Source organism: Maylandia zebra, linkage group LG16 (assembly GCF_041146795.1).
Source record: "Maylandia zebra isolate NMK-2024a linkage group LG16, Mzebra_GT3a, whole genome shotgun sequence".
Taxonomy (NCBI): Eukaryota; Metazoa; Chordata; class Actinopteri; order Cichliformes; family Cichlidae; genus Maylandia; species Maylandia zebra.
In genome coordinates, this window is record NC_135182.1 from 24,150,520 (window position 1) to 24,222,608 (window position 72,089).

Consider the following 72,089-nt stretch of genomic DNA (forward strand, 5'->3'; position numbering starts at 1 on the left):
AGCTAATCAAGTTTGCAGATGACACCACCGTTATTGGACTCATCTCGGACGGGGATGAGTCTGCCTACAGGAGGGAGGTTGAACGTCTGGTGTCCTGGTGCAGCCACAACAACCTGGTGCTGAATGCCCAGAAGACAGTGGAGATTATTGTGGACTTCAGGAAGCACACAGCCCCACTCCCCCCCATCATCCTGACTGACACCCCCATCACCTCTGTGGACTCATTCCGCTTCCTGGGTACCACCATCACCCAGGACCTGAAGTGGGAGCCCACCATCACCTCCGTCATTAAGAAAGCCCAGCAGAGGATGTACTTCCTGAGGCAGCTGAACAAATTCAACCTGCCAACACGGACGATGATGCAGTTCTACACTGCAATCATCGAGTCCATCCTCACCTCCTCCATCACCGTGTGGTACGCTGGAGCCACTATCAGGGACAAACAGAGACTGCAGCGTGTTGTGCGCTCTGCTGAGAAGGTGATTGGCTGCAGACTCCCATCTTTGCAGGACCTGTACACCTCCAGGACATTGCGGCGTGCAGCTCGGATCTCAGCTGACCCTTCTCACCCTGGACACAGTCTGTTTGACCTGCTCCCCTCAGGCAGGAGGCTCCGGTCCATTCGCACCAGAACCTCTCGCCATAAGAACAGTTTCTTCCCCTCTGCTGTTGGACACATGAACAATAACCATATGACTGTTCCCGCTACTAACACATGACCCTACGCTGTGTTCACTGCATCATTCCATGATTGGCACTGATCACCACCTGCACTCATGTATATATCTTTCAACGTAGCACTCTTAATTCTTATTCTCATGTATATATCTCATGTATAGCTCATGCACATATCTTTCTACGTAGCACTTTTAATTCTTATCCCTACTTTTATTTTTTCATGTCTATTTAAGTGCTATTTATGACACTATGTTTACACTGAAGCACCGCAGCAATTTCCTAATGTTGTAAACCTGCTCAACATTTGGCAATAAACCCCTTTCTGATTCTGATTCTGATAGTTCATGCTTATGTATGAGGTTTTAGACAGAAAACAGAAAAAGGAGACGTTTATAATAAATGCCCATTTTGTGGATTGAATCCATTAGTTTATATCCTTAAATAACCTTAAATAATCTACGATCAGTCATTTTCAATTTGCAGATGCGTTTCCATATTGTGCGCCAGTTTTTTTCTTGTTTGTGGTTGCAGTAGAAAATAGGTAAATATTTCATATATTAAGAGCCATATCACAGTGATGATGCCCCCAGAGTGGCTCTAATTTAAAATGGATTAAATTGAGAGTGATTAAATGGTGGAAACATTTCGATCAATCAGGAAGTCATTTTACTTCTATCACAGCTGACCCAGTCTCATTTGTGAGATCTGGGAGAATTCAGACAAAATGTGAATGTGAAGCTTGACTTTCACTGGTCATTAAGATAACTTAACATAATTTTGTCTTAAATAACCTTTTTGTTGTAATAATCAAATCTCCTGCTGCACAATATATGAGCTAGGCAACAAAAGCACTCTGAGTAAAATGAAGGAAAAAAGTTGGATGGCATTAATTACAGTGCTCAAAAGGAATGGGTTTTTTTTCATGTCAGTTAAACCTCGGGTTGATCTGGTCAATTAAGTAGCAGAGGGGGTTGTTATGTGGTTTCAGCTGCTTTGTTGTTACTAAATTAACCGAAGATGCATTAGAGAGGAAAAAATGAGACAACCCCCAAAACAAGAACAATTTTGTGAAGACCACTGACATTTTTCCCTCCTTATCTTTTCTGATTGTGTGTGTGTGTTTTTTTTAACTGGTTTTGCACTTGGCCAGGGTTAGTGCCACTACTGGTTTAATGAACCAATACCTGGACCATACAGAGTTTGCTCAGGTAGTCCAACATCAACATGTGCCATTAGGTATCATGATGAAATCCTTGGACCAGTTGTCTGACCCTGCACTGGTGCATTGGGTCCTGGGTTCTTCCTGATGTGCAACAATCCCCAGCTTCAAGTGGTGAGAGCATTTCCCAGTGGATGAAGGAATTGATACCATTGACTGGCCCGACCTAAATCTAATAACATCTCAGAGATATCTCCTGCTCCAGAATTGACACCTTCAAACTCGACTCAGATGTGCAGCTGCCCAAAAAGCCAAGCTAAATGCCTTTTGTGTTTATGATCAGATAAGGCTGAGCTATTTAGTCACAATTACAAGAAGTATGTTTCGAGGAGTAAAGGTTTCAAGCTTAAGAATAATGTACCAGCTGTCAAGTGTTGTGCTGCCCTCACGACACTTGACCATGTGAAGCTAGACATCCAGCGAACAAAATAGATGAGATCTTCCACACAAGGCTTGCTTTTCTTGCTTTTAATGAAGATCCTTTAAAGACTTATCCTCTCTCAAGGCTTCTCTTTGCTATTTATTTATGCTTATTTGTAACTGAAATATACAGAAAGTGAAAATAAATTGCTAGCTAATACACATCTTAATGACAAACTTAATGATTAGCCTAGCTTAACACATGCGTTACGTTAGCATCACAGTTCACTCCAGGTAAACACATATAAAAGTTGTTTCTGAACATATTAATACTCACAAAGACGAACGTTTCCAAAGGTACAAGCGTGTAGGGCACTTTTAGTGTGTACATGAGCTTATTCACTGTTTTAATACTTCCGAAACTACGGAGCCCTGCAGGGGACATGGGAGAAAAAAAAAATTAAGACGGACTTTTGCAAGATCTCGCAAAAGTTTTAGCTGCCAGCTCGAAGCCGACCGGGAGGTCGAGGCACGATGTGCCGGGAAAGCGGTGTTCCTCCCGGCTGTAGTAGGTCTCAACCACCCGTTAGCTTCAAGATGGTGGGTGTCAGATCTCCGAAAACGTCGGAGCACTTTTGCAAATATGTGATGTCTTGTAAACCGAGCAAATATCTGATGTTTACACAACTACATTTACGCTTCAAAATATCTTAAAAGTTTATTTTGTGACCCAGAAAGAGTAATATTACAACTAAGTAGCTGCCGCCATTGTTGGAATTCAACTTTTGCGAGATCCCGAGTTTGTTTTGCGAGATTTCGCAAAAGTCCGTCTTAATTTTTTTTTCTCCCATGTCCCCTGCGGGGCTCCGTACGAAACACTTTTCACAGAAAATATGTCAAAGATAGGTTAATGATCAGAGCGCTCCCTCGCTCCCATTTCCGCATGTACAACACAAAGATCCCGTGCGATAACGATGTTTCACTCTGAGCAAATTTCGAACCCACACATTTTAACTGTTTTTAGCATGAATTACTTATAATATTTCTTAACTTTGAACTTATTTATCACCTTGCTTATGTAACTTAATCAGATGATGCACTAACTACTGACTTTTGACCAAAAGGCATAACAAGCGTGGTGGTGGTAGCATCATGCTCTTGGCTGTTTTGCTGCCATTTGCTGCCAGTCGTACATTGCACAATATGGACGGAATAATGAAAAAGAAGTTCCAAATTCCAAATTCTTAAACTTCACCTCAAATCAGCAGCTTGATGGTTGACACTTGGACACAATTGGGATATTAATCCCAAATACACCCTAAAACTGATTTTGGAATGGAGAAGCCAGACTTACTTTAAGCTTCTGGGACCATCAGCCGTACTGAAATTTCGTAGACTATATTTAAAAGCTGGGTCCATGCCAGGTAACCAAGCAATTTAAATGAACTCCATTTGTCAAAAAGAATAATCAAATATCCAGCCAGAATTAAGCAAAGAAATAAATCCACCTATAACAGCAACATATCTTATCATTATTTTGATTTTCATAGACACACACACAAACACACACGCTGTCTGTGTTTCTGTGGTGTGCATGTGTGTGTGTTTCAAACACCCACCCCCTCCACAAAACATGCAACTGCCTCTAGACCGCAGAATCTCTTTTAAGTCAGGTGCTGTTTTCAACAGATTCTAAGATAAAGTTTTTATGCTGCAAACCAATTGTGGGTATGTAGGAGGAGTCAAGAGAACGTGAGAAGGTTTCACTTGTCATCACTGCATATCTCACAGTTCAGTAATGAAAAGAGTCACTTACTGTATGAGAAACGGGGGGTCCACAGATTGTAAACACCCCCACGTATTTCCAACATAGTGTCAGTGCTTATTGAGTGTGTAAGTGTGATTTCTCAAAGCATACATATACAGAACTGTCAAATAGGTGTTAACTGTAAACAAGTGAATGTGTCAAGCCAAGACACTACCAAATGCATACAAATTACAAGTCAAAGAGGGACAGAAAGTGATGACTAGTTTGTCAAAAAAAATAAAAAATAACAAAGCTTGTTGATTTATTGTGAATCTATTCAGTTGTCACCAGCTTCATACATTCAGTGGACACTTTACAAGGTACACCTTGCTAGTACTGGGACACCTTCCGAAATCTGTTCATTCTTCATGGCACAGAGTCAACAAGGTGCTGGAAGCATTCCTCAGAGTTTTTGGTCCATATTGAAATGACAGCATGCTGTATGTTTGATGGCTGCACATCCATAATGGGAATCTCTTGTTCCAACATATCCCAAAGGTGCTGCACTGGATTGAGAGATGGCGACTGTGGAGGCCAATTCTGGACAGTGAACTCATTTTCATGTTCAAGAAATGAGGCTAAGAAGAAGTGAGCTTTGTGACATGACACATACTCTTGAACAGAGCTGTAAGAAGATGGTTACACCGTGATCATAAAGGGCTGGACATGGTCAGCAATGATACACAGGTAGGGTGTGGCGTTTAAGTTCAGTTGAGTTGATACCAAGCAGCACAAATTCTGTCTGGAATTACCATCTCCTTCACACCATCACTGATACAAGGCAAGATGCTTTTTGTTGTTCTTTGCCAGAATTCTCACTCTGTCATCTGAATGTACCATACCTTTGTTGTAACAAGTAGAGTTACCATTGCTGTGATACCAGCTTATTAAAGCAGTCTACCCATTCTCCTCTCACCTCTGACATCAACAAGGCATTTTCACCTGAAAAACTGTGGCTTGCTGAATATTTTCACTTTTTCAGACCTTTCTCTGTAAACTCTAGAGATGCTTATCTGGGTGTATCAGCAGTCTTTGAGATAGTTAGACCAGCACCAAGAACTATGCCACATTCAAAGTCACATGGAGCACGTTTTTTCCTTATTTTGATGCTTAGTTTGAACTTCAGCAGGTTGCCATGACCATGTGGACATGTCTAAATCCACTGTGTAGCTGCTACGTGATTGGTTATTTGTGTTAATGTGCAGTTGAACAGGTATGCTCAGTGGGGTGCAGTGGCCTTTATTGAAAGGCATGAAGATGATAACTCCCCCAACATGAAATACAAACACAAACAAAATATCTTCTTCAACTATTTATCAATTTAAGAAGTTAAAAAGAATCAGATTCAAACATGCCATGTGCATTGCCTGCCTGCACTCTACGTGGAAATCTTTATCTTTGTGCACTCCTTCCTGGCTGAAGAATTGTACTACAGTTAAATAAATATCAAAATTATCAAAAGGATATATTATTATTAGCTGGCAATGCAAGTGGTGCAGGAAATGTTTCAAACCATTCCTTTGGGAAAAGAAGCACAGAAACACCTCAGCATGCATAAAGTCTTATTATTAGAATACACTGGAATATTAAAAATTATATAATAATTTATAATCTATAAATCATATCATTGCAGTGGAGTCCTCCAATGAGGGGGGGAACAAGAAGCAAAGAAACAGTAGTTCATGAGATCAGAAACACAGGCCAAAGTCTTGATTTTTTAAGTAAATTTAAATAAAATAGTAATTTTTACAAAGCTGTTGAATAAAGAGGCTTGAGGAGATGGTTAAATGTCAATAAGTACAGGAGGGATTACAATTATTTATGAAAAATGAAGATGGAGTGTTGGCAAAATTACATCCAGACAATCTCATATATGCTAGTTTGAGTGCTGGCAGAGCCTGCATCTACTCAACTTGTCTGTTTTATTAGATTGGACATGGTCTGAGCTGCTGTGTCCTCTTCTTCATTGCCACAGTTTTCCTCTCTAATGTACTAAAGAAGTTATTGTCAACCTTTTCACGCTTCTCTACATCACACATGTTATTTAAGGTGGTGTCAAAATCACTGATGCTCGTTTACTTGCCTGTCCTAGCTCTGTTTCCATAGCAAGTGATCTCAGAGCAGTAAAAGCAGAGCCAATGGCAGTTTGCTTCACACGCTGCTCTCCTATCAGTTTACCATCAAAGACCAGTACAAACCACAAGAAAAAAAAAATGGCTGCTAACCAGTCAGCTACCCCAGCTCCAGTCAATAAAAGATGGACACACCCTCAAAACAGAGAGCTGCAGTCTTTTATGAGATTGAAACACGTTTCAGGATGTGTAGCCATCTGCAGCCACAAGATGGCAGTGATGTAAAGCATGCACAACCATACTTATTAACAGGCATGGAGCTTCATGACAACATTTACTTTGGAACTTTTTTATTTCTATCTGTTTTTAAATTTTGGTTGTCTTGACAGAAAACCACTGCCTATGTATATGGTTATTATGAAGGATATAACATGTGAACCTGACATTTATTTAAATATTTATTTAATATAAAATTATTTTTGATATATTATTTTTCCATCAACGCTACAGACTGTATCAATATCTTTTCATGTTTTTTATATTGGGAACCAATCAGTTAGTACTGAAGGCTGTCCGGTCTCTATTTTGTTATTCATATCGAACACTTATGTGTGATGTTTTGGAATTTTTCATCAGAGAAGCATTTTCAATAGCACACAGTACTTCAACTCTGTAAAACAATTCAGAAAAACATGACAAAAAAGATATTTTTTACTAATTGATCTAATTGGTTTTGCTCTTGCTGTTGTTTCATTACATGCTATTGATAGAAAAGAGCACAGCAATATTATGTTGTACAATGTATGTATGTTGCAGCATTTTTAATAATATTTAGTTGACTTTTTACATAAGAAATGTGTTATCCTTTTACTATTTGTCTAAGGTAAAGAATTCACTAATCTCATTTAATTCAGAAAAGTGGAGTACTCTGGGGCAGTTTTGCTACATATGAGCTATATATATATATATCCCTCCACTGTGATTTAAAGCTGATAACACTGTGAAGTCAAATGTTGCCAAACTCTTGATGGAACAATTAAAAAATGTCTTTAAGCTGGACATGTTGGATCAGTTGCCTGTTCAGAATGCCACATTGATCTGCTGTACGTTTTATGTGAAGTGCTGTGTATTTTGCATTTAATAACAAAAGCCTTCAGTTTATACATCAACAAGCTGTATGGTCACAATCACTTTATCACTGTGTCAGAGAGTCCGACGCTATAACTGTGTCTTTGATATAGTGGAATGTAATAGTAGAGTGCAATATTGCTAGAGGGCCACTTCATACCATGTTGTTTGAAGCAAAACAAAACAAAAATAAAAAAATAAAAACAAAACAAAAAACTTGATCAATAGAAATAAAGTCTCTGTAGTTGTTGTAGGAGAGCTCAGATCAGTCCTGGGCAATGTAATGAACTTTGCTGCAACTTCCTGACGAAGAGATGTTGTGATACACATGGCTGGACTCTAAGTAACTATCAATAAACCCAAAAGACTAGCCTGAAAGTGGTCATGACATATACTGAGTAGAAACACATCTTTGTGCTTTCACAAAATGGAAAGCTTATAGACCTTTTTGACTGTCTGCCAGATGCCACTGCATGGCAATTTTGCTTATTTTCCATCTAAGTCTTCTTCTGAGCTTTTGTCAGCCACTGATGTCATGATGATAAATCCTGTGTAAACAGTAAGAATCAAAAAACTATAACTAATCCAGGACACAGCTCTACAAGGCCAAGTGTAATTGGAGAGTGATTTAATACAGACTAAGGTGTCTCGGCTTCAAAACCCCTTTCTGTAATTTGTAAAGGTCAAGGATGACTGATTAGTATCTTTGGAAGTTTTTATGTGTGACATTTATGTGTGTTTCCTCTAGCACAAAAAACAGTGGCCCGCACGTACGTGTAGAACACATACACATTTTGAGACACACATGCACCACAACAAATAGCATGAATGAAGCAGGCAAGAGTGGTGTGACTTTGCACTCCAGGCAGACATCCTCTCTCAGTGTTTTCAAAGTGTCTGTATTGCCTCTGTTTCTGTTCTGCAATTTCACAGCTGAGGGTCTACAGACAGAGTGAGAATAAATTAAATAGTCTATTGACTTTACTTTGTCTGCACCCAACTTTAAAATGGATTCCAATTGCTAATGAAAAAATAAATAAATCAAAGAGCACCAAATAAATGTCAACAAAGGATCAGGTTTAAAAATATGAATTCAAGTCAATTCAATTCAATTTTATTTATATAGCGACAAATCAAAACAACAATTGCCTCAAGGTGCTTTATATTCTAAGGTCGACCCTGAAATAATACATACAGAGAAAAACCCAACAATCATACGACCCCCAATGAGTTAGCACTTTGGTGACAATGGGAAGGAAAAACTCTCTTTTAACAGGAAGAAACCTCCAGGGAGGGGCGGCCATCTGCTGCGACTGGTTGGGGTGAGAGGAGTAAGACAGGATAAAAGACATTCTGTGGAAGAGAGACAGAGATTAATAACAAGCATGTTTCAATGCAGAGAGGTCTATTAACACGTAGTGAGTGAGAAAGGTGACTGAAGAAGAAATACTCAATGCACCATGGGAATCCCCCAGCAGCCTACACCTATTGCAAGATAACTAAGTGAGGGTTCATGGTCACCTGATCCAGCCCTAACTATATGCTTTAGAAAGAAGGAAAGTTTTAAGCAAAGATAGTGTCTGTCTCCCGAATCCAAACTGGAAGCTGGTTCCACAGAAGAGGGGCCTGAAAGCTGAAGGCTCTCCCTCCCATTTTACTTTTAAATACTGTAGGAACAACAAGTAAGTGTGCTGTCCAAGAGCAAAGTGCTCTAATGGGGTGATGTGGTACCATAAGGTCATTAAGATAAAATGGGGCCCAATTATTCAAGACCTTCCAAATTCTTAATTGCTAGTTCAATTCTGGATTTAACAGAGAGCCAGTGAAGGGAATCCAAAGTAGGGGAAATATGTTCTCTCTTTCTAGTCCCTGTCAATAGTCTTGCTGCAGCAGTAACATGTTCTAGCTTTACAGAGCTTTTTTATTAAGCTCCAAACTATTTTCTAGGCTAAATGATGATCTTCTAAATTTCCTCTCCAGCCATTTCCTCTCCAGCTTACAAGTTATCTTCTTTATTTGCACGTTTGAGAGTTATACCAGGGAGTCAAGTACTTCTGATTTAAGTCTCTTTTTCACAGGCGCTACAACATTCAGAGTCATATATCATGAAGAGGTAAAATTATTAGCAAGATAATCGACCTCTATTGGATTAGCGATCAGGTAGCTGCTTTGCTCTGTGTTGGTACAAGACATTGAAGATGATAACAGTGGATGAATTATATTCTTAGACTTATTGGCAGCACTTTTAGAAAGACATCTACTGTGATGAGATCTACTCCCCACTGCTGTGCAATCAATTATTGTAAATGTAAATGTTATTAGGAAATGATCAACAGAGGGTTTTCAGGAAGCACTGTTAAATGTTCAGTTTCTATGCCATGTGTCAAAACAAGATCTAGAGTGTGATAAAAGTGGTGGGTGGGTTCTTTTATATTTTGAGAGAAGCCAATTGAGTCTAATAACAGATTAAATGCCATGTTGAGGCTGTCATTTTTAACATCTACATGGATGTTAAAATGATTATTTTATCTGAGCTGAGTACTAAATCTGAGAAAAAGTCAGAGAAATCAGACAGAAACTTTGTAAGGCCCAGGGGGACGATAGATGATAACAAATAAGACTGGTTTTTGAGTTTACCAGCTAGGGTGAACAAGGCTAAGCATCAGGCTTTCAAATTATTGGAGATTATGTATCGGTATTTCAGGAGCGGGACTACGCCTGCAAACACGCTCCTTCCGAGGGTGGCCGATCTCAAATCTCCCGTTTTTAAGTAAGATCATTGAAAAAGCAGTTTCTCAACAGCTCAGTTACTTCTTAAAACAGAATAATTGCTACGATGCCTTCCAGTCAGGTTTTAGACAGAACCACAGCACTGAAACCGCTCTGACCAAAGTGTTTAATGACATATGTCTGAATACAGACAGTGGAAAAATGTCAGTCCTAGTTTTACTGGATCTCAGTGCAGCATTTGATACAGTTGACCACAACATATTACTCAAACGACTGGAGAACTGGACAGGTCTTTCAGGAACTGTACTAAACTGGTTCAAAACATACGTAGAAAACAGGAAATACTTTGTATCAATAGGTAACTTCACATCTGAGCAGACAAGTATCACATGTGGAGTTCCCCAAGGTTCCATCTTGGGACCCCTTCTGTTTAACATCTACATTCTCCCACTGGCACAGATTATAAACAACAACAAAATAAACTATCACAGCTATGCAGATGACACACAAATATATATCACAATGTCACCAGGAGACCGAGACCCTGTACAGGCTCTTGGTAAATGCATTGAGGAAATCAATGACTGGTTGTGCCACAATTTTCTCCAGCTAAACAAAAACAAAACTGAGGTAATAGTCTTTGGCGCCAAAGAAAAACGATTACAGGTCACCAGAGAACTTCAATCTATACATCTAAAAACCACAAACCAGGCGAGAAATTTGGGTGTAGTGATGGATGCAGACCTAAACTTAGAAAAACACATTAAGACAATAACAAAGTCAGCTTACTATCACCTCAAGAATATATCAAGGATAAAAGATCTGATGTCTCAACAGGACCTGGAAAAACTAGTCCATGCATTCATCTTTAGTAGGCTTGATTACTGTAACAGCATCTTTACAGGTCTACCTAAAAAATCAGTCAGACAACTACAGCTCATTCAGAACTCTGCTGCTCGAGTCCTCACTAAGACCAAAAAAGTGGACCACATCAGTCCAGCTCTGAGGTCCTTACACTGGCTGCCTGTCCGTCAGAGGATAGACTTTAAAGTTCTGATGCTGGCCTATAAAGCTCTGAATGGTTTAGGACCAAAATACATCAATGACCTCCTGACCCAGTATGAACCATCCAGATCCCTCAGGTCATCTGGATCCGGTCTTTTATCAGTTCCCAGAGTCAGAACCAGACACGGAGAAGCTGCATTCAGCTTTTATGCTCCTTATATCTGGAACAAACTCCCAGAAAGCCTCAGATCAGCTGAAACACTCAGTTTATTTAAATCCAGGTTGAAGACTCACCTGTTCTCAGCTGCATTTGAATAAAGGACCAAATCGACACTTTAAGCTTAAATGTCAAAACTTACATTTAACTACTGATTTTATCTACTGTTCTGATTTTATCTGTTTTGATTTTATATACTGTTGTTTGTTTGTTTGTTTGTTTGTTTGTTAATTAGTTAGTTAGTTTATTTGCTTGTTTTATTCAATTTTAAATCATGCTTTTTATTTGTTCTTGTTTCTAATGTCTCTGTAAAGCACTTTGAATCACCTTGTTGTTGAATTGTGCTATACAAATAAACTTGCCTTGCCTTGCCTTGCCTTCCGGTTGTCATCTATATAGATTCCCCCAGTTCTGCAAGCTGTTCATTCTTGTTTACGTGCCCCACCCTCCCTCCCTCCTTGTTCTCAGTTCTTTAACTTCTTCACTCCTATGTAGTACACGGGGATCTGCCAGGCCCGGAAGCCGTTGCCAGTCCCCTTCGAGGCCTTCCCCAAACTGCAGCTCAGTTCATGTCCAAGCATTCACCTTTACCTACTAAAACGCTGTCAAACCTAAAATGGGAATACAGGAACTCCAGCAACACTTGAAGGGAAGAGGAACAACTTTATTGCCTGACCAACGCATTTCGGCTTGTGGCCTTCATCAGAGTCATAGTAACATATAGTAAAAGTGTGCTTAAATTAAAAACAGAAAAGAAAAAAATTCAAATTAACCAATCACATCTTCACAGATGAACCAGCTGACATATGTCAGGTTAGTATTGGTTAATTGGTTAAGTTACGCCCAAGTAAATACTGGACTAGGTCATTAATGATGAAGACAGGGGTGAGGAGACATAATCCCCACCTGCCTTAAAATACATGCATGAAATACAGAAAAAGAATATTACAAATATACAAAAAAAATGATTACAAAGACAAACATTTAATTCAAAAAGAAGTCAGTGCAGCAGTTAGATTAAAGAAACAAGAGGACATCATCACATGGATAAACATTTGTGGAAAGGTCCTGATTTATGTCTCTTAAACCTAAAATGAGGACGTGGGCCAAGCTAGTGAAATAAAAAGTCTTTCTTGGTCTTTGGTTGATTAATAGGCTGGTGTTGAAAATTGCTGCCACACTGCCCCCTCGGCCTGTGCTTCGAGGTTTCTGATGGTTAGAATGACTCGGTGGTTGATTCATTTAAACTAACATAATCATCCTGCTGTAACTAGGTTTCTGTAAGGACAGAGTAGATCAATTTGTTGATCAGTTATTAACTCGTGTACTAAGAGAGACTTGGAAGAGAGAGACCTGATGTTTAGTAATCCACAATTCACTGTTTTACTCTTTGGTTCAAATGTGGATGCTGTATTGTTCTTCCTTTGTGATTTTTTTTTTTTATTCCAGTCCTTTTTTTTGCGGATTTTTAGTTTATTTTTTCTCTGTTTGGGAGCTGACACAGTCCCTAAGGGGATGGGGTTTGAGGAGGTAATGGGAGGAAGAAGCTGCAGATAGATGTGTAAGACTGCCACTCTGCTTCCTGGTCCCAACTCTGGATAGTCACATTTTGGGGGGTTTAATAAATTTGGCCAGATTTCTAAAAATGAGGGATGGAACAAGAACAGGCTTCCCCCAGAAAGTTTCCCCATTATCTATAAAGTCAACATAGTTTTTTGGACACTAATCAGAGGAATTTAAGGAGATGTCACTGCTGGTCTGATTGGGGAGGAGACCAGAGAAAACTACAGAGTCCGACATTGTTTTGGCAAAGTTACAGACTGATTCAATATTAATATTAGTGACCTCTGATTGACGTAACCGGGTGTCATTACTGCTGACGTGAATACCCTTACACTTAGCCAGCAGTTTTAAATTTCCCTCAAATGTCGCCTGCTCTCGCCCCTGGAAGACAATTGACTATGGTTGCTGGTGTCTCTAGCTTCACATGTCTCAGAACAGAATCACCATCATTAAATCTGAAATGGACTGTTTTTGAACAAACAGCAACTCTACAAAATAACAAGTCAGAACCTCAAGCTTCGAATTAATGACAGATTTCCAGTAGTTACAAAAATGAATGTAGGAATTAACACTGAAGATAAATTCTGCTAAATAAAGTTTTAGCCTCAATGAAGTGTCTAATGGGGACTGAATGTGACAGCAGAATGGTATGTGTTATAGCAGATACAGGCAGGAATAACAACTCTGTTTGTCTGTGAACACACAAAGTGGTTGTAAAGATGTGATAAGATGACTAAATGGGCTTTAATATACTATTTTGGCATTGATCAAACTGACTTTTATTGACAACGTGCATTCAAGGGAAAATGTATGTGTTCATAGAAAGAGTAGAAAATTGATCTTTTACTGAATTCGTTTTAAATCATAATATGAGCATAAATCTCAAACAGCCTGTTTATAGTGTGTTTATAGTGTACATGTTCGCTCTAATATCCATGCTTTTCATGTGTGCAAAATGATATCCATATCCATGGTAGGGCACTATGCCAAGATAGTTTCTACCAAACACATTGATTTAAACACAAATGAACCCACACCATGTGTTCTTTAAAACATAAAGAAGCAAATTTAGACAATGAGACTGAAAAATGTTCTTTGGTCCAGTTTATATCCTGTGATGAATGTTGTTTTGTCCCTATGCTAAATATGCACTACACTTCATCGGTATTCCTAGGGGTGTAGTGTTAAGAGGGCTATTTCACAATACAGCTTTTGGGATACATTTTATTTAAGGCATTCTGTTAGAAAGTTTTATACGTACCTTATAAATTTAGAGTTATGTTCATTATATACATTTTTATATTCACTAATAATTACTAGGCTTATTTTTTGTCACCCACCAGTTACTGTGTGCTTGTTTGTTCCCTTAGCGATACAATGCAAGGCAAGCTCCTTGGGCTGAACCAGCTAACAGCATGTGGGAAATTCCCTCACACAGTAGCCACTGAATCTACTGAAACATGTAAATTTATGTAATTTATATATACTTATGTTTTGTTAACAAGGGTAACTCTGACCTAATAGCTAAGTGTCCCACCAGATATACTCCCAATGGCCATGGGTTAAAGTGGGTCCTCTGTAATTAAATGTGACTGGCATTTTCATAAAATGTAAATGTAAATGTGGATCTCATTTTTCTCAGAAACAAAACTCTTGTAAAAAAAAAAATAATAATAATAAAAATCTCGTAATTCTTTGTTTTTACATTCATCAGGTCGCAATCAGCCCAAATAGCAAAGAGAGATTAAGACTGCATGCCATGAGTTTGGGTCTTAGGAGGGTATTCTGTGCATTTAGTGATTCCTAGTTTTGTAATTATGGAGTTCATTTACCTCCCTTTACTAATCCTTTGTCCTATCCTCTGCTGATTTCTAATCTGTTAAATCTACTCCGATTTTTATGCTTCAGCCATGTTTGTCATTTATTTGCAATTTTACATTGAGAATAATCTGTCTCCTGTGTCTTGCAATTAGTTTTACTTCCCCTCCTGTCTCATTGTCATCGGTAGTCCTCACATCCATGTTTCAACCTACCTGTGCCTCATTATCTTTCTGTGTTCAATTTTTTGAATACCTGATTTGTCTAGTCCTGTCCTTCCCCTCAGTTGTTGTCACAGTGTCTGTGCACGTCCCTGTGACTTCTCTGCTGGTACTTTCGATTTAGTTGTGTCCTTGTGAACTTTTAATGGATTCTCAGTGAAAACATATAGTTGAGCAGGAAAACAGAGGACTCACATTAGAATTTGTAATTTTCTTTCATGGCACGTTCATACTGGATTTTATGGTTTAAGTCCTGCTAATGGCCGTAATTGATCAATATAAATTGGAGAGGATACAGACGACCAAAAACTGACAGAATCTATAGACTTGTAGATATGTTCTTTAAAAGGATTTTAGAAAAAGTTATCTAAGAGTAGTACTGCATGACTGTCAAACATCCGCCTACTGAAATTTGGTGCAACTGATGTTTGGCACACATATGGGAAAAACATACGTACAAAATGCTAACCAGATCATAGGCAGTCAAGATAATCATATAATCTCTTTCCTTTGATATGCTACATCGGTACTCATGAATAAATGCAAAAAGCACAGCAGGAAGTTCAGGGGGCTTGAATGATTAGAGTAATCACAACAAAAATAGAACTGGACCGTCTGTTTAGAAATTGTCCACAGCCACTGTGTAAACCGAGCACTAGGCAGTCTTTATTACCAAAGCTAGTTGCATCTTTAAACACTAACCTAAAATTTTATTTATAAGCAACTTTAAAAAAAAAAAACCAAAAGAAAAGAAAGAAAAAAAATCCTCCTCCTACACACTATCATGCTTACAGAAACAAACACAAATACTCCCCACTTACCCTGATTACCATCACAACACACCCACTCAGAATGTTTTACTAGGCAGAGAGCTAGACAGCTAGTTAACAACTTTCAGTTGTATCAATAAATCCACAGTACTTGACTTTCTTGTGAAATCTACTGAGAAATAATTCCCCATTACAAAACTGAATATCAAACATGTAAAGACATGTTATTATGTGTTTTCATCTATTGTACAGTGTCCTTGGGTGTCTTGAAAGGCGCTTTATAAATACATTTATTATTAAAAATTACTTTCCTTACTAGAAAGATTGTATTAAACTCAGGGACTTGGGGTTAGCTAGAACTAGCCCTCTGCTGTAGTAAGAAAAATGCCCACAAACAGATAAAGAGCTAAAGCAGCTGACTATAATGTTCAATGTTCAAATTAACACTAAAGTTGTGGCCATTTTTGTAAGAATTAACTAGGACCAGAAAAATGTTGATCTTAATCTTTGACCATCAACTTCTAATCAATTCGTCCTTCAGTCCAAGTGTCAATGTTGGGTCAAAGTAAATTATAGACAATAGTCAGATGGATTCACATATTGAACCAAGGATGTCAAACTGAGGGATAATCTGAAAACATAATCCTTCTAGTAATGGCTGTTGTAAGCATAGGCATAAAAAAGTTAAATGTAGCTTGTCTTCATTTTCTTTCATATATATATGAATATAATATGATATATGATATTATATGATATATATAAAGAACCACTACAAAGTATTAAGGAATTTATTAAGGCATTTAAATTAGGAGATTACCTGCATGTGGGTGGTTGGGGGGGGGGGGACGACTAAGAATACACTTGTTATTGGGTGTAACTCCAGTTCTGTGATTGAGTTTGTTGATATAGAATCTCTCTTAAACAGTCTTTGTTATAAGTCTGCTTTTTTTTCTTCTGGATAAGAAGCAAAGGATAAGCGAGCTCTATGATCACAAGTTTTACATTTTAAAAACAGTGCAGATATCTAGTTTACTCACTATCTTTCTAAATTACAATTTATTGAAAGGTTAATATGACTATAATGATGGCAAAACATGACTACAACCAAGATCTATAAGTGTGGGAGGTCTTTGTATATGGGATGTATGTGTAATATAAGTTTCCAATTAGAATGAGTGGTCTGAGATTTTTGGCTTTGAAATAAAATCACTTGTCATTATGCTGCTGCACTATGCTGCTTCACCTTTAAAATAATGCATTGTTTCATTCTGTGATGTTCACAGAAGGCACCAGTGGTCATGTTCTGTTTTGTTTTTGTCAGTTGGTATTAAAGCACTCAAGACAATAGTTGTGTTGGCTCTGCACATTTTTAAAGCCCCTGTATTTCGATAGAGCTACAGTGCCCTCTGTCAGCATTTACAGGGATATCACAGACTTTTAGTTGGTATTCCCTTGTGTGTGTGCATGTGTGCGTGTGCAAATTGTTGGACAAAGACACAAAGACATAATTTAGCCGTATTGCCTCTGTACACCATCAACAAAGTGGATTTTAAGTCAAATAATTATTGTCTGATTAAAGTGTAGACTTTCAGCTTTAGTTCAAGATGTTTTACAAAGGTTTTGTAGTAACAGCGTTTTCTAGAAGGTTAAAATGAATTAGAGAAATTAACATAACTTTAAATTGTTTTCAATACTTGGACAAAGTTCATTGTCTGGAACTCATGGGTGTCACCAAATGCTGTTTCCTTCCTTGAGAATTAATTTCGCTTTCCTCATCTTAAGTATAGCAACTGGTTTACACCTTGTTGTAAACCATCTGTGTTTCCATTTATCAATGTTTCTGTAGACTGTAGATGTCTACTCAGATGTCTTCTTGAATATGTCATGTCTTCTTGTATTTTTTAATGGGAGAGTAGTGAGCTCAAGGAGGACTTTGACAATATTGGTAGAACTGTTTGAGTTCCCACCACGTTTAAGGCTCATGGGGGAATCTCGAAACAGTGAAAGAGTAAAACAGCATAGGCGTGATCATATGTAATGAACAAAAGGAACGGAGGTCACACAGAGGTCAGAGGGTGATTTGACATAAATGCAAGATGTGTACCTGAAAGCACAAGCATGTGCACTGTAACAAAATAATCTTAAAATAACCAAATTAGAATAGATTCATTCTCACCCAACTGGGATTAAATTGATAGCTAACGGAGATTAAAGCAAAGATCAAAGAGAGGTTGGGGTGTGGAAATCATAAGTTTAAAAAAAGATAGCTGAGACCTCATTTCACTGAGTGTTGGAAACACATATCTCCAAAACAGTTTCACACATGCAAGGTTTCCTACAATTGATTTGAATGTACAAACTAGTTTTAAACAACCTGTTTTTTGTGGTTTGTGTTTTAAATGTTACTTAGTACTGAATTCATACTGATAATTATAGATGGTAGGTATGAGCATTTTTATTGATATAACAGCAAGGAAGGAGTTTAACAGCTGTAATGGTTATACATAATTAGATAATAAATGCCAACAGTTCCAGAATATTCTCATCCTTTTCAATAAAATATAATAAAATCTTTATGGCTGTTGTGTCTTGAAGTCCTTGGTATAATGACCAACTCCCCCAACCCCCACCACCACCACCACCACCTCTATATAACATTAGCTAAGCATGAATAGGTAATTTATTAGCACTGGGTAGTATGTTGAAATTTGATATAGACACTTACTTTGAGATGGTATCTTATCCAGGTTAAACTGAAATGGATCATACAGTCAATGCATGAAATACGAACAGTCTTTCAGGCCTTTTGTTATTGCTGAGCTTTCCAGGGCATTGTTTTAAAAACTGTTTTCAGATTGCACCAATTTCATTGGGCAACATATTTAAAATTACAGCAAAAAACTACAAAATATAAAACACTTTGAATCAGCTTCAGATTTAATATCTGAAGCTGCATAAATTGAATTAAAGTCTGAATTTCAATCACATATTATACAATAAATCCCAACAGTTGTACCAAGTGTACCAAGTGGTGTGCAAAGACAAGATTACATGAAACATGTCTCTGTCTAATAATTTATGAGCCTAATATATTATATGTATATTTTCAGTTGTAGATGAGGATGTGACACTATAACAAATTACCACAGATGCAATAACCGCAACCGTGGGCGTATATGCAGTGGGGCTGTTTTTGAGGTAAAGGGTCTTGAGGCAGTTATTAGCGTTTGCTTATGTTTCTGAAACTGAAAACTGATTGTGGGGAAAAAGAAAAAAGAAAAACCAGCGCCTTCCTCAGAGTTGATCATATCTTTATTTGCTCTATCTGACCTTGCTAGACAATTTTCCAATATGGGTCTGCCTCATTTATAGCCTTGTACTCATTTTTTACTAACACAAGTTTATATTATGTTTGAAACTTTCTGACCATACTTAGAGAGGAAGCAAAATGCATGCTAGCAGAACAGAAAAGTAATACTGATTTGAAGTAATCTTGCTGGTAATACATTTCGAGTGATAACACACAAGTATTACAAATAACAAAATAGATGCTTATGATCTATGTGTCTATGTTATGTACAGAATTTAATAAAATAGATTTTGATGTATCATAAGGAGGAAAACCAGTGCTGTGTTGTGTGTGCTGTGTGATATAAAGACAGAGAGAGAGGAGAGAAGAGAAAAAAATCTTTCTTGTATTGTTCGAAGTTCGAGTTTGAAGGATTTATGCAAGGCTCAAAATGACAAAACCTGTCACTGTGAATATCTATATCTTTAGCAAGCAATCTATTCCTACATGTGTAAGCATTTAATTTATGGACTGCTTTTAAAAAGGGTATCTAATTATTCAACACACTGACACTAGGGGGAAGCATTCAGCCACTTAATGGTAGAGGCTCAGTGTTTTTTGGTTACACTGAATAAATGTTAAAAGAAAGTCTCATAAAATAAGTCTTAGAGGTGCCTTTGACTTCTTACAACTCCATACTTTCAGCACTACAATAATGTGAATCGGCAAAGAGTGGCAATGTACGTCACACACTTACATTACCAAACACTGGCAGTAAAATGAAAATTGCAGTTACTGAAATTGATTCATTTTTGCTGTTTATATGAATGTTTATATGGTCAAGCTTCCATCAGTAACAATACCATGTTGTTTTTACAGGTCTAATTGTGTTGACTACTCAAAATACAGTTAATGTAACATCTGTTTCGGTGACATTTTTCATTACTGCCACTGTGGAAATACTCTGCTAAGAACACACCCATATCTGACTGCATTTAACAGAACAGTGGCCAGAATTTTTAGAAAGAAAGAAAGAAAGAAAGAAAGATCAGAGAAACTATTTTGATTTCTTTCTTTTTTAAGACAAACACCACAATGATAATATAACAGACTGAATCCAGACAGTGTGCACAATTTGGACTAAACTTGCTGAATACATCTGATATTTAGATTTGGAAAAAAAAAAAAAAAGTCCAGGCAGGTCACAACAGAAAAAGAACCATTCCATGTTACAAATAAAAAGTACAATAAAACTTAACTACAAAGGTATCTCACCAACAAAGGATAAAACAGGATAAATACTTACTAATTTTACATTAAAGACAACCTTTACCAAGATTAAAGTGTGACAAAGGCACTCCTGAGGTGAATCTGAAATATTCACATTCCAGTCTGACATTCATTCAGAATAATGATGGTAACAAATGAACCAGACACGCAATTTACTGATCGTCCTCCACTTGTGGTATTGACCAGTTCTGAAATCAACCAAGACCTCTTTGTCTGACACGTATATAGATAAATGTGTTGAATGTGTGGGACAAGAGTGAGACAGAGGAAATGGTCAACTGGTCAGTCTTGTCCTAGAATAGAACCTCTCAAGTAGTAGTATTAGTTGTAGTAGTGTACTACTAATATAGGAAAATGTTAAATAGGGTATGAAAGGTAATCACGGGGTAGGCAAACAAAGAAAAACAGAAAGCAAAGCTCAGAAGTAATGATGAAAATAATTATAAATAGGTGAAAACAGGTGAATATGTTAACAAATCATACACATCTGAGAACATTCATTGAAATCTACTTTATTTCATAAACTGGTTATAGTTTAAATGTGAAATGTTAAAAACCATAAAATAAAATGCAGTGTAAGAAAGTCCAACATTTACTACTAAATTATCACGTAGGAAATGTTTAGAAAATTCATTTACACTTTGAGTTTAAAAATTGTGTTAACTTCTACTAATAATAACTAGACTTACATTGTAAATGACACACACAAGCTATCTGATTTCTGAATGTCTGAGGAAGATTATAGCATTGACTATGAGAATCAGTGTGTTGCAGCCTGGGCAGCAGACGGTGGTCACTACACTGAATACAGATTGAATTTTTTATGCATTTTGTCAAATCTGAAAAGAAAATCTGAGAGATTCATACTCATTTCTTATATATTTTTGTATGCAGGTCCAATTTGGACCAAATAAATACGTTTGTATGAAAAAAATGAACATTTTCATTGGCAATTTTGAGCTCTCAATTCCCCCCTTCAAACCAGACACTGAGTTCTCACTTTGCTCTTTGAAGTATAATAGGATGATGGATAGGTTTGGCAAATATATTTAAATATAGCTACATCCAACTCAGTTGTATGTATTTGATATAACAATGCAAAACGTCTAATAAAAATAATACTGCAAATAATATTAATAATCATGGACATAATAATAATAATAAGGGCTACACCTCTCCAAATGCAGCTAACAGCACATCACATAACTCTTTAACGAACAAAACATAAGGGTGAATAAAACTTTTGGATTTCCCAACACTCCACTTACCTTTCATTTGCAGCCAGTATGTTTTTTACATGAAGCTAGTCCTGGATAAGCCAGCTAAGCAGCATTGTTTTTACTGGGCCTAAACACTCTGCTATGAAATTACAATTTATGGGCTCTTAGTTTTACCATCAAGAGTAAAACTAAGAGCACTACACTAACGAGATCACTTGTAGTATACCATGTAATCTTTGACTTATTTTACTGGATCACCTTAAAATTATGACTGCTGACTGACTGCTGCTAGCAAACCAATGTAAGTAGTCTTAGCTAAAACCAATGACTGTAGAAAACAGTCATTGGCTAAAACTGTAAGCTAGCTAGCAACACACCAGTCAGCAGCTTACAGAGACATTCAAATGCTACCATAAAGATAGATGACAGTGTTACTTTAACTCTTGAAAGTCTGTTTTCCAAAGGAAAGCTTGGTCAGCAAGTTACCTTCATAAAATATGGAGGCAGAGTGCACTAATTCCACCTACACAAGTCTGAAGTAACAACAGTATACAACACTGGAATTTGACTCTATAACTGGACACAAAGATGGCCTTAGAGCAAAAGCGGCCAAGAGGTCCTACTCAGTGACTTGAATTGTAAACGTGATGCCTAGCAGACAGCTGCTGGCTACAGCTACCTGTGGCAATTTTTATCAAGGAAAAAGTAACTGATGAACTGACTCAGTTTTGGAGGTACCCTCAAGTGGCTGTTAAAGAAACTGCACGTGCAGGCTTCATTTTACTGCATTTCGTTGCCTTGTACCTGTGACATGTGCAATGACAATAAAGTTGAATTCTATTCTATTCTATTCTGTTCTATTCAGCCTGGGGGGACCTAAAGGGAGACCAAGGAGTGCAAAACTTCCATCTGTCACTTTTGAGGATTTGTGGCTTGGTAGCTATGTTGCTTCACTTAATTTTTTCCAATCATGATGACTGGCCGCTGCTTGCAAACATGACCTATGGAAACTTTTGATTTGTGTGGTGTATATGAGACAGGGCAATTTCAAATATTAAGCGTTGTTTCCAAAACAGAAATTCTGTAGCAAAATCTAAACTCGATAGACATTTAATGTGTATCTCACCTAGCAGATAATTTGGCTTGTCTTTCAGTAAATTTCAAGCTATATGTTTTATAAATATTATAAAATATTGTTTGTTTATATAGACAATATAATACAAATTATTAATTAGACTGTGACACCTGTGGGGAGCCACTGTGTGAATGGTGTTAAACTCACCTGCACCCTCAACCTCTTTTTGGTTTGATTTTTGGTTTTGTTTTCACGTTTAAAAGCACCCTTTACTATCATTCCCACACTCTGACATTTACAATGATGTCACTGCAAACCAGACCTCATGACCTAATTTGCACCATAATTTCTTCTATTAATCATTCTAAGAAATGACGTATATTTGGTGCTGTGTTCTTGAACTTTTCCCATTTTGTCACTGTACTTTGGTGCTGTACAAATTATTTTTACTTTTAAGTTACTGAATTTAAAGAGACTATTAGAAAGTCGTTTTTTTCCTTTCTTTCTTGTTTTGTTTCACCCTCAAAACATGCCTGAGGTCTGTGTCATGTGATGGAGTCTCCCAGTACACTGAAATTAAAATTGTCAAAAGTTTTAACACATTTCTAAAACAATGATTACAATTACCACAAAAGAATGAATACTGGAAGATATATACCTGAAATTCTTAAAATCAACTGTTACTGTAGCTTGTACAAGCAGTAGTTATAGACTAATGGTTTGCATTCTTGATAACACTGATCATTCTATAAAATAGCCTATGCTTTTGCCACAATTTTATTTCCAAAGAAATGCAATAACATTGTAGTAATTTAGTGATAAATATTATGTGTATATACATATATATATATATATATATATATATAAATATATATATATATATATATATATATATATATATATATATATATATATATATATATATATATATATATATATATATATATATATATATATATATAACATGTGGTCACTTTACATGTCCCTTGAGTACACGGTAACCCCCAATAGACTATGCCACTTATGTTTTGTCGTCACAGGGATATAATCTGGCAACAGCCTTAGAAATAAGAGGCCCCTTGTAACCTAATCGATTGCCGAGCAGGGAGGCAGACTGGGTCCACACTCTGTGATCCGTTTCTCTGTGTCAGACCAAGTTCCCAGAATAGCAGCTCGTGCTGGTTGTCTGTGGAGGAGATGGAAGAGGAAGTCAGTGGTGGATGTAACAACTGTTGCTTTTGCTGCCGCTGCGGAACCATACCTGTCAGTCCGCGCTGCATGTTAGATGTCGGACAAGAATGAATTCCGTTTCAAGCCGAGACATTCAGTCTGGATCAGTGTGCAAGTTCATGGGATTATATAAACTCCTACGTGTTTAAGGTAAATTAAAAAAAGAGAGCGCGCGGGAGAAACCTTAGTGCGTGAATCGGTTTCCTGTTTGAACTAGGTAACTGCTTTGATATAGCCATTGAATTTCGTTCGGCTATCAATTGGCTACAGACGCTTCAGAGCTGCTAGGGGCGCATGTCTGCAGCAAAGGCAGACAAGGAGCGTCTGTCTGATGAATGGAAAGCCAGACGGGCTCTGCTGTAGACTGCGGTGATCGGATAACCTGTTGAATTGCAGCTGTCAGCCAGCTCCGAGCCTTCCAGGCAACACAGCCAGCAAAAATCACTTAACACGAGAAACAGCGCGTTGCCACTATAAGAACAAAAAGTCGCTTTACGGTTTTGCAGCTGATGGTTATTTCCAGAGATGCGCTGTTGCCAGCCAGGTATGCACTCTGTCCTTAGCTTACTACTTAACTTGCCTGATGATCTGCAAAATACACTTTTCTTGCCTTTTTGCTGTTTTTCTTAGTTTGAATATTTTTGGCTTCCTAAAGTAATCGTGCAGACAAAGTAGGAAGTAGTTTCAAAGTGGAAGGCCTTTATTTAAAAAGGAAACTGATAATTTAACTTATTATTATGGCTGATGGGACAGTGCCCCACGTTGGCTAGCGTTTGGACGCATTGCTGTTGTCGACTTTATCCGCCGTTTAGTTTGCCACTACATCACATTATTCCTATTGTTGGCAGCAGCAGCAGCAGCAGTTAAAACAGATGAAGCTCTACCGGTTTGACCTTGAGTCACATCTCCACAGTAGCTTTTTATCATTGCCTATTATCATTACCCGCGGATTTCCAGTCCTTTGGTTGTTCAAAATAGCTTGGCTGCTCCCTGTCGCTATGGCTAATTCCTTAGGAACCGGTGGATCCAGTTTGATCCTTCTCTTTCTTTCCTTACCAACTTGTTGAGTTTTCCACTTCTTTGTTCCTACTGCAAAAGTCCACGGGGTAAGACAAGAGTCGTGCGACTTCTAATGGAATGCTTTACAGTCACATCCAGTGAGTGTATAACTTGGTGGGGCAGCGCGAGTGTCGTTTTTTTTTAATGTGGAAAACTGTGCGGGACGCACGCAGAAGAAGCTTTTGACATTCACCTGTAGGACACTATCGACGCGCACCTCCTCAACTTTCCAATGATTTTTTCTGAGCTGACTCATGTGAATTAGAGGATGTTTTTCGCTTTTAGTGGACTGCTAATGAGACGTGTCGATCTAAAAAGAAGTCCTTTCTTTCGTATTGAGACATCCCTGGACTAAATAGGCATATTTTACTCTTTGTTTCATTAAAGGGAGGTGGAGACACCTTGCCACCCCCTCCTCCGTCCTTGACTGAAAGCACCAACTAATTTTTGCACAAGGGAGACTCTTGAAGGTAATTATGTGAATATATATATATTTTATTCACTCCACATTACTTTCTTGTTTTACTTTCACGTTTCACTTTTAATTTTAGTGGCTTATCGTATATAAATAATCACTGTTTAAAAGAAATGGCTATGCCTAGTTGCTGTGACTATAAAATGGCCAAAGATTACCCCCATGTAGCTAAGAGGAGGTCTCATGTATGTACTGAGAAAATTGTGGCTGACTTCTTTTAACCAGTAAACTGTTATTAGAGTATCTAATATCTAATCATGGGAAATGAAAAAAGGGGAAGTGGATTCTGCGTTTGTCTTGCCCTCTTTTCTCATTATTTAAGAGCTTAGTTGTATGTTCTTCAAGGAAGCCAGCAGCTGTGCAGTGATACAATGTAATGTTGTTGTGACACTCCACACGTTTAAATAATATCAGAGTTTTTGTTGTTGTTATGTGCTTCCAAATTCTAATGATTATAAAGTCACTTTGTATTTCTTAATTATAACATTTTTAGACTCAGCAATGAAAGGAGGTTGAGCGATAACGATTGAACCAAACTTCAGTTTCTAACATATAAAAATAAGAAATCCCATTACAACTTATTCATATGTGCCCCATTACACCAACACTCAGTTAAAAACAGAGCGTGCCTTACACTGCCCTTCTAGAAAGTTGAATGTCTTGTGTTTCGTTTTGAGGCGATGCCACTTATTGTGTTGGTTGCTTTGTCACTTTGTTTGGCACCAAAGTTCAAATTGTAACGTAATAAATTTTAGTGATTAATCTGTCAGCATGATGCACATTTTGGTTCATCTTCCCTTGCCCGTTTTGTTATTCGCTCAAATAGTTGAGGGGTTCATTTAACCTGAAATAAAGATAGGTGAAATGTATAACGTTTGTGCAATGATTATGTAATTTCGTGGAAACAGGTGAATAAAGGAACCATGAAATCAACAATTCAACTTCTTTTTAGACAAGCACTCTTTTCATTGTAGAATGTGAAACTAAAACACGGCTGTTCACACATTTAAAATAGTTCACAGGGTAACTTGCTAAATATACATGACTACTTCTCTAAAAAGAAAACAGCACAGACCTATTGTTGCTGTAATAAACTTCTGTAGAGTGGAAGTTATACACACAAAGCTTTTTAGCTGCTGTGAATTGCAGTTAGTTTGCACATGCATTGCTTTGATCGTGCAGGTTTACGTGATCATTCATTGTGTCACTTAGTTTTATCTGTTTGTCTTCATCGTTAAACAAATGAAGAATTAAGACAAATTAATAATGTAAACGTTGCAGTAATATCTCAATTTTCTATTGCAGCACTCCCAGAGCCCTAGAAATGGAGACTTCCGAAGACTATCGTACTAGTAAGTCTTTACATGTATTATTTATTACATTCAATTGACACTGTGACCCATACATTATAAACAAGGACACACTATAACGCATATATTCAAATGCATGTTTATATTCTACTGAATATGAGAATAATAATGATTGCATCGTTATGAGAACTTTGACCTTAAAAAGTGGTTTTGAATTTCACAGTGAATCCAAAAATTTTCATTTGATTTTTAATTGATTTATTTTTAAACCATGAAAAAAAAAACAAAGAAAACCCCAAAACATTGTTGCAATCACAACACAACATTTTAAGGGATTTTCCCCCAAGTGCAGCCTTTTTCCTGTTCACCCCTTAAAGTTAGAGAAAATGCATTAGCAACATCCTGTTGAACGAAGCAGATACTGGATATGCGCTTTGTGGTGCTCCATTGCCCTTTGCTGGTTTCCTTTGGGCAGGTCTCTTGAATATCTTCCCTGCCCCCCCCCTCCACACCATGTATTTCGCTTTGGTGTGCATATTTCAAAACAGGTAGCATGTTGTTGATGATCTGTGGGGACTTTTAGGTCTTCATTTGGGGTTTGCGCTTGCAGGAACACACAGGCGAATAGTCTTGGAGGTGGAAAAAAGAAATGGAGGCTCTTTTTCTCCCTGCCTGTCGGTGCGTCACTTCTGAAATAATATTTTTATAATTATATATCTTTCAAAAGGCATACATCTTTGGAGGATACTAGATGGAATTGTCATTGCTCCCATATATTTTGACTTTCTCCTAGGTTTGGCGAGGCACTGTGTACTGTGGGTGAAAATTTAGGTCAAGTAGTCTACCTTTGTGTCACACATCATCACAGTCTCACTCAGTACTCTTCCACATGTACACAGCTACCCTACTACACTAATTCTTAGCATCCCCTGTTACATATAAACACTCTGTTTACACGTTTTCCAAAATCTCTGGGAAACTATGTTACAAATATAACAAAAAAATTGAGTGTAGTGGTTTGTAATTCCTACGTTTAAAAAAAAAATACAAAGACAACGTATCAAACGTTAAAACGTTAAAAGGGAGACATTATATTGTTCTCATGTATTTGTTTGTTTTAAGACACATAGATTAATTTCAAACTTTATGGCAGCAACATATTTCAAATAATTTAGGAAAGCGACATGTTTACCTCTGTGTTGCATCCCGACTTCTGCTAACACTACTCATAACCATTTAGCATACTATAAAAAAAATGCCTTTCTAGTCTTGCTAGATAAAAGACGCAACTTTCTCGATGCTTTGTTTTGCGTTTTAAAAAATCTTTTAACTGTCTATTTTTTATTTTATTTTTATCTGCAGCCTTCTCAACTTAGCATCAAGCCTCTTTTACTTCAAAGCCTCGCTGTTGTCATAAGTACAGAATGTCGTGTGGTATCGATTTGCTGATATAAGCAAGGTCTGTTCTGCAAAAGATGCTGGTTATGGTTATGCTGCAAAAGAAAACTAAAAGCAGAAAACTGTGTATAACACTCATTGTAAGAAATGCCGTGTGCACTTATGAATCCCCATATGGTTTTGCTTTGGAACGGCACACAAGACAGTTTTCCATCTCATTTCTGTCCATCTTATATGAACTCAGGTCCGAACAAAGTGCTAGTGTTTTTAAATCTTGTTTATATAGGCAACACTTTTTTTTAATTTTACTTTTTAAATTTTTTTTTGCATAGTAATGTTGCTAAACTGTGTTCCACAGTGATAGTGGTTTTCAGTAGTATCCTGAGATTATGTAATGATTTCCTCTGGGCACGCGAACAGATTTCTCCAGAGTCTGTAGGTCTTTCAACAACTCTCGATGTAGGATTTTGTAAGTGAAAAACCTCCCCATCTTTACTTCTGTGGGAGTCCAACTAATCTGGGATGTTCGTAATAGCTTGTCTTCTCCAGCCGTTTGTTGTCCCCGATCTTCCTTTTTCCAAATGTATGGCTGGTATAAAACTCAGAAATTGCCTATATTTGACAAATTGAATAAGTATGTATGATATTGACACTTAAAACAAGTTATAAGAGCAGAAATTCCATTTGCTATCCTGGGACAATGATTGGACTTTATAAGCTATGCTCACTGTGTGTTAGTGAAGTCAGCAATTATTACACCTACAAGTTTCATGTGTACACATTTGTTCCTTTCCATTTGCCAACACATTAAATCATGTCAATTTTGTATATTACTCAAAGAACATTTTCTTCCGTAAGATTAAAGTGTTTGATATCCTAATCTGTTCATACAGATTTGACTCAGCAAACCAGGGGCACCAACGCAAACCTCAGTCCATGAAAGCATACGTGTGTGTCTGAGTCTATTATTTACCCATACCCAAATGTATTATCTATCAGCCAGTAAAACGTTAAAAGTTTGTGTCTGCAAACTCACTGGTTGTGATATCTATGTATCTATGTATCGATTGATATAGATTTATATTTCAAGGGGATTCTACTGGATTCAGTTCAGTTAACCAATTTTCATTCTCAAGAAACCAGTTTGAGATGATTTCAGCTTTGTGATATGTACTGTGGTCATAAATGGATGGAAATGGTCAGTAACAATCCCAAGATAGACAGTGGCATTTAAACAATGCTCAATTGGTACTAAAGGGCCCAAAGTGTGCTAAAAAAATTATTCCCCACCATCACAGCACCACCACCACCACCAGCCTGAGTCACTGATATAAGGCAGAGTGGAGCCACACTTTTATGTTGTTCAAATGAAATCGCAACCTATAAATCTGAGTACTGAGGCAGAAATTGAAACCTATAACTTTCCAATCATTTGTTGTCGAGTTGTGGTTAGCCTGTTTAAACTCTAGCCCTCCGTTTTCTGTTCTCAACTAACAGAATGGCAGCCAGTGTCATCTTCTACTCTACTGTAGCCCATCTGCTTCAACGTTTAACATGATGTGCACTCAGCGATGTTCTTTTGCATACCTTTTTGTAACAAGTAGTTATTTGAGTTACTGTTTCCTTCAGATTGAAGCAGTCTGGCCATTGTCCTCCGACCTCTGTCATAAAACAAAACATTTTTTACAGAGGACTGCCATTCGCTGGATTTTTTTTTGGACATACTGTATTCAAAGTCACTTAAATCACTTTTTTTCCCCTATTCTGATGCTCAGTTTAAATTTTAGCAGGTTGTCATGCAACATATACATATACATTGAATTGCTGCATGCGACTGGATTGAATTAGATATGTCTGTTAAAGATAGATAGATAGATAGATAGATAGATAGATAGATAGATAGATAGATAGATAGATAGATAGATAGATAGATAGATAGATAGTAGGGGTGCAACGATATTCGTATCGATATTGAACCGTTCGATACAGTGCTTTCGGTTCAGTACGCATATGTATCGAACAATACAACATTTGTAATTTATTTTATCAACTTTCCTTCTGACGATGCTGTCTGTGTTGAGCGCTCAGTGAATCTGCGTTCGACTACTCCGCCTAGGCTGCACTGTCGAGCGCAGATCCACTGAGCGCTCAACACAGACAGCATAGTCAGGAGGAAGAGCGCAGGGCAAGCTAGCGAGACAGAAGTTAAGCTCTCAGCAACATGGACCTCCCCCACCCTCATTCAGATCTGGCGTTTGGAATTATTTTGGTTTTCATGTGACGTATGACCCTGAAGGTAAGCGAGTCATGGACTAAAGTAAAACAGTATGTTGGATGTGCCATGCAATGCTTAATTACATTGGTGTGAACTAGTGTGTTAGCGCAGTTAGCTCGTTAACGTGTTGGCCGTCTAGCCCCATGCACGGGGCGATCGGTGGTAGCTCGTTAACGGAGATTTGCCGTGTTGTGGCTTTAAGGTCATTTCAACGAGATTAACCTGAAAGCACTAGTGGGAACACAACGAATATGACTGTACATTGCCGACATCATCCTAGTGCAAAGACAAAAACAACAAGCATGCTACTAACTTTAGCCGAGTCATTTAGACAGCTGTTAGCACATGATTCTCCTTATGCTGCTGAGAATATAGCCCAGAAGAAGCGGATAGTATAGCTTTTATTTTGGAAAGAGACACTTCTCTGTAATAAACTCTCTTTTCCAAAGATGAGTGATTCCTCAATCAGATACAGGGCTTGCAAAATCGCTAGCCCGATGTCCCGGAGCTAGCATCTTTCCAGTCGGGCTACAAAAATCTCTCTGCCCTGCCCATCGGGCTATTGTAGGAAAAATATATGTCAATGCTTTTGCATTCTTTCAGAAATGTAGCTGGGTAATTATGTCATTGGCATCGGTGAGCCACTGTCAATATGTGACATATTGAAATCGCGTTTGAATTTGCGCTTGTTTTTTTGCTTTCACTTTGCAATGACAGCACTGATCTGTGAGTGATGATAATTTGTGCACCAATTCCTCTGACATCGTCTTATTAATCGTTAGCTTACTATGCAAACATGACAAGTGAAATCTCCCGCAGCAAGCTTAAACATGTGAGAGGTTGATCGCGCAGAGAATCGCTGAGCTTATGTGAGTGCGTGTGTAAAAGTAGCAGTATATATATTTTAGTTCTGCTGAGCCAAATAAGACAGGTCGGGGTGAAGAAGTGACAGCCAAAGAAAAGCTTACCACAAAACGGAGAAGTTATGACAAATCAGACTATAAGGCAAAAAGAAAGTGCAGCTTTATGGTTTCATGGACAAAAGAATTTCTGTGGCTGCAATATGACAAGCTAAATAACCAGGGCTGCACATAAGTGGTCCGCAGGTGCGCATTCGCTGTCAAAATAAAAAACGCGCACAAGGGTTAGGGTTAAATTTAAAAACTGTACTTTTGAGTTAAAATATATATTTATAATTTTAATAAATGACAAATTAAAAAGGCATGAACATTTTTTTGTATCGAAAAAATATCGAACCGTGACACCAAAGTATCGAACGAACCGAACCGTGAATTTTGTGTATCGTTGCACCCCTAATAGATAGATAGATAGATAGATAGATTTGGGATTACCTAGATTACCATGGTACTGTTAGGTGTCTGACAGCATCTGTTACAGTAATGGAAAATCCTCCATGACAAATCTGGGCCACTCCTGTCTCCAGGACAGTATTGCCAAGGGATAGCCAACGTTGGTCACCTGAGATTTCCTCCAACCCCAACCTGTGCAACCTGAGCCTAGGCCCAGGGATTGTGTCTTGGACAGCATCTCCCAGTAAGCCCACTCAGTGAGGCTGTAACTACAATGGAACAATGCCACAGAAAAAGCTTGTCAAGTTAAGAGGAGCTGTCAAAGAGAGAAAAGATCTGACACAGATTTCTTTTTTCATGTATGCGGGGTCACTTTAGACATATTCAGAAAAAACAAATTGTAACAGTGCACCATTGTAGCAATTCACAGGAAGCATCTATCATATTCTTTTGATTTTTTACAGAGATTCCATAGCTGCAGCTATCCTTTTTAAATCGGACTGATAGTGTGGTGACACCACAATGGATACTTTACAGTATTTCTCACTGTGGCTCCTAAGGGGTCAGAAGGGGTGTTTGCCTGTTGCTACTGCATTGTTCTAGTGACCCTGATGGGGCCATGCTGTAAGGGGATAAGGGATTGGTTTGCTCTCCCTCTGAGTGGACACCGGGCTATCCATAGCCCGAGTTCTGTACAAACTGCTGAGAGAATGCAATTTGATCTACATTTGCTGAACATTATAATCACATAGGTGGGTAAAAACTTTTGGGTAGTTTGGTTTTGCATTCTGGATATTGACTACCTTAATGACTATTCAAAATAGGTCTTGAAATAGATCTGAGTATGAAGAAATTAATCATTTTCAATCTGAGAAGGCAAGCAGCAGAAGGCTTCTTCATCTTATTCAGTATGTCAAATCGAGACATTATATTTATTTCTGTTCTATTGTCACTATATTTACCTGCATTAAGATCATAGACCAGAAATAAGCATGCAGTAAGGTCTGGTATTTTGCTGTCACAGTCTCTAATGTCATCCTCAATAACACCATTTATTTTTCTCAACAGCAACTTTCTCAATCTTAACCTCAGTCTTTGAAACCTTTTGATGTAACATAACCAATTAGTTGCATATTTAACACAATCAAGAAAACTGGCATTTTTCACATAACAGTGGCATTTGTTGTTCAAGTACCGTATTCTACAGCACAATGCAGATTGCAGTGTTTCTGTGTCTCCCAGGTAACGGCAAATGCTCTCCTGGTAAGGAGAACTCGAGAATGTTGGCGGATATATCAGCACCTAATGGAGAGACAGTTCCTCAGGGTCCTAATTCCCCTGGTGGTGAGTGCTCAGTTATTAGATACACATTTCTGCAGTCTTCCAAGAACAGCTGTAGAATGAGCAGAGGCACTTTATCATTAAAAATCAGCATTAGATGATTCAGGTTGGCTATGCGTTAAGATATTTTTTCACAAAAAAAGTTTTGCAAGGAAACAAAGAATACTCTGTTTCCCATCAGTAACTATGGAATACATAACTGATACATTTATAATTGGTTGCGCCAGGTAAATTACCATGGCAGATGTGAGCAGATCAGAAAACAGATGCCTGTGATAATATTTCTGGTATCTTGCATGGAACACATGTTCATTTGATTTGTGTGGAAACTTTAAATTGTAAAAAAGTGGAGGAAAAGCCATCCAAAGCATGAAGCTAGAATGACATTCTTGTCTTAAATTTGAGAAGCTTCGTGAGAAAATTATCGAATAAAATATACCTGAAGACGAAAGCAGCGTTACCAAGGGGCTGTAGATTACACAGTAAAAGCTTGCGTGCAAACAATGTGCCCTGTTGCATCTTATATCATGTTGCACTTGGTCTGAAGTGTTGCTTGGTTCCTTTCAGCCTACTGACTTATATCTATAGATCATCTCTAGCAGTGTCACTGTGAAGCAGCAAAGTAAGAAAAGGGGAAACAAAGTAAGACAAGGGACCTCAGTGAAAAAAAGGGGAAGCTTATCTCCCACATGTTTAGAGATGCAGGGAGGTGGGCTGTGCGATGGTTTTCACAGGGAAATACTTTTCACCAATAAGAGCTGTTGTCATCGTCTCAGTTGCTTAACATGCTTGCCATTTGAGGTTTTGTTTCAAAAGAGTTGTGTTACTACTCATCATATACTGACAATAAGCACAAAGGGGTACAAATTTTGGTGCCAAATTTCTTAAACTTGCAAGCAAAAGCAGAAACCGTACGGGGGTTATATTTGTGTTATGCGCTGATTACACTCTAGCTGACTACATGACAGATTGAGGGATGCCTGAATTTCTTTTTTGGGGTTCGGTCACCTTCTCAATCAGTAGTGATCATGATTCTAGGTTTTCTGTTCACTATATGAAAATTCAGATAACTCATAAATTGAACGGAGACGTAGTAATTATAAAAAACAGTATCTAGATGATTTTCCTAGCTGTTTTTGTCATGCGGATTGTTTCAAGCGTATCCTCATCTGACCAATCTTTGCATTCCACTCTGCCACACTGGAGAGACAGATGTAAAGATGCAAGGAGCTGAATAGCAAGGACGTTCAGGTCTGCTCCGTGTTGCCAGGATACAGCTGTCGAAGACAGGCTCGATTGCAACTTGGGTATTGGGATAAGTGTTCTTCTGTACAAACTGTGGCATTGAAAAACATACAATATTAGATTGAACAATGCTGTTTTTGTATGCATATGCATGGATTCAATCACTTGCAATGACCACATTTATGCATATCTCATATTGGCCTGTGAGAATTAACTTCATGTCAAAGAGAACAATTACTAACTGCTGTCTAATGGGAGGCTTTAGTAATCCAACCACATATGCTTATATTATTGATTTTTATAAAATCCCATAATAAGATAGCCAGGATTGTTTAGTTGTAGTTGGATAATGTATACTCCTTGCCTGTGCAACCTATAAAGCCCCAAAAGCTATTTACAAGATTTTATGTAGTGCCTGAATGTTTTTTAAAGCACTTCAGGCTCATGTGATTTTTTTTTAAATTAAAAATATAATTTACACAACAAAAGCTAACTGACCCCTGTGCATATTACTTTGATATTGCTACATATGACAGATGTACAGAGATCAAAGATATCAAATGTAATAAACTATAAATGTAAACACTTTATTTTGCTTGTTCATGGCGTATTTAAGATAGCGTTTGTGTTTAAATGACTGAAGATGATGTTTTGTGATAATGTTTTGCTGTGTTGAGTTTGTTGATTTTATTCTATAAAGAGTAGAAGACCTTAGAAAAATATTACAATTAGTATTTTTATGTTAAATTATTGCTAAATGCTTGTAACCAATAACTAGAAACTAAGTGATACGTTTCCCGCCAGCTCAGATTCAGACACACATACATGCAGAAGCATGCAGACCCACACATGCACATGCGCACCGGTGCACGCACATGCACGCATGCGCACACGCACACACACAGATGCACTCATAATATTACACAATATTTTGCTTTTGCCATCCAGCCGGTCTCCCACTGCTATAGAGCAGCAGCCAGAGAAGGCCTCTGGCACTCCCTTTCTTCCCAGGGACAGCCAGAAACTAGACCAGCCTGTTTTATTCTTTTTTTTCCCTTTCTGTCTCTTCTTGTCACCATGTCAAGTCAATGCTATCTATGAGATCAGTTGGTATGTAAAAATGTTTTTAATTTTAATTTTAATTTTTTTTAATTATTTTTATTTATATTCTGTACCTCTAATCTTCTCTATCTCTAGCCTATATTCATTTTGTCTACAGTACATAGCAAGTCCAACACAGATTAAATCAGCCCGTTGCACTCCAATTCAGTTTACAGAAGTGACTCGGCCTTGTGGCTCAACCTTTACCTTCACCTAGTTCATCTCCATCCATTACAATTCAATCTGACCAAATTTATTGTAATGCATATTTACCTTTGACAGAGTTGTGTAGCCAGCCTGGGTTTGGGTATGGTTCATGATCGCTGTGGACAGCATTTGTATAGTAAAAGTAGATTTTTAACTCTCCTATACACCTAACATTTGCCGTGCCATCAGGCTCATCAGGATTGTACTATGCTTTGTTTTTTCAGAACTGACAATTAAGCAAGAAGAAGAAATCATGGATGAGTCTGACAACAGAAGTCCAGCAGTGGAAGAAATAGGCCAAACAGGGGAAGAAGGAGTAGCACTAGAGGAATCCATGAGTGGCAGCCCAAGCAACGTACAGGATGGGTTATCTGGGCCAAATGTGACAGCCGAATCAGGAAATCGATCAAACGGTACTCATTTTGTTTTTCCAAATGGCATTAAAGGTTTTTAAATAAACCTTTTAGCATAATTGACATATCTTTTATAAAACTCTTTGGAGATGAATGATCCACAAAGAATTTATCTTGTTCCGACCATTAAACCAGCAGGGGAACCAGCAGTTTCCACTCCTTTAGAGTGAGTCAGAAACCATTTGTTTTCCTCGACAGTGGGTGTGGACTGCCGTCTTTCTTTCTTTTTTCTTTGGTTGAAACAATAGCCCTGTCTTGGAATTATTATCAAGGGAAAAAAATATCCTTGGAATCCTCCGCAACAGGTTTCAGTTGACGCCATGAGTACTCTGGTTATCACAGGTCATATTTCTCTTTTCCATCTCCAGATTAAAAGTAGTCTAAAGTAGTCCATACATATATGTGCTTGTGTATTAGACACTGTAGCACTTGCATTTGTAACTTTACTTCAGCCAAAAGTATATTTAATGCTAATGTTAATGCTGATTACAATATATTTTTGATTCCTTAAGAGTTTCCAGAAGAGAGTCGCAAGTACACTACGCTCATGTTATCAAGTTTTTGTGTTGTAACTATGTGATGTATTATCACGGTCAGAAGTTGTACTGAATAATTATTTTGTTTGTTGTTCATTGGCAACTACCAAGTTGTTCAAAGAGTCAAATACCATGTCATAATAATTCGAATGACATATTTTAAAATATTAAGGGAAAAAAAATCCAGTTATAAACAGTGTCTTCTTAGGTTTGTTGATACTTTCAAAAAAATATCCACAGTGATTGTGGCATTGACTTCCTGTTCATGAAACTCTCAGGAGACAGGCCGTTCCAGTGCAACCAGTGTGGTGTGTCGTTCACCCAGAAGGGAAACCTGCTACGACACATCAAACTCCATACAGGTGAAAAACCCTTCAAATGCCCCTTCTGCAGCTACGCCTGCCGGAGGCGCGATGCCCTCACTGGTCATTTGCGCACTCATGCTGGTAAGTGTTCTCCTCCTCAGCCCCTTTTCTTCCCTTTTTACTTGCCCACTTGTGCTAACCAGAAGAGACTTTGTGTGTATATATATCTACATATATATCTATATATATATATATATATATATATAGATATATATGCAGTCGACATAAGCATTCGATATTGAGGTACACTATTTTAAAAAGCCCAAACCCTTTCAACATACTATTAACCTCTTAGGTAGTATTTATGCTGGCTGGTGAGGCCATACCTTGTCTTTTAGATAGATTATGTCTTCTTTTTATCTGCGTGTTATATACGGCACAGTGAGTGCTTTGTGGTTAGGTACCAAGAAACACGCTGTTCCTTAGTCGCTAAGGAGGAAACTATCTGTCTGTTGAGAAACACATGGGGAGTGCTGGCTGTATCAACTGTAACCCACTTTCCTATATGAGGATGTGCTCTCCCTTTTGTTGCGCCTTTGAAATCAAGGTCAGACAATACCGTCATTTCTGTCTGTGATGCCCCGCAGGGTTTACTCATATATAGTTCTCTTTGTTAAAGCTAACTTTTGTGCTTATGTGTATGCCCATATGTTTATGTACAGTTTCGTGTGCGTGCAGGTGTAATTTTGCTCTTAGAAATCCTTACTTACATGATTCCTTTACACACATCTTATTTATTTTTGTCACATTTGTCACCTACCTTCATTACCATTTTCTTGGTTACACTTCTGTTGATCTGAATTTGTTTGTCCTTTCGTAGACTCTAAATTTGACTCTTCCGAACATCGATTTGGATATTTGACCGACGTGTGTAATCTTGACTCCCTCCCTCTCTGTGTTCGGGGACTATTCATTATACGACTATTGGAATCCTGGCATTTGTGGTTTGGTGCCCTGCCAGGAAGAACAGGTAGAAAGAAAAGAGAAATACAAAGCTTTGACAGAGAGGTCAGATGATGAAAACGGAAGACTACGGTGAGAGACAGTGAAGACAAAGGCTAGATTAAACCTTATACTGGAAGATGACATTTTTCATTCAGGCACAGTTGATTGGTAAAATAGTAATGCAGGAAAATCAGGTGACAGGGTTTTATATTATTTAAGGTCTAAATTCAAACAGGTTTTTATTTATTATCCAGATGGCGTCAATAAAGTGGGTCTGAGTTCACAGTGGACTGTTTGCATGAATAAGAATAGCACCTGTAATGTGTCCACTCAACATCTGTGCAAGATTGTGTGTGGGTGGTTATATAAATATGAAAAAGTAATGAAGCCTATGTAGTGTGAGTGAGAATCTGTATAGCCACTGAGAACAAGGGAGTGAGTCTTGTTGACTGAATACTGCCTACTCCACTGTTAGAGTACCACACGGCTGGAAAGCAAAGGCAATTATTTCCATGATGACGTTTCATTTTGAAGTAACTCTTTCATTACCAAAATGAATATTGCTGAGATGACCCTGCATATACACCACACTTCCACACTACCCACACTTTGATAATATTGAAACCTTTTGTCATTATGCAGTACTCTTGTAACTGTTCATACTCAGAAAAAAAAGATAATAAACCCCAGTTTCAAGTTCAGCCCATACAGTGTCATTCACAGACCACAGAAGTACTGAATGACATATACGGCAGAAAAAAACTATTATTCTTTTAAATGATTCACGCAAGAAATGTAAGATTGGCCATGACTGGTCATGTCATTGTGTAACAAGTGGGTTTTATTTCATTCACATCATCAAAAGGAAAAGTCCAGCACAGACAGCGTAACATTTGGAAACTTTTCTTTTTTTTAATAACTCCACTCGCCTTTTCTATGTGAGAAAGAGTACTTCTGTTAACATGTGAACTGTCACCTAGCTCTAAATGTGTGTGTAGTTTGTGTGACTGCTCGTATGTGTGTTACAACCTCCATGCTCAAAGTGAAAGGTTTTGGGTTTCTCTGTTCTCACAGTGAAAAGAGCACTGGATCACATCTTCTTCTAGTAATACTGTCACCATGAGTCTACATCACTTGGCCAAAGGTGCCATGTTTGTCATATTGGTTAGCTGTTGTGGTCTTCAGTTCACTTCATGAGTCATTCTAATTTTGAGAATACTCTGACGCAGGACTCAGATCTTTCCCTCTGCAGTGTCTGGGATTTCGCTTGTTGAAGCATGTTGCAATTATTATTTTTTTTAACCATTTTTGACTCAACTTACATGTCAGTATGGAAACAGCTCGTGTTGCTCACAAGTAAGCTGATAACTAACTGCCCGGATAGTGTACAATAACTTCTTTAAACAACAGAAATCACCTCCAATAATTCATTGGTGTGTTGAATGCTTGTTGAAGCAAACGTGACGTATGAAAGGAAATGAGTGGACTAAGACAGATGTAAAGAATGAGTCTTTATATTTTCACTTTTCTTCGTAGGAAGGAATCTAATTAAATAGAACAATGAATCACACTCCACCTCCATAGCAGTTTAACCTGGAGTTAGTTTCCTACCGCCACAATGGGATGCATGATCAATTCCATTATTTACTCATGCTATGCCTCTGCAGTGGGAGTTTGCTGCACAGACCAAAGCGTTTTGAAATGCAGACTTTATGGCGCAACAGTCTTGGTCGCCCACAACTTGTGTTTCTGTCTGGCAATAGTTGTGTGGAATCACACTAGTAGTGGAACCTCCATGATCTCAGAAGCTTGGTTTTGGTTTGTTTGTACTACTTACTGTTCACAGTGTGTACTACTACGCACCACCTAAATACTGCGGCACTGGATACTGCCCACTCTCTGTCTACAGCGATGAATGAAATTAATAGACTGAATGTTTTTGCTTTTAGTCGGCAAACCGCACAAATGTAACTACTGTGGGCGGAGTTACAAACAGCGGACATCTTTAGAGGAACATAAAGAGCGTTGCCATGGTTACCTGCAGGGTATCGGCTTGGATCCTAATGTCAACAGTGGGCCTTACACAGGTAAAAATAAATTCACTAGAATTGAAACCAGTAAACGTACATATAATACAGTAAAGTTAATTCTTGAATGAACTGGAAATAATCCTTACCATTAAGCACTAATGACTGATATATTATTTTGCGCAACTTTTGCTATCTGAGTATACTTACAAAATACTCAGATAAGTTATTTATTTTGCAAATAATAATAATATAAAGCTGCACTTGCCCTAAGCAAAATTCATCTTACTTTTATTCTAAACCCGATCATTTCTTCATTTATCTTTCCTTTTAAACACCCAGCTGTATTCGTGCTCCTTCTTATCACCTGTTCACTCCTTTTAAGGTGACGTTCCAAAAGAGCCAAGGCCCATGCCAGAGCCCACCATGGCCACCTTTGATCGGCCACCTGTTATTGAAAGACTGCATAGCAATGTAGGCAAGAGGAAGAGCACCACACCTCAGAAATTTGTGGGTGAGTCATACATGCATTTCAGACATAGTCAGCAAATCGACTACTCTAATTACCACGAAGATAAAAAACAAATGTTTCATATGATGTTTTATTCAGAGGAGTGGGGTGGGAGGGGGGGGAGGAGGTTGGGGTTTAGCAGTTGAAGTACCAACTGAAATAATTTGTTGTATTACGTTCTGCATGCAGTGATCTTTTTTACGACTCTGACCTACAAAGCATGCCTATATGCTGTTGTTATCATCTAAATATATTATTGTTCAACAATGAATTGATTAATTTAATTGGTTTATAGGAGTCTTGCAAATGATTTTACTTGAGCATTAATAACATGTTATTGTTTTTATCAGCTTACCCGATTTTATTTTTTGAGCTTACTTAGTTTGATTTGTCTTCCCCTTGTTCCATAGTTTTGCATTATATAGTATTATATAATATCACACAATAGCTTTGGCCTACAGTTTTTTTTTAATTTGCCACACTATTAGAAGATGAGATTGAGCAACTAGAGCAAGCTGACTGAGAGGCAAGGAAGTGTTTTTTTCACTCTGTGGTTACGTACACCTGTAACTTTGCCATTGCTCTTATCGAGAGAAAACAGCTTACCGCATCCCTGTTCTCGAGGGGTTAAACACTGCAGTCGTAGATGGATGGGGCTTTCCACTCATTAGACTCAAACATCATGCACAAAATGTGAAAAACAAGTTCAAAATATCACCAAGCCATAACATTCACTGTCTAGAATGGAAATTACAATCAGTATTTGCATTTGTACATATTAATTTTCCTTCTTGACTGAAGATAAAAATAAGAGTATTTTTGCCACTTATGCTGCTGCATCTATATATATATCTTATTTTAACAAGAAATTGCCATCATCATTATTTACATGCAGTCATGAACTACTCTGCTGTTTACAGGTGAAAAGATGCCTCGCTATAGCTATCCTGATATGAGCTATGACATGGCTGTTAAGTATGAGAAGCAGTCTGAAATGATGCCACCCCACATGATGGACCAGGCTATCAACAATGCCATCACATACCTGGGATCAGACACCCTACGCCCCATGCTCCACCATCCAGGTCCTCCACTTTCTATGGCTGAGGTGGTGCCTATTGTGAACCCACTCTTCCCCCATGTCCTGCCACTGAGCCAACGAACAGAACGTTCAGGAAACTGTGACACACTACCAACACAGCCGCCTCAGCCCCATGAGTTCCCCGGTCATCCCACCTCAAATGGCCCCACTGGTTTAACAAGGCCAGGTAAGCATCCCCAACAAGGGCAAGAGGAGTCACCCAGCAACAGTGGTGTTGAATCTGCTGACTCAGCTCGCAGCAGCCCTCAGGAAAGGCAGGGATACCATGGCAGCAATGCCCCCGTGGGCCTCAGGTCTCGTGGCAGTCCAGCAGTGGTCTTTTCAGGTGAGCGGATGAGAGATGCATCACCTAGAAGTGGGGCAGGATTCGGGGTTGGGATAATGCGACTGGCAACAGAGAGGCCTGTGAGCCAGGAAGGGATACGGGTGTTTGGACGGGAGGGCCAGGAATTAAGGGCCTTCCAGTGTGAGCACTGTCGAGTGCTCTTCCTGGACCATGTCATGTACACCATCCACATGGGTTGCCACGGATACAGAGATCCACTGGAGTGCAACATCTGTGGTCACCGGAGCAAGGACCGCTATGAGTTCTCCTCTCACATAGTACGGGGTGAACACACCTTCCAGTAAGAGGATGGGTAGAAAATTGAGGGATAGACAAAGAAGTGAAAGGAGCAATACCCTGATATCCGTCCTTATCTCCTCTGAGACTGTATTGTTGAATGGCATTGTAGACAAGTGTAGCACAATCACAGACTTTCTTTTTAAGCTACTTATTGCGAATCTGAACAGTTTAACAATCACATGAAGGTATGGGCCAAAGACACATTTTGTACTATTTAATTGCGATTAATGTAAAGGAAGGACTTTTTTTTTCTCAAAATCTTACTAGATTCTATATTAGAGCAGCTGTCAAAGGGCATTGACAAGTGTTTTTCTTTTTTTCATTTTAGTCTATTCTGAAGTATATTCTTTTGTGTTTTCCCTCTCATCATGCTTTTAACCGTTTTTATTCTGAAGACATAATGCATGCATATAGATGGTATATTAGAACTTGTTTCTGCCCTGTGGGCTCAGTGTGGTTGATAAAAATCAGTTTCAGATTACTAGACAAACGTCAAGGCTGCAGGTGGTGTATAATGTCACTAAAAAACATCACTATGTTTGACAAAATAGTAGCACTTATTCATTATTGTACTTATAAAAAATTTGATCATTGATGCTATCAGATGTTAGTAAATATACTGAATGCATTCTGGTTCTATTCTCAGTGGGTATGCAAGTGCATTGCTGCCTAGATTTAGAAAATGCTATTAGCCCCCATAAATATATATACACCACCTTATCACATTTTGTAATTCAGAGTAAATTGTCTTGCATATCATTATAAACAATGATAAACAATGTGATTTCCTGTGCAAAAGCTCAGGAGAGTCTTTTAGCTATTGCTATCTGCCTATCTGATAATGAGCAGTTGAAAATATTGAAGGCATTATTATTGTATTATGTTACTTTAACTCTCTGCAAATGGTGCATGTTTTAGCTTACCATATCATACCACCCATGTTTTTCCATCTCTCAGGGGCTTGTAAAGCATTTGTGAACCATTAGCGCAGATAAAGAAAACCACCAACTTCCTGTTGGTGGCTTGTCTATTTTGTAATTTTAAAATCCTGCCAAATAAAAAAGAGACTATCTAAAGCAACATATGAAAATGACTTTAGGGCAGTGTTTAAGCTGGTAAACATAGTTGAAATATCTTGATTGGGGAAAAAAAGTGTTCTCCTCTGTTTAAGAGAAAAACATGTTGAAAAGCACAATGTCTAGTGTGTTCTTGAGGTTGCTTAACAGAGCACTGGAAACACAATGAATTATCTCAAATATTTATCTAAGACAAATTTCAGTTTGTCTTACATTTTGAAATGATCCTATTTATAGTTCATGAAACTGAAATTGTTGCTTATATTGAGACATATTTTTCTCTGTTATAATCAGTCACCATTTAAATGCAAGAGGACATAAGAAAAATCACTCTGAAAGTTAAACATAAAAACTGTTGCCTAGTCATTCTTGTTGTATCTGTGACTTTTAAAAGTTCAGTTGAGGGCGTCTTTTTTCAATTGTTTTCTTTCTCTACACTTTCAGGGTAAGATGTCCAAATACCTTTTTAATTTCCTTTGTACTTCTGCGGAATACTACTGTGTCCTGTTGACTCAGACATTGTGTTGCTTACAGTTTGAGTACACTGCTATATTCTTAAACTTTGAGTATAAAAAAAAACAACTGTCAGAAATGTTGTCCACATGGACAAAAAAAGCATGATGGTGGTATAGAAGCCCTTAACAATCTTGAAGTCATTTAACTACCTGGCTGCAGTATGATTCTTTATGGCAGTGGATACCAAAGTGACAGCACTGGATGTTCTCTATTGTACCTCACTTTGTGCTTTACTGTATGCCTTTCCTTTTGATCTAATCCACTTTTTGAATTAATTGGGATGGTCTGTCTGTCTGTGCATGTGTAATATATTCTTTCATCCTGTTTGTAGACATGACTAATATGGGGAAGTGTATTTTTTTCTAAGGCTAATTTCCTAAATTTGTCATGTGATAATATGGTATTATCGACCTGATCTTGTTTGTTTAAGGCTGCCCCTTCTCCGCTCCTCATAAGCCCCATCTCCCACACAGATACACACTAATGTCTGTTCCTCTTCCTCATTCTCTGAATGTTACTCTTTGCATCGCCATAATGTCACCAAATTCATGTATGACCTTTTACAAAGGGGACCACGAAAGAGACAGCATGAGCAGGAGGCGGAGTTAAAGAAGCGTACCACGTACTACTACTCTGAAGGCTCTTCTGATAGTTGTAGCATCCCAAATCTATAGAGTAGGAGTATTACAACCTCCGAACTCGCTTGTCCATCATTTAGCAGTACATTGTCAAAGCCAGTTCTTTCAAAGTTACTGTCTCTGCTGTGAAAGGACTCCGATAAGACTGTGCTTGGTACAGTTGGTCATGCACTTTATGTCTCTTTAAAGCAGAAATGTCAAATGTTTTCTAGTTTTAATTTTTAAGTGTTGTGACTGTTTCAAACGATCATTGTCAGAACAAAAGTTAGACTTTTGTTTGAGGGAAAAATCTTGAGCAGGACACTGGAAATTAGGACTGTGTCGGTTTTTGCTCTGCTGCCTGATGAACATGTACTTTTTTTAATGGACTCACAAAACCGTTGGCATTATGAGTTTTAAACATGTATTGTCTAACATTATGAGCAGGCTATTATGCTCTAAGGCTAAACTCAGTGAACTTTTCTTTTTGTTCAGTATCTACTCGTAATCAAAAGGCAGCTTTTTCTCTGTTTACATGTTGCTTCTTTTCATGCGCAAATGGTGCCCAGCTTGCATAAAACCTTACTATTTGTAAAGTTTTGGCACTAGAAATTGTTTACATCTTGCAGCTGTGATATTGACTCTGTACATTCCTCTGTCATATTATTCCTATTTTTTTTTCTAAAAAAAGAAAAAAGAAAAAAAGGAGTCAGTTTATTTATCCTGTGATAAAATCTGTGTTAAGGATACCTTGGTTTTCTCTCCTTATCCCAGGACAGAACAGAGCTTAAACTAAATGTAGGATAATATATTACAGGGTTTTTTGTTGTTGTTGTTGTTGTTGTTTTATTTTTGTTTTTTTAGTTACTCTTTAGTTACTTACTCTCCAGGTTATATTTAGTAACATCCTTTGGGGTACAGGTATATCACAGTTCCAACTATTTACTTATCTGTTGACAGATTCTTGACTTACTCTTTTTCCTTTACTGAAGCAGCCATATAAACAAACAAACAAAAAAAAACAAACCATAACAAAAAAAAGTGTCTTCTGTCAGCTTTCCTAGTGAGTGAGGACTTTACTTGAACGATTATTGCTATTGTTACAGATCGGGGGGAATGTTTTTGTACAGTGTGGTAAATGTCTATTTTTCTGCTGAAATGTTGCAAATAGTTTTGTGAATTTTGTGTGTTTTTTTTTTTATTTAAAAATGTTTACAAAAAATGTAAAAGGCAGGGTTCCGGGTGCATTGTATTTTTTAAGAAACAGTATACAAACAGTGTATATTTTGGCACTGAAAATGAACATTTATCCATATATGTGTGCTGATTGAACAACTTTGATATCGATACCAACTTTCTGATATGAGGGCTCTCAGGTATTTACATAGGATGTGTATTTTTAAGTCTTAAAATATGTGATTTATTTATGAAAAAAAGATGCATATTGAATTTAATTTCTATGATCATTTCTCTTGACTTAAAATAGTTTAACACTGAATATGGTGAAGGAAGTTGGAGTATTCTTAAGCCCCTTTTTTCAACAGTGACCATACATGAAGGCACACTGCTGTGAAGAATTCAATGTATATTTTAAGGCATGACTTTCTCTCTTCTCTATACATGGTTTTACTGCTTTGCCTATTTCATTCATTTTTAAACAGGAAGACAAACATAATACTGTGTTGTTTTCTGCAAAACATGCAAACTGTACCTTACTTGCAAATAAAATTCTTTATTGCAAGATAAAAATTGAATGTTGAAATCTGTTGATGCAACATTAAAGAGCCTAAAGGTCAGAAAACATCCCTAGAAAACTATTCAACTTCCACACTTTTCTTATTGTTTGAATTTGAATTGTTTATCTTACACCTGCAATGTTGGTTATATGTAAAGGTATTCTAATGTTTTTCACAGTTGAAATCGAAACGCACAAAAGACCAAATGATCATCAGGTGACAGTTGAATTGGTGACACTGGGACTATGTTGTGTTTGAATGATCTTATCAGCCAAAGTCATGTTCTTTGGCGATAGCTTTAATTCTATAGAACAGTGTACCGAATATGAAGAAAGAATTTTCTTAGCGATGTCTGTATCTCTACTTCAAAATCTGCTTTCTAGTATAAAAAAATAAAGTATATGTGAAATATATTGATTTTATGTGTACTGAATGTGCAGTTTAATTCTTATAAAAGGCCAATTTCATAACCATGAATAATAAAAACAAAGAGATAAATAAGCCCCAGACTATAAAATGCTGACATTCATCACTGATTTTAATTCTATATAAACTCAAAAACATCTTAAACACCAAGTAGTAATATATCTTTTAAAATAATTGAATAAATAAATGTAACGTGATTTTTTTTTTTGTACTTGAAACTTTAGAACTTTAACCAAGCGCCAAATTCATATTATTGCTAAAAAATATATATTTGCAACACAAAAAATAGCAATACAAAAATCAGCATTTAACAGCTTCAATAACACAACACTGATGAGCCTATTTGAGGAAATGGAAAACCACAATGTAAACTGTCTGCTGTATCTTTTATCATGGTAAGGAATAATTTCTAAAAATGAAGTGCGCAGCCAACCCTCCTAAATCCTTACTGTACAGCCACAGAGGCTTGCCTTCATTTGCAATGTAATGACTGTTTGTTCCACTCCACTCTTTGTCTGTGAACAGGTGGTTACTAGAGCCTGTTGAAGCCTCAAATGTCAGAGCAGTCTTCCTCACCCCCTTACTTCTTTAATCGGTATATTGCACACAGACACCCTCACACATATTCACACAGCAAACACATACTAAATCAAAGCTGCGTGAAGGCGGTCGCAAAACTGAGAAGTGCAAAGCCTGAACAGACCCCAAACTGTATCTTTTCATGTTCAGATTCCTCCAGTTTTCTGCCTGTCAGTTGATTGTTTGCTCCCATCTAGATGATATCTCTGTTTGAGTCATACTTTCAGCATAGGAGTGATACACCTGCCCTCTTTGTGGTACTGTTGCAAAAAAAGAAAAAGAAAAAAACAAAAAAAAAAGGAAAAACGTATTCACCCATTCCATGCCGAAAGCAAAGGAAAAAAAAGTTTATTTGAAAAATAGATTATTGCCATCATTTTGAGTCAGTAATTATTACAATATCACAAAAAACACAATATTTCTAAACGTCGTATATCAAAATATACTACATTTTCATGGTGCTTGGTAGTCATCACAGTTATTCATCACTATTACTTACTATTTTCTTTTTATTACTAAGTATAACTAATCTGTCATTGATTATGACGGTGCTTACCGTACTATGACATTTCTTAGAGTCTGACATGTTGAAAATTAACCTTTTAGTCACTTTCAAGGTTTGAGTCAGTGCCATGGTTTTCAGTGGTCAAGGAAAATGATGACACATGAACCTGAAATCGTGCCAATCTGCAGATGAAGTACACACTCGTCACTCTATGATGAGCTGTCTAATCAACAAGCCATTTTAGCTGTTAGATTTCAAAGGGCTAAATGTGTTTTCTCCCAGAAAATACAACAGAGTAGTATTTTGTAGCTGCCGCATAAATAAAGTATAGAACACTGTATGATTTGTAAGTCATGGCAGTCATTGTTGGTTTGTGGAACCTGCTGTTGATACTGGCTTGATATGTGAGTGTTAGGTATTGTGCAGCTATAGCCCCTTTTTTTTGTCTACTTCTCAGGACAGATAGCTGAATAAAGCTTTGTGACTGCAAGACTTCCTCTGCCAGGTTCCACTCCCCGTGAAACTTCTTCTGCAAATCCTGTTAGACAATAAAAGCTGCACAGAGTTGCAAAAGCACTGGAAACTACTGGTATCCACCCTACATACAGACAACTTCAGATTAAAACAAAGCACACCTTATACTAGTACTGTAGAAAGCCAGCATACAGTATATCAAGAGCAACCTTAGTATGTTGTGAATAAATAAGAGTATATTAATCATCTGTGGCTGGGCTAAATCAGTTTAATTTCTTTATTAGCAAACAGGAAAAAAGGTATTTAGTTACACTTGCATGTCAACACTGACTGAACAGTAAAGCAAAGTTGCATTCATAAAGATGGATAGTGTTTAACTTGGAAATCACACAGTCTGAGATACCAAGAGTGCTGCCTGCCCTTTAGGTTTCAGCTTACAAGCTTACAGAACAGGGAGTAGTTCCAGATCTTTTTTGTGTGAATCCCCACCAACGTTGTGCAATTGGCTTGTGACAAGTCCTGTTCCTGTTTTTCCTGCCAGGTAGTGGTGGATGTTTAGACAGGCCCTAAAACGTTCACACACACCAACACAAGATATGCGTGCACGCACATACACACGGGATGACAACCTGCACGCCTAGCTAGTTTCTGTTACACGCCCATATTTTAGGAGTAATCAAGTTGAAGCGCTAGAAATCTGATATCACATATAGTAATGTGGTTTTAAACTGTTCGCTGGTGTTGCAATGTAAGAGAAATGCTGTGAGAAAATAAATACAATTCAATGACTGATTGGTGTAATGTCACAGTGGAAACACTGCAAAAGATGTGGTACACTACAATTTTTCTGCTTGGGATTTGCGCTGGTAATGGTGGTCTGCGCCTCTGCGGCTCTTGCACTCTTAACCCACTTGGCTGAAGGAACAGGTTCAGTTATAGGGCTGCTATACATGTTAGCAACTTTGAAATTGTTTAGATCCATTTAAAGTCGGGGTTCAAGCAAATTATATTTTCAGTTCACTGGAAATGAAGCTTCAATAGTTCAGATTTTGAGGCCAACTACACCCTGTGCAGACTGTGCAAAAGGCCTTCTCTGGTTTGTGGTCAGAGAGAAAAAAGAGAGAGGTCTCAGTATTCATGTGGGGAGGAAGTAGAGGGGGAACTTCCACTTTCCTGCAGCCATGTTGAATGGGGAGGTATTGTGGGGTGAACAGCATGCACAAAAAAAGATAGACAAGTTGATAGGTGCATTTCAGACAAAAACAATAATGTGCTACTACAAGAGGCAATGAAAAAGTGTGAAGACGGGCAGCACTGTTAAAGAGAGAGAGAGAAGTCAGCAATGGTAAGTTTGTAACGTAAACATATAAGCGGCACATGCATTAGACACTTCTTGGGAAGTGCGACTGCAGGAAAGAAACAGAGAGTTAATAGAGAAACTGAGAGAGACAAATTGAGAGGGATGAATGCATCTGACACAGGAAGATCGAGAACATGACAGAAAGAAAGAAAATAAGGTTGTATAGTGTCCACACCTGCTGATTGTCTTGAACTGTGAAAACATACCAGGAGGCAAGATACAGTTTTGAAGACTGGCATGAAGCAGACAACCACAGGTTTACTGTAGGAAATTGGGATGTGGGGATACAGACACCGGTGGTTTGACATAAATGGATACACAGCTGCAATGAGCTGAACTGAAAACAGGAAATAAATGTGAACACTAACCCTTTTTTCACACTAACAAATAAAGAGAGGGAAGTTTCACCAGTTCAAAACTATATTCGGTGTGATGTGAATGTCAGACATGGGCTGGGAAGCACATGTTATCACTGTCATTTCCAAAAATATTTGCTTGGACTGTAAATATTTTTTTCATCATTTTCAGTTTGACTGTGAAAAGCTGCTCTCCCACCACAGAGTATCAGAGTATTTGCATTTTTCTTTATTTTTTTATTTTTTATTTTTTATTTTTTATTTTTTTTGAGGTGGGACCTAAAAGGGGTCGACAGAAGGAGTCATGTTCAAAATTATCACAAGTGATTTAAAGGGCAACCACACATACTGTAAACCAAAGTGCAAAAATAAAATGTCAGCCCTTGATGTTATTCCATTTGCATCGCATTGACTGCAGCTCAATGTGGGTTGGGGAGGCACAGTATATCAGCTCCTCCTTGTGTTTTTTTCAGCATTTTATCATCAATCAACATCAGCCTAGACTACATTGCTGGGCCACCATAACACTTCAGTAGTCTTTATAGTACTCTATGTTAGTAATGATAGCATTTCAACAGAGCAGTAATACTCAAAGTGAAATCAGGTTTTGAATTATAGCACATTTGTGCTCTACTTTGTAGTCAACACATGTTTTGCTGCCTGTAAGCTATCAACACAGTGGGTCTCACACACAGTTGTTTCTGTACAATGATGCTGATGAGTTGTCAGAAAATCCAAGAGCTTTGGCTTTAGTCTACTTCTCAGAAAAGGCCGGGACAACACTGTTACTCAAACTGAAATGCTGTCATTTTAATACTGTTAATCTTGCAACTGTGATGTGTATGCTTTCTCAAACAAAAACAAAAGAACAGAGCAAAATATAGAACACAAAATTAGTATTCTGTGCTAAAAATGAAAAATATGGGGTATTCTTTATCGGTCGCTGAAGTTGCTCATTTCTCAAAAGTAGCACAAGGTAAAATGGGTACAGAAGAGGTAGAAGTTAATAGCTATTCGGGAGCAGTAACAGCGACTGCTTGTTTGTCTCTTTCAAAGAGTATTTCGTGCATTCAACTTGTCTTGCAACCGAGCGAAATGGAAGAAAGAGAATACAACAGTTGGTACAAGCACTTTGGGTTGGCTTCTTACCTTTTGTGTTTCAAATGTCAGCGCTTTTCATGTGGTTGCAGACTCCTGGGTCAAGAGAAGAAGGAGGAGGCTCAGATGGAAATCCTGACACATATCTACACAGTGCTGAGGCCAACCTAACTGGGCCCCTTCCATCTGAAATCACACACGCACACACACAGACACAAACACTCACTTTATAAAGTTTAAAAGGTGACTGTGTTTGTGTATCTGATTGCTCCAAAGCAAACCAGTGTCACTAAACCTAAACAAGCATGGTTCTCCTTATCACTTTATCAAAAACGGGTCTAGTTCAAGAGAAAAGACACAGACTGGTCAGTGATGTTACATTAATGTCTCCTGTTCCTCAAAATATTCAAGTTCATGTCAGGTCACCAACATAAATTTGTGTTAAAGCAACACTGGAGTCAGAGTTGTTTTATTGATACAATATGTACATTAGGATAGTGAATTCCTGGTCGGGCTGCCTAATGTTTAGCAAGTCACTTTAGCAACCAAATGTGAAACAGAATCAGAATCTGAAAAGAAAGTTAAAAAACACACAACTAAAAAAAGTTCACATCCAGCTGCTCTGATGAATCTTTTGCACAGCATTCAATGCTAAATGTTTCACAAGAACTAATATACGGCTGATCATGGAGGTACCGGACACTCAACTACCATCTAAGACGCTGCGTTTTCTGGAAAGCCCTAGTTTCAACAGTCACTCTTTATTGATTTTGATGATCGCTGTATTTTTCCACTGACAAAAAAAAATGTTTTCATGTAAAAAGGGTCTTTAGTTTGTGCCCTTCAGAAGAGAACTGTTACTTTTCAATGACTGTCTGTGAATAATATTACTTTTATTACCTTATTTTTACTTGGCCACGTTTCTTTGTAGAGAAGAGGGTTTTTTCTGCTCTACACAGAACTATTTCCTATGTGGACCGTGTTGTCTCTTTTCTCTGTCTGGCCACCCACCTAAAAGAACACACACACACACACACACACACACACACACACACACACACACACACACACACACCCTCTCTTTATCTCTTTATCTCTTTATGCAGCAGCTGTGCCCTTGGATAGTAACTACCATTCAGATGCTTTCTCTTACTGCCATCAAGTGGTCAAACTGTGTAAAGCTTTCACTGTAGTCGGCACCCTTGGGAGTTGACAATATTGCAGTAGTTTAATAATGTTTTATTTGCATAACTAAAAAAGAAGTAGTTCACTAGAAATAATACAACTAGAACGCTCATAAAAATTAAGAATAACAATTATATCAATTTGATTACATTAGATTTAAATTCGATTTTCTAACACTTTATCCAGGTAATGTCTGTTCTCGTTGGATATTTGTCTTGAGACATCCTTCATTTCTTCATGTTTTTAGAAAAATATGAAATTATAGATGTGACATTGAAACATGCTCAAAACTAAATGGAAATACTATATTAAGACAGAAACAGTTTGCCTTTATGCAGTACAGTTCTCACAAATTTGAAACCCAATATTTGTTACGAACACATTAATTCTTCAACACAGCCTGAACACTCTTAGGCACGTTTCTTGTAATTTCTTTAAGTAGTTTTTAGGAATAGTTCTCCAGGATTCTTGAAGGAGATTCACAGCTCATCTTTGGATGTTGGCTGCCTTTTTTTTTCAGTTGTCTAATAGGATGATCCCACACTGCTTCGATTATGCTGAGGTCCGGGCTCTGGGGAGGCCAATCCATGACTGACTGTGTTCCTTTGAGTGTTTTTCTATACAGATATGTTTTTACTGTGTGTCTGGGATCATTGTCATGCTTAAAAATTAAGCTGTTTTCAATCAGATGACTTTCCATATGGTATTGCACGATGGATCAAATCTGATGGTATTCTGGTTTCTGTGTTCATTATCCCATGAATTCTGACAACATCTCTGACACCACTGGGTGAAATGCAGCCACAAATCATGACAGAGCCCCTACTGTGTTGTACAGATGGCTGTAGACACTCACTGTTGTGCCGCTTTTCATCCCTCTTCCATACATATTTGCAATGATTTGAAGCAAAAATTTCAAATGCGGATTCATCACTTCTTAAGACACATCACCACAGATTTTTAGTCCAGTTCTTGTGTAATTTGGCATACCACAGCCTTTTCTCTCTATTTCCTTTCCTTAAGAACAGCTTTCAATGGCAGCCACCCTCCTACTGTGGCCATTTCTGATGAGTCTTTGGTGAACAGTACATGGATCATCTGGGCCAGAGACTTTTACTGATTTTTTTTCTTATTAATTACATGACTTTTACGTAATGCTCATCTGCTATGGATAGATTTTTAAGCCTTCCACTCTGTTTTGTCCTCCACTTGTCTACTTTCATCAAATTATTTTAAGGATGTGCTGCACACCATGACATGCAGATTTTTAGCTAATAGTTTTTGGGAATCACCTTGTTGCAGTAAAAACACTGTATCGTGTCTCTCAAAGTGTGATATCGTTGACATTTTTCATCGATTCAAGTTCAGAAACTGGGGCAAGCTCTGTGTTTTTGCAGCAGGTTGCCAGCAGCAAAGTGCCTAAAACTAGTTTATCCCTTGAGTTAGGTGCCTTTTTTGTTCTTGAATAATTCACAGGTTGGTGTTATGTGGCTTAATAAAAATCAAAGTAAAAAAGAAAACATTCCACTGAAAATGTTCAGCTAGAAGGACTGGACTGAAAATAAGTGAAAAAGCTGTCAGTGTAGAAAGAAAAACTTTGAGTGATCTCCAGAAATTAAGATTCAAGGCTGTTTTAAGCAAAATACAAAGAAGTGAAGTGTGCTCAAGACACAACACTGTATTTTTTTTACTTATTTTTGTTATTTGGGGTTTATCTGAATCAATTATTGTCCTTCCTTCTACTCATATGGACTACAGTAGTCACATCAGGCAGTGGTGATGACGTTTCCATTTCTGCCCTGTAGATGGCAGCATTATAAAGCGAACCTAACAAACCACGGATGATTGGCTTCCACACATTCAGCCTAAGAGTGCAGCAGCAAAGCTCATCAAGGGCAGCATTAATAACCTGAGCAAAGTCCTTTCTTTGTCTCATCTTCAAGTCTCACCTGACATGGTTGGTCACTTTTGAACTTTTGACCGGCCTGTAATGTGCAATGTAAGCTATCCAATTTACAACACCTTCACAAGGACACATGCCAACAATTATTTATTGCTGCAGTGCAGGCTAGTCAGTGTGTATGTGTGCGTGCCCGCGTGTATGTGTGTGAGATACTGCAGATGGAGAAAAGAAAACAACCTAAACTGTATGAAAATGCAAATAGATATATGCATTCAACCCCTTCCAAGTAAAGATGCACAAAAAAAAGAACATAAAGATGGGGACGCATTACACTGCATATATATATATATATATATATATATATATATATATATATATATATATATATAGATAGATAGATAGATAGATAGATAGATAGATAGATAGATAGATAGATAGATAGATAGATAGATAGATAGATAGATAGATAGATTGCAAAGACTGCATCTGGACCACAGAGAGCTACAGGCATCGACATGACTGATAATGTTTAAAGTCTGGTGTCACTGAAGTGAATCAACAAGAATCTGACCTCTTATCCTGCAGGGCAAAAAAAACACAATATAACACATCACCCTCATCCTTGGACTGATCTGATGGTTTTGGAGTTTGGGGTAATTCCATCATAACCCACAGCAGAATTAACCCGCTTCACTCAGTGGACAGTGAGCATTCGTCAGCAAACTCTGCAGTGAGATGCGACTCGATGGCAGTCAACATTTCCCCTAATGGGAAACAATTACACACTCAGTGGCTTCTTCACTGACTTCTGATGAGACTCATTCACTGAGGAAATGGCCACGTAATCATGTGTGTGTAATGTGCTAACACTGCTTATTGCTCACAGAGTCAGGCACATGCAGAACCAGTCAGAGTTTCAGATGATTCTTTAGCCACCATATGAGTCTGATGATAGGAGAAATGTCAAAGGAAATGGCGCTGAATGTACGACACGTGTACTCAGAGGGCTATCTGTATTGCTGTGGGTATTTACATGTTTTATAGTACATGTATACATATACACACATATGTATATAGGGAGAGACAGACAAGTCTTCTTAAAACCAAATAATCCCTGATGCTTCTTCTTTCTCAACATAGTGACTATGAATAAATTACAGTGGAAAATAGGGACTTTTTATGATTTATGCTTGGCTAGACTACAACACTGATGTAAACACGGAGGAATTTCTCTTCCATGGATGCAGCCAGGTTGTCATTTTTTAGCTTTAGTGTAATTTTTACACTGACTGACTCAAGACTGGCTCATCTGTCTTAAAAGTAGGAATTACTGTGATAGCGGCCATGCCGTGAAAATCTGAGTGAATCTTTAAGCAATCCTTCAGTTTGAATTTTCTGTGAAAGTCTACTTGCAGATGTACAGAAATTGCACATAATATTGACAGTGGAATAATCAATATGCAGCAAGCAAGCTGTCTGAAAAATCCTCATATTTAAAAACACCCAAGTTAAAGTGACATGTATGATGGACTGTTACTGCATCCGGATTTCATGCCTGAACCAATGCAACAAATGTAATGCCATGTTACGCGGAGGGAAGTTAATCACTTCCTTGTGGCGTCTGATGACAGGATGATCAGTCACCAGCATATAAAATAATTTTTGAGGTAATTAATACCACTCTGTGTAAAAACACTGCCAGCCTTAATGTTGTTTGCACTTGCTCCAGTAGCATATAGTTTATAATAAGCTGAATTTCTGATATGATTCACACCAGCACGAGTTATCTGAGTCACTCATGACTATTTAGTCCAGAGTGTTGTATGTTGGCTTTCATGTAGCCAAAGATTTCCTGGTCTGCACATGAATATTAACCTTGTTATGCATTCAAACCTAATTTAGGATAGCATAGCATAGATGCATCATAGTAAACTGGGAGACCTTTCATGGCATACGCACTAATATAGATTATAGAAATTAAGTAAAACACCATTTACAGCATCAGACACCATTTACATGGTATCTGATGCCAAAAGATAAAGTTAATAAATGAAAACAGTAGGATGTTAGATGGATCTGTGGATTGAACATCTGAAAACCACAACAAAAGCAAGAAACTATGGAGGAATATCACAAGAAAGCAAAAGTTATAACTCATCTCTTACCGAATGCCTTGGTTTGTGTATTAAAAGGGGGCATCAGACTTGGCTTTAAGCACATCGAGTGACCAGAGGAGCAGCAGATTATGGCATTTCCACACTGGCTCTGGCACTGTGACTTGCTAAAAACCATTTTATGCAATGCAAATGAGCACTGTCTTATGACTTAAAAGGGGGCAAAAAGGTCTGAATTTCTTAACAGAAACCAAATACCATGTTATTAACATATATTTAATTTAGCCGTTTAAAAATTAGAACGCTTAAAACAAAGTTACTTTTCCAAAAAGTGTCCATTAACAGTGAATAATTACAAAGAGGAACAGGAAGGTGGGGGTGGCTGCTGATTGAATTTTTATCAGTCAATATGACAAATGATGTGTCATCTCTGTTTATCTATCCACTGTCTTGTATGACTTGAGAACAGCCTGCAGACTGAGCTGTCAGCTGATAGATAGAATCAGTGGCAATCTATACTTGAAAATTCTCATTACTGTTGTTTGTCCTTTGTCATTATGGAATGAGCATCTGTCCAAAACCCACATCTGATCCAAAATGATTAATAAACAGCTAAACATGTGCTTTAGATCGAGCAGCATTAATGGCAAAAAGACCCGTTTGAGTGCTAAATGTACATTTTTATTGAATCATAGTTATCTGTATTCCCTGAGATTAATATATGCAGCCACGCTGATATTGATTTGAGTTTTCAGCACAGTGGATTAAAAAAAGTGTGAAATACGTTGTTGTGATAGTCTTTTGGTTCTTCCGTTGCCTTCCCTAGACAACTTCAATATTATATATTCAACAAACCATTTCGTTTTGACAGTAACAAATGCCTCTGAGTTTTTGCAACTCTGGCATCTAAGAAAACTCAAGTTTTTCTTTTCTTTTTTACTTTTGGTTATTGTTCATATTCTTTCTTCCTTATTGTCGAGGAAAGATAGAAGCAATCAAAGGCATGAAAGAAGACCTTGACTGCTACTATCCGAGGGTCCTTTGTATAGATGCACATGACTTAACTGCTGCTCAAAAAGTAAGCAATTTAGTAAATAGTTGGTTTCACGTGTTTGTAGAAGTCACACGTTCGCACGTTCATCATATTGTTTTAAAGACATTTTGATATATATAAAAATGGAGGGAATGAAGCTTATAACCTCATAACCTCACTGTGTAACCTCTCATTTTAATAGCTGGTGTCGGAGGGGATATGGGGTTGAACTGGTATGCAAAACTGACATCCTTCAATATATAAACAGAAAAAAATCTACCTGAAAATTAACAAACAGATAATGAAAAGTCTTAGTTGTCTATGACTACCTAATCATCAGTTCCAGACGTGTATTACGGTCATTAACTTCCTTCATCTCTGCAACATGTTGCTCGGATAGTTTATCATACTGAAGGTTTATCTAAGTGTGGGGGAGAAGTGCTATGCTGCAGGGAGAGATTGCCTTTACTTGCATGGCACCAACAGAGCAAAACAATGTGCTGCATGATAAAAAATTGCTTCATAACTCTCACATTGTGTGTCTGGCATCATTATGAGGCACAATAGCCTCTGGAGGGCCTGGCTTTTATTGGCGTGCCTCTTGCAGCAGCAAAGTCTCATCCATTAAACAAATCAGGGGGTTATGTATTAGATTAGCTGTACAGCAGGCACTTGGGGACGCCTAGAAGAACACACGAAACCTCATCTCATTCCCTCTCATAATCCCTGGAATAAATTACCTAATTGACAGCATTAGGTTGATACTGTCAGAAGGTGCCACTTAAAGCATAATGTATAATGAAAATACACAACGTTGCTAAATTGCATTTTTGGTATTAAAAATGATAAACGTCAGCCATTTGGGGCATATTTAGAGTGAAGCCTCTCCTCATAGCATGCTGCCAGATCTCATTTTTCAATATTTCTTAATAAATTTGTAGTGTCAGTAATATTAAAAGCTCATTTTTGCTTTGGAATATTTAATAAAGCTTCTGTGTGATAGGAAGCCAGTGTCAAAGACAGAGTCAGGAAACTGTAGGTGGCAGCTTGAACCTCCCACCACCCACCGCGCCACGCCACCGGACCTCTGACCTGTGTGGCGAGAAATGGACTGCCCCCCACTGGTGAAGGGTCAACACTGCAGCAGAGGTTCAAGAAGTGCCCCTCACAGTTCAGTGCACTATTCATTCTGCAGCCAAGCTGAAAACAACAGAGCCTTTTGACTTTCTTGAAAGTGAAAGCTGAAACTGTATGCATCCCATTTTCCAAACTGTACACTTGAATCAGAAAGTTCAGCTCAGTGTTCAAGTATCGGAATCTGTGGGTTAGTGCCAGTGAATGGAATACCTCAGTAAATGTGAGAGCAAAGGCCCTGGATGAACTATAGCTAAAAGATTGATGTTTATTGGCCGGGGTAGATTATTGCTCACTGTGTGGATATGCTTTTATTGCAATTAAAATCTGCCTCATCTAGTCATAATAAAGCTAAAAACAGAGCATTAATATCATACTTCTGTCTTTTAAAGCCCTCAACATATTGCTGTTGTGGTGCCATATAGTCAATCTAATAATCTGAGTGACTTTTCCATTTCAACTTAAGGTGTTATAAAATGTGTCTAAGCTCCATTATAAACCATTCATTCATGCAGGTAAATATAGTCTAAATGGGTAAAAGTGTTTTGTAACAATGTTGCTTTGACTTTCTGATGAACCAACTCTATGAGACAAACATCACTCAAGTATTTCAAGCCTTTTTCGGACTTTGCCCGCACTTGTGATCACATTTGAGTGCGTGTGCATGTTTCAAGAAAACTTTGAGTTGGGGGACAGTCAGAGTGCATGTTTTCTGTCCAGATGTGTGGGCATATTGCAACTCCAGGAGGCATTCACCTCTCTTTTTAAAGTGCAAAAGTAGTCAGCAGCTGGTGAAAGTAATAACCTTTTGTCATGTTGTTTTGCATTTACCCCCATTATCTTAAGTTATTTTCCCGCTACTCCAAAGTCACTGGTTTCAAACTCTTACAAATAGCTCAGTGAGCACAATAATACCGCTATCTAAACGTTCTGTTTGACTTTTATTTGTGTCATTTACACCAAGACCATCCCCTGGTGGGGAAATGTTTCTCTTGGATATGGAGATATATTGCCTTCAGGAGTAATGTAGCCTGATAAGTGATGAAAAATGAAAATCTTGTCTCAAGATGCAGAAAAGCAAAACAAAGAAACAAATGGTTTATGATTTTGCTGTAAGAATACATGCCCTTATTTACTTGATTATACTTATGCGGTAACCTTATAAAATGAAGTGGGATTAGAGTAGATCAATTATTTATTTATTTATTTATGGGGGGGACTACAGGAAAAATGGGAACTTCGTTCACAATAAACCTGATGAAACTATGCTATTTCCATTCTAAGCATCAATTTTATGTACCGTTTTCACGGTTTAGTATTGAATCAAATCTTACAAGATGAAAATATACCTTATCCGGATCACATATTTCATAGCACATGGGAATCCACCACTGGTAAGTGGTATTCTGTTTTATTTTACTCAGTACACCCATAAATCCTTCTGGCAGGATTGATCTCTGCTGTGTTCGGTGTGACAGGTGCAACAGAGCCGACGCACAAATTCATGAGGTTTTGGCATCTTGTGGTAACCAATGGGACAATGCATGAAGTCTAAACTGGCGGGGTTAAGGATGATAGTCGGGTACCTGTGCCAATCGCAGTGCGTGTAGGAGGAGTTCGGGGACTGGGAGGTGTGTCCGAAAAATGCGAGTCTGCAGCTGCATACTGTATCCAAGTCGGGGAGTAATGCCATGAGTACTGCTTTACACTGTTTAGACAAGCTTTTCAGAGCGTGCGTAGGAAACTATTATTCGACTGTCTCTGCCGTCAAGTAAGCCACAATTTTAAGCCCGAAGGCTCAGAGAGGACAGGAAAAGGACACTCGGACAAACTGCAAACTTACTTAAAAGCAACCAAAGTCCCCAAAGTCGCACGCCCAAGAGGCGTCAAACCCAAACGATCCATCCTTTCTGGCTGTTTCAGGGAAGGATACGCTGCTGGACATGTGAATTTAAAGGGGATACTTGCTAAGCACAACAATGAAACCAACGACTGCCCAGTGTTGCTTCGGCTTTCTTCTGACCTGCCTCTTGTTTGGGTTCAGCTTTTCACAATCAGGTGAGTGAATTCCAACCCTATGCTCCCCAGTGCGCAAAACTGTGTGTCCGCGGAGATGGTTAGTGCGCGCTGAGCGCAGCACAACTACCCACCGTGCATACTTTTCTGTTACTGTTCTTTGTTGCGCATATGGCTATTGGAGCTTAACAGATCACATCAAACCCGCTAATACGGTTTCACCACCAGCACTGAATTCTAACGCCGGGGAACGTCTTAAACAACGGCCAATGAGATGACGTAAAGATCACAGTTGCACAGAGACACAGGTGTTGGTCAGAGCAGATGGCAGGTTGTAGCAGTACATCTGACAAGACGAAAGGATCCAGGCGAGCGCGTCGCTCCGTCTTCTTGCGCAGAGCGGCACTGTTGAATTTGGAGAGAAATGAGAGCATTTGTTGTTCATCACACGTGTCCTCAGGACATAGCTAGACAAACACAGAGGAGTTATAGCCTTGGTTTACAACAGGCTACTGTGCTCCTGTTTTCCCTCCTGTGGATAGACAGGCTGTCTAACGCAAAACTATTTCAAAAGTTGCTTTCAATCTCTGCTCTTTCTTCCCCTTCTGACTAATTTATCCCAATAATCACAACTGTCGTCATGGTAATAAGACGTAACCCCATGGTTATTGTTTTTGATGAATTTGGCTGGTTGGACAGTGGGTTGTATTAACAGTAACAGCTTGAGGCTCCGCAAGTAGTCACCCGGTGATTCAGACTACTTTAAACCGTTGAGTCCTGCAGAGACTGCTGTGGGAACGCTCTCTATATTACTAGGCTTTTTTGGCTTGTTGTTTGTGTTGATCTGTGTAACTCTCACCTGTGCAAACGATGATAAGAGTGGTGAACATGTACGTGCATTCTGTAATCGGGATAAAAACAAAGCGGATTATAGTCAAATTAGATTATTCATCGTTTTATAGTAAATGCCCTCGGGGATCCTGTGGAGCACAAATTGACGACCATCGTTGCAGCGCACGGGACTTTTCGCTCTGACAGTAGCAGTACTGTTTGTAGAGTGCAGGGGCGCTCTTTACGCGCAGGGAGGTATAGGTGCACTCAGCGGTGTCTGTGCGTCTTCGTGTGTGTGTGTGTGTGTGTGTGTGTGTGTGTGTGTGTGTGTGTGAGAGAGAGAGAGAGAGAGAGATTAGTTAGACAAGAGCAATACCACCTCATCAACCACCATCATCACCACTGATAATCACATTTTGGGATGACTACGACTAAAATTAGACTAAATCCAAGTATCGGCTGCACTGACACAGCATCTTTAGATCGTAATTCACACACAGTCGTTTTTCCCCTCATGCTGACTGTTAAACAGTTTCACCGCATATCTTAGAGTCATATTTATGTGACTTAAGGCGTATAACACCACAAAAAATAAATAAATAAATAACAGCAACAACAAAAAACCCAATTTCAAACAATATAAGTTCTTTTGGCACCACGTCTCTCGCGATTATTTAAACATCATACTGCGTTAAATGTGATGTATAATGCACAAATATTAGGGCACATCTAAAATTCTAACCCGTGTTTTAATAAATCCTCGTGTGTGAGAGCCTTACAGCTGAGAGACAGTGACTGAATTAAAATGTTGAATGCAGTTCAGGAGACAGGGCATGGAGGGATGCTTCCACATGTTTGTTTTCTTGTTTTTGTTTTTTGCTTTACACTCACCACGTGTGCTGCACGTCGTCAAAATAATATTCCTAACATAATATATTGTTGTTCCAAAATAAAAGCAGTTATATATTTTTGCTCATTTATTTTAGTCAACTTATTGTTTTTGATAACATTACTTTATCCTGGGGTTTATCTTAATCGTGTCCGAGCAAGGCTCATATTTCGAAGTTAAATTTACATTTTTTAAATTAATTTTTTAAATAACATCCGGAAAGAAAAAATATGGATTTCGTTATACATTATCTGACGCACCTATGTATGAAGATCACAGTCGTAATGTCTTTTCTGACTAGACAAGCTTCGACCAACAGTGAAGCTCCAAATCATTTCAATAATATTGGAAAATAGTAAAATAACATAAAACGAAACAGAACAGAAACGGATGCTCAAATATGTGTGTTTGTGTGTGTGTGTGTGTGTGTGTGTGTGTGTGTGTGTGCGCGCGCGCGCGCCCGTGCGCGGATGTGAGCGCGGTGTTATGGTTATCTTATGTTCAGTTGAAAAATAAGAAAATGCACACGCGTTCATGCTCAAAGTTTCTTTTTCTTGAGTTTCCTCATTTAACGTTGGCATCTATCTTAATATGTCCCAAGATACAAATATCCATAAATATGCATAAAATCCTCAGTTGAATTCTTTGCTTTGAAATTTTATGAACTTTTCATCACCTTCATGTCATTTATTTTCTTCTGTTTAGTGTTAAAAACCCCACTTAAAGAAAATCCTGTGCTAAACTGGACTTATATGCTTCATGACAGCAGGGTACATGCCTGCAATATGCTGAATGTCCCCCATGTGAGTCCACTGTGCACACTCCTCTTCACTGGACTGCAGTTTCACACTACAGCTGAACAAGTTTGGAAATTGATACAGCTTGCAATTCTGAACCATATGGCCACATTCCAAAACTCTGTTTGTGTTTATGAATATTCATATATTTTGTGCACAGGAGCGCCTTCAAATCATCTGTTGAATGCGTCTGCATGTGCATGGAGTTTTTTCACTTGCGTGTAACCACTGCAATCTGGATAAACTACATCCCTTCTGTTTTACGGCTTTGAGCGGCGTCTTCTTTCCTAATTTGCCGAACAGAATGCAACTACAACCTTTAACTTACAGTGGCACTCACTGTTTATTGGGTTGAAACTGACAGTACTGTCCTATTTGTAAGCTGATGTGTGTGGTCACAGTACATTTAAGGTTTGAGGGTGACACTGACAGGGATCCTACTAGAAAGGGAGACAAGATAGTTCTTTTTTTTTCAACCAGTTCTGCACCTTTTACAGGAGACCCTGGCACTTCTTGTAAATGTCTCCTCATTGTATATTTTTCCCTTTTTGTCCAGCATCAAGGATAATGAAAGAATGATATGACACTGAGGAGCCAACATAGCTGGACTTTGGCACAGACCACGCTTATAGTCCTATCTGCTGTCACCCATTAAAGAAGCTTTGACCGTCTACCACCACCAGGCATTTTATTAGAATGAAAAAGAAAAGAAGAACATAAACATTTCTGCTTTTGTCCTTTCTTTATTGGCCAGAGTAACACATAGGGAGCAATATAAAGCCACTTTTCCACAATAAAGTAAATTCAGTTACTGCTATTATAGCCTGATGCAAGACCCTCCTGTATTGTTTTTAAAAGTTGCTGAAATTATTAAAAAAAAAAATATGGAAAATAAGCTATTTTTAGAATTTGAGAAAAGGACCGTTAGATGCACATATATGTAGCTTTTAGCTTAATCTGTCTGGTGAGTCAGTGTTTCCTCTTTAATGATAAAAATACAAAAACAGACAATGATTTGTTGTGTTATTTAAACCCCCAGCCAGCCAGACTAAGAATCTTCTCTTTGTGCAATCGTAGTATTGTAGGAAATCATTAAGATTTATGTGTACTGGCCTACTGATTAAAGAATATTACACAATATCACCAGTGTGTGAATGTGTGTGTGAATGGGTGGATGATTGTGTATAGTGTAAAGCGCTTTGGGGTCCTTAGGACCAAGTAAAGCGCTATACAAATACAGACCATTTACCATTTAGTTACTACCAGGATGTCTTAGTTCACTATTGATTACTTAGCACTGAATTTCCAAATGTTTTTTGAGAGTTTTCTTTTCTGAACACACAAGTAAAGGTATCGTGTTGGATTTTTGCTGGGCTTATAATCAGTCAGGTTCCTATCTACATCAGCAGAAATGATTGGCTCACATCCTCTGTGACCTTTGCAAACGATGCACCTTCATTTATCACCTGCCATTACAAATGCACCATACATCCACGTCTATTTTGACATGTGTCATTGTCAGCTTAGCTAATAAATGTCCCTTTAGTGAGGGATGTCATAATTAGATCACAGGCCATCACCCATGGACGTGCATCCCTTAATCTGGGCAGCTGTTTATAGGACATCTGTATATAAAAAAAGCAACTTTTATGTTTGAAACATGACTTTCAAGCTCTTAGATTACTTTAGATCTGAAAAGGTGTCTTAACTCTTGAAGACAGAATGCTTGTTTCATGTTTATCACTCATTCCGTCTGTGCTCCTATGCTTTTATGATTTCTCTTTTTTTCCTCTCTGTAAATTGAGCAAGCTTTGAGTTTCTGTGTTTGTTGGAGAGAGAATGAAAGCAAAAGGAGTGAGAGAAAGACATGCAAATAGAAAGGCTGATTGCCTCCGTGTAACATGGCCCTGAGTGCTGAATACACAGCAACCAAAGTCCTTCATTAACAAGGTAGTGCAGCAAACACGCGTATACACAAGCAGGAGCGAGGCCCTGCTTGGTATCTTTGACAATGTACTCTAGCTATTTTAGACAGATGGGGGGACTGAATTTTAGTTGGGGGAAATCAATCAGATGGACCTTAATTAGGATGGCACGTATGCTTTTAGGGCAACCAGAGCAAGCTTGCTGAAAGAAAAGAAAATCTCAGTGCTGTTGCTACCATTCAACTTTTTGTGTGTGTTGTGGTCCAATACGCAGCACTCCAAGAAAAGAGGACATGTGTCAGGCAAAAATAAAAGTAAAATAAAATAAAATTTCTTAACAGATTTGCTTTCTCTTTATCGCTAGTGGTGCAAGGTTCATGTCTGCTATCATATGAATATAAATATGAAAAATAGACTTACGTGTTTTTGGCCTAATTAAGCCTAAAGTAAGAATATCAGCCTAAATCTGTTCTGCTATCAGCCATATTCTTGTAGCTATCAATCAAATAACTTCATTATTTTTTCAACGTTAAATATTATTTTTAATTGGATAAATATAAAGTTACCAGTGCAGATTGGTGTCAATGTGCGTAGCAGATTGGCACACACCCAAACTCCTACACACTTACACACATACCCACGTTCTGATACCTCGTTGACCCTGGGCCATCACTCTGATGTACAAGGCAAATGTGCAGGATCCAGGCCCCTGAAAGCCTCAGCCCTGCGTGCACTAAACAATGTAGATGTTGAGAGTCTGAATGCACCATGTATGTCTGTCAGTCAGTGAGACTTTTGATCTGCTTTGTTGTTGCTGCTACTCTTCTAACAATAAGCCTGTCTGTCCTCTGCATCCTCCTGGAGGGCTGCAGGAGGCTGTCAGGCGCCGACCCTTTTGACAACCGCATCTTGAGGGTTTCAAAATGTGGCGACAAAGGGTTTGGGAAATGTACATATACTGTGTGTGTGTGTGTGCGTACATGTGTGTGTGTTATGACTTTGTCTGTCAGTGCGCGTGTGGATGCACGGTTGAAGGGATAGAGGGTGACTGACAGACTAACCAAGCTCCAGAGACGCTCTCTCTGCTCCAGTGTCTGCTTGTTCGTCTTCCTCCGCCCACCCTCTGCCTTCATCTGTGGCTTTGTAAGCCTCCACATAATGTGGGAGCCTTAAAATGACAATGGAAATTATGGCTAATCTTTGTTAAGACACACTCATTACTGCCACGTTTTAGAATTAGAGTCCAATGATAAGACTTGGTCTGCCATGCTTTTCTTCCCCCCCCCCCACTCTGAAGAGACAGCCTGACATGCTGGAGTGATGTGTTTTATTCTCACTTTTTGTGTTATTTTTCTATTCCCGCTCACAGTTAATAATGGTGGCAAACATATGAAAGGATGATAATAGGCTGACAACTTGGGCATAAAAGACTGGCTCCACCTTCAAACGAGCTTTTCATGCAGTTCTGCATGTGGGTGTGTGTTAAAGGGCTGATTTCTCTCGACTCTCTGCGTCTCTGTCTCTTTCCTCTTTTAGTAATCCCCTTCTAAAATATTCATAGCTAATCTGCATGTACAATGTAATTACAGACGGCTCTGAGTGATATCGGATATGGCCGGCAGAACACATGCTTCCAACAAAATCTTGATTTGGTGATTTGCCTGCTTCAATAAATATGTAGCAGACATGGGACGTGGTATGTCGGTTAAGACTCTTTACAATAGAGTGATATCAAACAAACTACGCTTTTAATAACTCTGTCAGCAAACTTATAGCAAGAGATTTTCATGCCAAAACCCCACAATGCAATAAATATTTTAGATTTTGTCATAGGAGCTGTAATGATGCTGCCCCGTACTTTATGTGCTTAGTGCTCATTAACTGTGGTCGCTGCAGCAGATTAAAACATGTCCCTAAACTATCCCTCATATTTTTTTTCTGTTTTGCACCCCGCCACTTGAACCCCGTTCCCATATTTTGAATCCTGCAGGCTTCCATTTGGTGTTAATGGAACGGTGTGCCCTGTATGCTATTCTTGCAGGTCGATTTTTCACTCGTGCGCGAGTTGGGGGTGGGGTGTCCTTTTAAATGAAGCACTTGGTGTTTGTGACCTGTAATAAATGAGTTTGCAGTCAGTCATGGCAGCTGTAAGGAGACATCTGGGAACGAGAGTGAGAGAGAAAGAAAGGGAGATATTCAGACTTCACCGGGAAACAGTTTATCTATGCGAGGATGAAAAATGGTTGCACCAAACACGCTATCACTTATACAACAAATGGAAATCCTATTGTAAAATTCCCGCAGTTTACCACACAAACGTCAGGGGGGAAAATGCAGCGAGTAAAAAATAATACCGCCGATAATCCAACACAATCGGGATTAATGATGATCTTACTATTCAATACCAAAGGGAGAAAAAATGTAAAAATGGATACCACACACACAATATACACTGTGGCTTGGGAGTTTCTGTCTGAATATTAGGCAAATATTTATTATTCATCTTGTAGATGAGGAAAAACAATGACTGCTGTAAAGAATCAACCAGAAAATCAAACAGGCAGAGACAAAGATAATGAAGTATAAAGCATGTAAAAAGAAAAAAAAGGGCTCAATTTTCATTACAGATTCATCATTGGGGAAAAAAATCTTTTTCAGCCTTTAGTCTCATCATCTAAATTCCCAACATGTCAGACAATACATTTACTTTAATCATCATCTTTTTTGTGTTTATGCCTTCTAAATACCATCCTACTTGTGGACAAATGTTTTGATATACTACAGTCTACAAAACTGACTGCTGGGGTTATTCTGCTAACATTAAAAGATTACCTGAGTTCATAAAAATGGCTTCAGGAGTCTGCAGTGGAATGCTGATTTGAACCAGAAAATAGTGGAAAGTCACTGCTTGGTGGAGTAATTACGGAGTTGAAAGTATTGATCGACTCTCATTATTGTTAGTTATGGTCCATAATATCAAAGTCAAAGGTAGCTCCATGTATAGCTTCTGTTAATTAAATTGTTTTTTAGAAATTCAAGTCCAACATTTACCAGCAGAGTGAAGCCGTGACCTAGAAGTGTTTTTTGGTTTTTTTTTGCGTGAAATGTAACATTTTGCAATTTTATATGAATTAAACTTTCTGGATTTATTTTCAAAATATGAAAACCTTAAACAAAATGATTGGTACTCTTGGTATTCCTGGTTTGTGTAGCTGTCACTCGTATGAAGCAGCAGTCACCTTGCAGCAGAGCAGAAATAGTGCAGCTCTTTTCCCCTGGATGTGAAGGTACATAAAGCACAAGATGAGAGGAGCAGGAAAGGCAATTGACCTTGGCTGCTTTTGGGGGCTGGCTATATAGCCATCAGGTTAGATGCTATGGTTATGCAGTCTGGAGAAGAGGGAGGAAAAGAAGGGGACAGTGCTGAGTACGGCAGTTATTGTTCATAGAGTCGAAAAGCAGATTTGAATTCGTAATTGTTGAATTTGAACCATAATGAAAATGTACTGAAATGGAAATTATGTGTGTGCAGTTGTGTGATTAAATGTGGGTGGGTGGGATGGTACTTTATATCTAGAGGTGCTGACTAAGTATAAGCCAGGTCCAAAGTCAACCCTGCCATTTTACCCTGCTGTGCTAGACTGTTTACCTGAGACAGGGATGCTTTATCTCAGCCAGTCACCAGAGCATGTGTAAACACACAGGGGGGGAACACACAGCATATCATGCGGTTTTCAGCTCCCCCTGCCTTTGTTCCAAAACCCCTCTCCCACAGAGAGACATTATCCCCTGATGGCAAGGTGAATGGGGTGCTGATGTAAGATTATTTGTAGCAGCCAAAAAGAGACAGGAAAAAAACGAAGGGGGGGGTATCAGAATAGGAAAAAAAGCCTAATTTTAGTCAGAGAAGGTCAGCCAGGAAGCTGGGTACACAGGAGTAGAGGTGTCTTTCTGTGGAGGATGGGACATGGGTGAGTGTCTTGGGAGTCTTGGTTAAAGTAGTCGCTATCACAGCAGCTGGACGGACAATTAATCAGAAACTGCCCAGGGGGGAAACCGAGGCTCTGACGTGGACACTTTATTCTGCAGGACACACACACACACACGCACACACACCTGCTGATAGGCTCTCCCATGGCTTTGTCACCTCTTTCTTTGTGCTTCTGTTCTTTTGCTATCTTATTTCCTTCTCGTCGACCTGCTTTCAGTGCTCATCTCCCTTCTTACACTGCTCTTTTTCTTCTTTCCTTTTTCTAATGCTTTCTCTTCTGGCCTTGACTGTCCTTTTGTTTCTTTTGCTCTCCTCGCCACTGCTCTGTTCTTCTCCAACATGTGTTTAGGTCTGCAAACCGCTTGATGAGAATCAGTTGAAAGGGCCTCTTGTGATGTGACAGCTGAGTCCAAAGTCTGTAGGAGTTGCTGCAGAGGGAAGGAGACAGGGAGGTTGGAGGAGAAGAAAAATAAGGTGAAAGAGGGTTGACTAGTGGCTATACATTACTTTAACCACCCCGTCCTTCTTCTTTGCTTTCATCCCTACATTTCTGCCAATCCATCCCTTCTCTTTCCCCATGGCTAGCACCAAGTGATTGATGTATTTGAGTTTGACATGGCCCGGTTCACCCGAGGGCATTAGCAAGGACACTGGTGAGACTTAGCCAGATGCTGGGGAAAAGGCAGACAGAGAAAGTAGACGATGAAGAAAGGAAAGAGCACTCGACACTGTTGACCACTATGGCTTGCTACGGTTACTAGGGTGAGTAATCTTTTTCACGGTACACCTGTCCTTATTCACCTTGCGGCTTTTTCAGTATGGTTCAAGTAACATGGAATAATATGATTGTAACTGAGCGTACACATAAAATGTAATTAGTTAATCAATTCCTTTATCTCTCAGTACTACATGTAGAGACAATTTTTGAATTTTCCAAGCCTCTGCCAAAAAGAACCTACGGTTCACATATTCAGATCAACTGTCTTGGTTGTTCCTCATCTTCAACCTCAACCTCTCGTCTTTTAAACAGCCTTACTTAAAAATATGCTGTTATTATTGTTGTGTGTATTGAAACAGACATAGGCGTCGCCGATGTCGGGATCATAAGTGCATCTTCAATAAGCCCTCGGTGTCTCTTTCCTCAATTGGAGGCAGGCTGTGTAGTGCTTTACCCTCCAGGGGGGTCTGGGTGTCCCACCAAGCTAACACCCACTTGACATGAAGCCGTCAAAGGGGGAACAAGGCCCACAGTGTCTCCCTGCCCCAAGTGCTTTGTCCTGGAGTAGGCTCCCGCCGTTGCACCCAGCTCCCAGCCTCACGTGACATGCATGAAGATGAGGGAAGCACTTGTCTGCACGGAGCCAAGCAAAATAAATCCAAAAATGGTCCCATGTGTTTACGATGGCAGTGAGTTGCATGATGTATTAAAAAGAAACAGACAAGACAACTCAGAACGAATGTTGTCGTTATAAATCCAAAACTGATCTTGGGGTCAAATTCTCACATGTCTCGGAGGAAAATTATTGCTGTTGTTTTTGAGAAAATTGCCACAATTATATCAGAATTCCATGGGACATTCTCATAATTGTTCTATGTATTAGAAAAAGACAGAAATACGTTTGTAAAGACAATATATTTACTTAATAAAGATTTAAATGGGTAGAAAGATTCAAAAGAAAGCAGTAATTATGAGTAAGATGCTTTTCACTACTGAAATCACAGGTGAAGATGGGATATCCCAGCCATCTGCCAGATTTATTAAGCAACCAAAAGGTACTCTGTAGACCCCAGACAACATATTAACCAACACTAACTAAAACTGGTTTCAGGGCCCCATGTGCTGGAACAAAACTACCCTGTTTAAGAACATTTCATTCTGTTAGCTAAAAACAAAACAAAACAGTTTTTTGCAGATATATTTTATTTATTAATTGGCAAAAAGCAGGAAAAACTCAGGCAAACATAAATCTAGAATTAATGCTTATACCTGGAATGCAAGCGAATAAAAGTCCATTGTCAGGTCTGAGTTGGCGTAAATTAGATGTTCTTCACAGCGCAGGCAACAGAATTCTACAACTTAATGGAGATAAACAACCAGTAGGCTGACTAGTCGAAGTAGAAGTTAACAAGTCAAATTTATCTAAGTTTGGTTTTATGTAGCTTTTTGGAGGTAGGGTACAGAAAAGCATACAAACCTTCTTGAAGCATGTAATGCCACATTTTCACCTGTCTGCCTCAAGTCTTCTCAGTAAATAGGCAGTTTTATCCACTCAGTGTTTGCAATATCTCCCAATCTCTGTCTGCATTGTGATGAGTGTATTGTGTATGTGTCACCCAGCTGTCTCCGAGTCTCAGACTGCCTGGCTATCTGAGCAGCAAACACAACAACAACAGGTATCTTCTGCTCTCCTTCTCACTGCCGCCTACCACACTTCAGGCTTTTGCTCTCTGTTTGGCTTGGCAGCAATGTGAAGTCAATAGGATGAATAAAACATACCTGAATCAGAGCCCTCTACCCTGGGAAATGTCAAACTGTCAGTATGGCTTAATGGGAAAACATAGGGCCGATCCCAAGGGTCAGACAGTTTATTGTGCAGCACCTACAAAAATGCAGTCTTGCCACTTCGTTTGTTTGTATGTCACAAACACACACATTCTTGTTTGCTTTACTAAGTCTCACTATAATGTGATAATCCATTATGTTTCAGAGTGACACAATATTTACCAGAGTGGAAACTTGTCTGCACTTGTGTTACTGTAAACCGCTTTGGGTAAAACCATCCGCCAAATTACATATGGTAAGTGCCTTTCATTCAACTGGTCTGTCACTGACTAAAACCACCAAAAAATACATTTAGCACGCATTATTACACATATTACATGAGGCTCATCTCACCCTGTGGTGGTGGTAGCTAACCCCTACAGCTAATTATCTTTAAATTAGGGCTGAGGTCTAGGTTTAATTAGGCCTAGCTACGAGGAGGGTTGAAGCACAGCACTAACTCCAGCAACTTCAGCTGCCAAACCTCATCAGCCTAATGGAGACTCAAACAACGAGGGCCCTCGGGGGCCTGACAGGCTGGCCTGACTTTCTGCCTTATGCCAACCAAAACACACACACACACACACACACACACACACACACACACACACACACACACACACACACACAGTACACACTACTATCCGAGCGAGGGCCAGATGTTTAAAGACGAAGTTAGAGTGAGGCAGGTTGTGTCAGTAGCAGGGAAGTTAAAATTTTAATAACATAATGGAGTGGAGTCCCAACTAGAGTCCCCTGTTTTCAAAACTACTAAAAATAGTTTACAGTCATCCTCATACATGACTTGATGAGGCATATAAATATATAGCCTACGAAGCATATTTGTCACATTTATTGGTCTGGTTGTTCTTGATAGTCATCTGGTGTAAGAGATGTTTTCAGCAGGAAAACAAGAGGCAGTAGCCAGTCTTCCATACCAACGCCTGTTTCTTACCATTATTCCCTTGGCATCACCTTCTGCTGGGAACAATTCCTAGACTATCACCAGGAAGTGCAGAGTGATGAATGCTTGATGACAGTAGATGACA

The 72,089-nt window shown here is 38.4% G+C and overlaps 2 protein-coding genes across 6 annotated transcripts in view; both read left to right on the plus strand.

Annotated features, from left to right (window-relative positions):
* Positions 1 to 23,679: 23,679 nt before the first annotated feature.
* Positions 23,680 to 46,295, plus strand: ikzf2 (IKAROS family zinc finger 2). 3 transcript variants are annotated; one of them, XM_004555520.3, is made up of 9 exons: positions 23,680 to 23,842; positions 25,139 to 25,221; positions 26,532 to 26,578; positions 32,762 to 32,863; positions 35,638 to 35,826; positions 36,641 to 36,808; positions 39,622 to 39,759; positions 40,085 to 40,213; positions 41,131 to 46,295. In XM_004555520.3, exons 3-9 carry the CDS (start codon positions 26,551 to 26,553, stop codon positions 41,940 to 41,942), a joined length of 1,566 nt encoding a protein of 521 aa, XP_004555577.1. In that variant the 5' UTR covers positions 23,680 to 23,842; positions 25,139 to 25,221; positions 26,532 to 26,550; the 3' UTR covers positions 41,943 to 46,295. The 3 variants fall into 3 exon arrangements, with proteins under 3 accessions (XP_004555577.1, XP_004555576.1, XP_076731246.1); XM_004555519.4 differs by lacking the exon at positions 23,680 to 23,842 and adding an exon at positions 23,956 to 24,236; XM_076875131.1 differs by lacking the exons at positions 23,680 to 23,842; positions 32,762 to 32,863 and having other exon boundaries at positions 24,599 to 25,221.
* A 13,456-nt stretch (positions 46,296 to 59,751) lies between these two features.
* The window catches only part of erbb4b (erb-b2 receptor tyrosine kinase 4b), a 343,553-nt gene continuing 331,215 nt past the window's right edge, over positions 59,752 to 72,089 (plus strand). For all 3 annotated transcript variants that reach the window (XM_076875129.1, XM_076875130.1, XM_004555522.4), the window contains exon 1: positions 59,752 to 60,107. In XM_076875129.1, the coding sequence (XP_076731244.1) occupies positions 60,029 to 60,107 (79 nt within the window). In that variant the 5' untranslated portion in view covers positions 59,752 to 60,028. The remainder of the gene's footprint in view (positions 60,108 to 72,089) is intronic.

Bases quoted from the DNA above. Each gene is read 5' to 3' on its own strand.
- ikzf2 (XM_004555520.3), top strand. From the start codon at position 26,551: ATGGAGACTTCCGAAGACTATCGTACTA. The intron at 35,827-36,640 runs GTACTCATTTTG...TGAAACTCTCAG, and splicing joins ATCAGGAAATCGATCAAACG to GAGACAGGCCGTTCCAGTGC. The intron at 36,809-39,621 runs GTAAGTGTTCTC...TTTTGCTTTTAG, and splicing joins TCATTTGCGCACTCATGCTG to TCGGCAAACCGCACAAATGT.